Consider the following 72,089-nt stretch of genomic DNA (forward strand, 5'->3'; position numbering starts at 1 on the left):
AATTAATGTAAACCAGCCGCGGCAGTCGGCACTGGAATGAACTGAATCCCACCGGGACTGGAATGATATAAACCGGGCATAACTTGTAATTTAAATATAGCAGCAAAAATTATAACAAAGTTTCCTTCTAATAAAAGTACAAGTATAATATGTAGAATTTAATTTTTATTTTACGATGTTCAATGCGTTTTGATGCTTATTAAAGAAATTGATGTGTCACTTTAGTAATTAGTACGTTTATATAAATTTGTTACATCTTCGTTTGATCGTGGTTTGATCTTTCATAATTTAGTATGATATACCTAAAGTAAAATTTCATTGATGCAAATAATCGTGTCTATCTATGTCTTAATCTCAAATGCCTTGTATTCACCTGTGTCCTGAGTTTTAATGCATAAACTTTATGTCAAAAAAATGCCGCGAATCGTCAATCAATAAAAACAGCATGTTGTGTCAATAAAAATTGCAAATCCCGGTGCGGGATAAAAAAGAAAATATAACTTCTATGGAAATTGAAATTACAGAAGCCACGTACGAACTGCAGGAAAAATCATCCGTTCAGTGTATTAAATTGCACAGTCATGTAAGTTATCAGTGTTTTTACGATTTATCGCATAGATTAAGTTTCAATTAAGACAAAGCTAAAAATTCTTTAGCTTATACAATTATTGTTATTGTATTACTACATTAGTATTTATAATAACTTTTTACGGTAATGTACAACTTCTTTTGAATTCTTCAAAGTCAAATGTTGTAGGCTGGAACACTTTTTAAAACAATTTATACAATTTCCTTACTGCATCCCACTCAAGAATACTATTTTATGTTATAAATAAGTCATTTACAATCTAAGAAATTAATTCCATAACCTTGAAAGCAATGAAAATTTCAAGTTAGCTACCTACAACTTCTAATTTAGTAGTAGGTACATCAATTTGAATAATAGTGATAATTTGGGAATGAAAACAGTAAAGGTACCTTTAAAATTGTGTATAATTATGGTAGGATATATTTTTCTATAAATTATCAGTCAGATCAATTTCCAAACATTTGAAAAATCGGAATTGGATCTCTAAAATGAAATATTATTTACAGTCATAAAGGAGAAGTTATTTAGAATAGGTAATAAAAGTGTCAGTGGAATTGTTTCCAATCAACCCTGTTCAAAATTACCCGGATTGACCTTATATTATATGAAACTACACTTTTAACACAAAAAATTCAACACCATCTATTCTATTGTCACTTGTGCCTTATAAGCGAGAAGGCTGCCTATTTAACATAGTAATAGTTTCTTTCCTTTTAGTATTGTTTGTGTATTTTTAAATTGTTTTGTATTGTTTCAGACAAAATGATGTTTATATCGATAAAATTTATAATACTTCTGATCGCTGCAGTTGTAATATACTTCTACACGTCGCTACACTTATTCAAGGCAGTGTACAAAGCGTCAGACGTTATTATTGATGAACTATTTCACATACCGCAAGGAATCGCTTTCTGTGAGCGTAATTTCACGAGATGGGACCCCAAAATAACTACTTTACCAGGTCTTTATGTAGCTTCAACCATTATATCTTTTTTTAACCTAGATTGTAACACATATAACCTACGTTTCGTAAATTTACTCGCGTCATGCATGAATTTAGTAATCTTCTCTTTTCTGTTGAAGTTTATATACGGACACACGGGGAGTCAAATTAAGATTGTTCTACAAGCTGTTAGTTTGGCTATTCTTCCTCCATTATACTTTTTCTCCTTTGTGTACTATACTGAAACTCTGTCTCTGCTTATGTTGTTAATTTTTTCTATATCGTCAATTGTTTTAAAGAGTTACTGGCTTGTGTTTTTAAATGGAGGGTTGTGTGTGTTAGTTCGGCAGACAAATGTCGTTTGGATAGCCATGATGTTTGGGCATAGAGTCATCGACTTGTTTATACGTAGCTCAAGGGTCTATGGAAACCAGTATTTGAACAAGACAGCGATTCGTCGAAGTATTATCGCTAATAACATAGATTCGTCTAAATTAAAGCGATACTACAACCTAAGTGATGTATTTATAGCTGTAAAATATCATATAAGTACATGTTTTGTTAATGTGTTCAAGTTTTTATCGTTATCTGAATTCGTTATAATGTTTCAACATGCGTTAGTGTTGCTAGGTTTTGTAGTTTTCGTTTATATTAACGGTTCGATTGTAGTGGGTGATAAAAGCGCACATGAGGCAACACTGCACTTGCCACAGATGCTGTATTTCCTACTATTTTATGGTGTGTTTGGGTTGCCATATGTATTGGCTAGGTTTTCGTCTACTTTGAAGTTAATATCACGTAATAAACTTAAGGTTGTGTTATTAGCTGTTTTGTTCACAGCTATAGTTCATTTTAATACCTTAGTACATCCATATCTCTTAGCCGATAATAGGCATTATACTTTCTACATTTGGAATCGCTGGTTTGGAAAATATGAATACGCGAAATATGCAATGATACCAGCGTATATTTTCCTCCTCTTTAGTTTATATGATAATTTAAGAGATCAGAATTGCGTTGCGTTTTTACTGCCATACACAATAGCGTTGTTTTTAACTGTAGGGTTGCAAAAACTTCTTGATGTGAGGTACTTTTTGGTTCCCTATTTAATCAGTAGGTTACGATTCGCAAAGTCTTCGTATAAGGTTGCCACTTTCGAGTTTTTGTGGTACTTGGCTATCAATGTTGGTATGTTTTATGTGTTTTTCAATAAGGAAGTTAAGTGGGTAGATTTTAATGCGCCACAACGGATAATTTGGTAGATTCCGGTAGTTTTAAGTAAGACATTCCCAAAAATTGTTAAACATATTAGATAGTAAAACTTTTAAGGTATTTTTTTTTTGTTTCGTCATGCAAGTGTGGATTGAATTAAAATGTATTTTCTGTTTATAAGGACATTAATTTTGTATCTATTCATTGTATAATATTTCGAAATTGATAATTATATTTGTTTATTTAATAATTAATTGTTATGAAATAAATCAGCAATTGTGTAAAAAATCATAATAAAGGCATTATTTAATATCACAAATAATTGATTATTATATTATTCTTAATTAAAAATGCAATACCTACTAACTTTACCTAGTGACTTTAAAGCCCCTAAATGTTCCATACCCTATACACAGGGTGTCCCACTGTTGGTATACTAAGCTCAAAGGAGGTTATAGTTTTGCATACGCTGTAAAAAGTTCGTAAAAAATACTAATAAAATTCCAGACGCATTTTTTTTTCAAATAGATGAATTCTTAAAACTATGTGTACACTCATAACAAGGAACCCGCCCAACTTTGCCGCCAGCACGTGAGCTATCGTTTAAGATTATGTTTTCATAGACAAAATGCTCACATTAGAGAAGCGGTATATGCCGGCTGCGCGAAGCTAGAGAAGAAAACATGGATTTTCAGGAAAAATTTAGCAAAAAATTTTTGACGTAATTTTGTTGTTTAATTATTTTTTACGTTATCAGTGTATGCTAAACTACAAGTCTCTTAGCGCTTAGTATACCAATAGTGGGACACCCTAAACAGATCGTGTAGACAGAATGCTAAGAGTAACCTTTCTCTATGTGAATTCATGAAATCAGTTCTGGTAAGTTACCATGTATTAAAGCAGTATTATTTCCAATATGCGAAAGGGATGGCGCTAGACGACGTTAGTTCTGTCACTTTTCCACATTGGAATTAATACTGCTTTTTCACGGTAAACTGATGTTGGTACAAAAACTTTATAATTTCTACACCAAAAATAAATAATTTCATATTTATAATAATATAAGGATGTTTATTAATCAAACAGTGTACAGTACTCCAAAATTAATAATGCGCATGAAAATCTTCGCTAATTGTCGTATTTCCAAAATGTATTTCATTTGACTAAACAAATTTTACTAAATTATGCATGAAGAAAATGCATTTAAACACTCTATATACATATCGTCTTCGGACGCTCCGGGAATATGACAGTTACCGAACTGTGACGAAGATTTCTATGTGCATTATCACTTTTGGAGTACTGTACATAACAGTTGTTATACATAAATAAATAAAAAACTCCTTTTTTTGCGATAATGGCAACATATCAGTGTTATTAAACAAGGTAACTTGTAAAAATTGGCTCATTTATTCAAAATAAATGTCTAGTCACTTAAGTTAGAATAAATGAAAATGGCATTTAAGAATTGTATGTAAGATTAATTTTTTATAACGAATGATTTGTGAATAAATGTTTGAAATTATTTTTGTTGTTTTATTTTCTCAAATACACAGTCTTTAACATATTATGTACTTGAATATTATAATTTATCATAGTTATGATAGGTAGTTACCTATATTCATTATTTTGGTAAGGTTCACAATGATGTGTTTGTTTGTTTAAACGCGCTAATCTCGGGAACTACTAGTCCAATTTGAAACATTCTTCCTGTGTTAGATAGCCCATTCATCGAGGAAGGCTATAGGCTATATATCATCACGCTAAGACCAACAGGAGCGGAGCGCAGCTAGCACTTAATATTACGATAATCCTATGTGTATGAGGATAGATACACATAATATAACGTATAACAGGATAGGATTCGGTTTAAAAAATAAAAGACAAGATTAAAAAACGACATTTATTTTGTATTACAAATATAAATCACAACTACAATTCTTAAAATATGGTAACATTTCGTGAACACCATGTGTCATTCGTTTAAGAAGAAAATGTAAAATATAAAAAAAACATTTATAGGGGGCCATTCCTAAAATATAAACGTTTTCTATTATGGGGCCAATAAAGTGTTAGATTTTGTATTAAGTTATTAACTCTTTTTTTTTTAATTTTACGTCTAAAAATTGCAAACCATGTTGAAAATAATGGTTTTTAATAGAACACATCCATATATTTTCATACACATACAAATTTTTACAATTATAATAGTGGCCTAATTTTAATTTTACAATATTCATTGACCCCTTTATTAAGATAGGCTCAAAAATAAAGACGATTTTTATAAAATAGTCTCATAATAACATTCTGATTTCTTGTTAAATTAGGTAAGTAAACTATAGGAACGTAACACAATATTAAATTAATTTATTAAATATTAATTTAAAAAATATCACAATTCAAAGGGTACAAAAATATAAAAATAAATTCAAATTCAATATTATATGTAAAAATATAATAAATTTATTAAATTCATGAAATTGTAAATAGGAATGTAAGATTTAATTATGCTAGTTAAAGGTTATAAAAACAACAGTTAAGTATTTTCATTTAGATTAATCGTAAAATGATTCAATAAATTATTGGAAATATTACATTAAACTTGCCCTACCGCGAGATCACTTGTATGGAATCTAAGGGCGTATTCAGAAAGAAAGCTTGAAACTTATAAGCGCTTATCGGCGCTTACCGGCGCTTGTCAGCGCTGGTAACCCGCGCAGGAAAATATATGAACATGCGCCGATAAGCACTGATCGGCGCCGACAAGTTCCGACAAGCTTCAACAAGCGCTGGTCACTGGTCAGTGCGGGCGCTGCCATGTAAAATTTGTTTTGGTCTGCTTCAAACGGCTTCCTTTGTGTAGAACGAACCAGCGTTGACAAGTGCCGATAAGTGCTTATAAGTTTCAAGCTTTCTTTCTGAATACGCCCTAAATTCATACTAGTAAATGATATAACAATTAAAAAGGTGTAGATAGGTTACCAACACAACATTCTATCTTCAAACGTCACACTAACGCACACACGATTAGACGTCACAGTGAGATGGCATGATTCAACTATTGTGAGCGAAAAAGAGACAACTAAAGTTGGCTAATCGGCCACATTTCGCCACTCCCTATCTACGACTTTTTACTTATTTCCTACTATTATTATTAATGAGAAATTATGTCTGTAACGATTTTAGGGCTGAACCAGAGCACGATTTGTATCAAATTTGGATAAAAAATTTAAAAAAACTTAAACAAATAATCTCAATTGATTCGGACAAAGACGTGGTATTGTTTTTTAATATTAAACATTTATTAATCATTGAAATGCCGCGTTGTTTTTGGCGGCAATACTAACTTTTTATAAATCTATATTCAGACGTAACCGATAAAAGTGTGAACGCTGCAATTTTTGAATTATTTCTTGGTTTTTTTCCTGTGATTTCTATACGATTAAATAACGTATTATTTTACGATATTCAAGATAATTCTTTTCTCAAAAAATTAAGCAATATTGCACAAACGATTAAACTTGTCAATAAATTAAGTACAGTTTACCTACTAAAAATTTATCGGATAAAAGGAGCTAGCGACTTAGTATCTAGTATCTACAAAAAAAAATAATATCAAAATGATAAAAATAAAAACGAAATAAGTAACTAGGTATGTACTTTAAGTACATAAATAAAATTCACGCATAGGAATTATTTGATAAAATTTTAGTAAATATTAAAATATTCATCGTTTTAAAATGCATTTGATCACGTATAGTATACATTAAAATTAAATAATAACGGCCTTACTAATAAAAAGTTAAACAATGGATAAATTTCTACCATTTTTTTGTACCATAGCTGCTATGTATGTGTCTTGTGTCCTGCTCTTGCTCACATGAAACGTCAATCATAAAAGCAAGACAGGTTATTGCAATAACTAATCCATTGCATAGCGAATGGGTAACATTTTATTAGTAAGACCGTAAATAATTTAATAAAATCTCTCAAAATATTAAAAATTAATAAATAATTTACATAATATATTATTTTTCTTCACTTATATTACTCAATTCCCCAATATAACGGTCTTACATGGATAAACTATTAAAAATCCTCTGATTATCAGAATTTTAAAAATATCCTATGCTCTATCAGCGCTTTGAATTTCATCACAATCGACTCATCTGTAGCCTATACAACCGAATGACTATCAAAATAAATACATTGAAAAATGACAAAATAATGACTCAAAACCCACATACTATGCTTTTCAAATAAGAATAGGATTAATTCTGCGCCATTTTTTGTTATTTTTAACAAAATAATTTAATAAATAACGTTCTCTATTTAATTTACATGTAAAAATCATGTAAAATAAAATATTTTTCCATAATTTTTTCAACCAAAAATCTAAAAACTGTCTTCAACAACAACCTAACCAATTTCAAGCACCAGCTTTCAAATCAAAAAACGAATTATCAAAATCAGTGCACCCAGTCGTAAGTTCTGGTAACAATAAAAAATAAACTTAAAACAAAAAAAATATATATACAAAATCGGTTCACCCTGTCCAATCTTCCGTCAAAAAAAAATTGAGACCCTCCTTTTTTAAAGTCAGTTAAAAATGACATCTAAATCCATTTATCCTCCTTCTTCAACAACGGCGTAGATTCCTCCTTTTCCTTCACCGGGCTTATGTCGGGTTTTCCATTGGAATATTTGGCTATACTACCGGATACTATGTACGGTATCCCGGAATGGTCTGACGTCAGCGGGTTATAGTATTGACGGTAGCAAAATGTCGCTACTGAGAGCCCTAGTATCGAACCTACTAGGACATCTGAAATTTGTTTTTTTATGATTTAACAGGAATATTTAGTAGATTTTTTGTTTGTTAGTCTGAGAGATGATAGGATGAAAACAAGGGTACTAGTTTGTGATTTAATGTAATAAGTTTTACTAATCCCTACTAAACTATACTAATATTATAAAGCTGAAGAGTTATAAATTTATAAAGAATAGAAAAAATTCGATCACGAGGCGGGACTCGAACCCGCATCCTTCGCGCCATTCCGGGGCGGATGCCTAACCAACTCAATATCATATTGGTTAAGATGGTTGTTAAATCATCTCAATAGATGGCGCGCGGTGTGTCCCTTAAGACACATAAAACTGAAAGGATAGAATAAATTCGATTACTCAGGCGGGTCACGAGTGGCTGAGTTGGTTAGGCATCCGCCCCGGAATGGCGCGAAGGATGCGGGTTCGAGTCCCGCCTCGTGATCGAATTTTTTATATTCTTTATAAATTTATATTTATAAAGCATTTGAATGCCATAAAAACCAAAAAATATAAAAGCTGAAGAGTTGTTTATTTGTTTGAACGCGCTAATCTCGGGAACTACTAGTCCGATTTTAAAATATCGATATTTTAGATAGCCCATTTATCGAGGAAGGCTATAGGCTATATCATCATGCTAAGACCAACAGGAACGGCGCAATGCGGGTGAAGAAATCGCGGGGTACAGCTAGTAATATTATAAATGCAAAAGTAACTCTGTGTGTCTGTTACGCTTTCCCGCTTAAACCTCTCAACCGATTTTGATGAAATTTGGCACAGACAATCTTTAGACCCTGAGAAAGAACAAAGGCTACCTTTTATTGCGAAATATGTACCACGGGCGAAGCCGGGGCGGACCGTTAGTTTCAAATAATTTCTTAATAAAAATGGGTGTCGTTTAGTATATTGGAAAAATCTATGGGAGATTTAAAAAAATATAAGGGATATTATGAATATTTTGACGATGGTATTTATTACTGAACAAATAAATAAAATGTTGTTGTATGTGTTGTCATATGTAAAAAATTAGCACCAAAAGCAATTTTTTCACAACAAAAAAATCACTCACTCGGGAATCGAACCCGCATAATTTTAAATAATTATAAATTATTTTTTATAGTATTAAAAAATAAAAAATCTTACCCTGCCAATGATGATGGTAATCACAAGTCCTCGACAGTGCTATACAACCGGCCAATACAAGCGGTGCTAGCGTGCACGAGATTCGAACCGACGACCCCCGCCTTCGAGCCAACACTCCGAGCCTACCGCAGATCCATAGCGACGCGATGCCCAACGAACAGAAGGACACTGGGAACATAGAACAGATATACTATTAATATTTTATGTAAGGAGTGGAAAATTTGTATGATTTGATTAATTAAGGAACTATATTATTTTATTTATTTATTTATTTATTTAACTCTTTAATAGTTGTACAGAAACCTTAGAACTACTTACACATAGAAAAGAGTACAACTATTTTGGCGGCCTTATCAATTAATAGTGATCTCTTCCAGGCAACCACGGTAAAAGGTAAACAAGCAAAAGGATCACTCATTGGCGGGACGAGAACAGAAAAAGAATAATTAATGGCAAGAAAACAAAAAGTAATAATATATATCTACCTTATTATGTAAAACATATAAGCGCATAGCTACATAATATTTTAGAATCTAAAATGTAACGTATATATTTTTACAAATTTTACACAAAAATTTCAAAACTATTATTGACTAGCTTCCGCCCGCGACTCCGTCCGCGCGGATGTCGGTCTTCGCGTGGATGGTTTATTTCTCCATTTTGAGTAACTCTGACAATGACATCTTATAAATATCAATTGGACCCAAATACGGCTAGGCCTATAATAATACGCAACGTGTGTTCGCGGTTCTACAGAACAACGTCTATGGATAAAACTGAAAAATTAAGATTAATTTTTTTCTACGTATTTTTCCAGGATAAAAAGTATCCTATTTTACGCCCAGGATAATAAGGTATAATTATACCAAGTTTCATCGAAATCGAACCGTTAGTTTTCACGTGATGCCTTCACATACAGACAGACAGACAGACAGACAGACAGACGACAGACAGACAAAAAAATTTTTAATCACATATTTGGGTTTGGTATCGATCCAGTAACACCCCCATGTATTTATTTTTTCAATATTTTCAATGTACAGAATTGACCCTTCTACAGATTTATTATATGTATAGATAAAGATTGTATAGAAAAGGAAAATAAAACAGTAAAAACGTAAATGTTGATTTAACAAAATCAAAAACACAACAATTAGCTTGAAAATGACATTGAAATAAATAAAAAAAATCACTTTAGAATAAAAAAATATGCAACGTATTACATATAAAAACATTAATAAAAGACATTGAAAAAAAATATACCAGACGAATTGAGAACTTCCTCCTTTTTTTTGAAGTCGGTTAAAAAACAATCCTTAACAAATTCGAAGCACTCATTCCATAATACTTAATTTTACAAAACATGTTTGTCTATCTGTCTGTCTGCATACTCACAACTGCTATGCCCACTGGGGAATGACTTTCTCCCCTCCATAATATCCGCCATGTCCCCCGTACACTTGAGATCTGCCGTTTCGACTCCATCGGGAAAACATCGGTAGAAGAAGTCTGGTCTGGGGCGACCTAGAAATAAAAGGAACTAGAATTACAAGCCGATAGTCTAGCTTAGCTATAGATAAAAAGATCGGGATCGGGTATACCGAGCACACGTGTCAGAAGCGAAACTTCTTTGACAAGATTCAAAGACTCCAAAATCATCACATTACTCCATGACGTGACGGTATTGCCATGAAGCGACCTTGAAATTTCACTCTAAACAGTACACTCACAACACTCACCTGCTATAAGTTTGACGGTGTCTGTCAAAATACCGGTGATACCCAGCGATAATGTCCACGCAAGAAGAAACTGAAATAATTTAAACTTTTTTAGGATAGAGAAAATAAAACACTAGAAAAATACGATGCAAAAGAAGAAAAGATTTTAAGTTCCATCACAATTATAATCGAGCTATTTAAAAAAAATATAAGCAAAGGTATGATCTTAGAACCGAGGCGGTCCTGGGTTCGAACTTTGATTCCCTGTGGAGGCGAAAAAAAAAACGGGCTGGTAGGACACAGAAGGCTGATCACGTTCTTGTCCCTAAATAAAGTCGATCAGTGAAACAGATGTATGCACTATGCATAATGCATGGACACGCAAGCAACATGCAAGGACACGGGACTTAATTTTTTTTTTACTTTTTCAAAGATTAGACATAAACTAGAGAAGTGGTCTATGGGCACTCACCTCCAACGCGTCATTACAATCATTGCACGCCGCCCACGCGACGATAGACAACAGACAGGGCACAGACAACACAATGCCCCAGAGCATCGTCCCGGGTACGTAAGACTCGTGGCGGGGGTACTTGAGATTCTCCGCCATTTCAGACGGCTGTATAACGCGAATAAACGGTGGCATGGATTCCATGTAACTGTGAAATCAATCAATAAAAAATCAATATATCTACATTATTATTAATATTATAAAACTGAAGAGGTTATTTGTTTGTTTGAACGCGCTAATCTTGGAAATGACTGGTCCGATTTGAAAAATTATTTCGGTTTTAGATAGCTCATTTATCAAGGACGGCTATAGGCTATATATCATCACGCTACGACCTACAGGAGTGGTTAGTTAAGTATATATTCACATGTCACATTAAAGATAAGATATCCATTGTAATTGACTTATTTAAATATTGAGGTAATAACTATATCATTTATTATATTTAATTGGTGAATCATGTATTATTATGTACTAACAAAACCTAATAAATTATATATACTAAAGCCCTCTCTTGAATCACACTATCTATTAAAAAAACCGCATCCAAATATTTTGCATAGTTTTAAACATTTAAGCATACATAGGGATTGAGAACTCAACTTTGTTTTATACTAGAGATAATACTAGATTAACAGGGTGACTTCATTCATGTGGTATATTATAATTTTTAAGCTATTGCATAGCTTCTATCGCGGGCCTTGAGCGCGGGGACCTTGCGACGGCTTGTAAAAATACTTATTTTCTTCATTTTTTCTATTAATGATGCGTCTACAATTGTCTTCAATTAAATACTAAACAGTAGGTATTTTATTAACATGAAAAAAAAAGGAGATTTATAAAATAATCCTAATGAGAAGGAAATGGTGCAAGTAAACAAGGTTAAATATTTGAAATAATGTCCCCGAATTTTATTGTTTAGAGTTGTAAAATAGCTAGAGGATAGTGACTTTTCATAGCAAATTGCTTTTCTTTTTCAACAAAAATGAATAGTTTTTGTAAAAATTAATAAAGAAATTTAAAATTTTTGAGGTTAAATATTTGAATAATGCGCCCTGAATTTTAGGAGAAAGAGGTGCGAAGGGGGGAGGCAACGTTCTTTACTCACTTTTTTAGAAGGAAAACTAGTTTTTGAAAAAAAAAATAACATTTACAACTAATACAATTCACAATTTGAGGTTAATTTATATAAAAATAATAATGCACATTGCAGAATAGACAATATTCTGTGTGATATGAACTGTCAAGTTGTCAACACTTTTTTTTTTGTGAAAAAAGTGACAGACTGCAAACAGATCACAAAATTATTAATAAAATAATATAATAAAATAAAACAAATCACTTCTTTTAAATTTTATATGTATATTTGATGCATTTTATCATTTCCAAAAATGGATCTGCTTTAGTTTTTATAACCGATCTGCGCCACAAATATTCAACACTAGTGTCGCTGAAATCTTTATTGTTTAGGTTATCTCTGAAAAATCTTTTAACAACCCTCCACTGGGCTTCGATCCTCTGAGTGTGTGTCCCATCTGGAGCAATGAAGGGATTGTCTGGGTCACTATGGTTTACCTTTTTATGGATAAATCCATGGTCACCCAAACAATCATATGCCTTCCAGAAGTCGGTATGAATAGTGGTGCCCTCTTTAACATGTTTTTTTATTAGGGGCACCAAGACTTCTGCTGACCTTATATTTTCGGGACACACCTCCAACCGCAAATCTTCACTGCCATCTTCTATGAGGCCAAGTACCCAGTGGCCTTCAATATGTCTCCCTAAAAACAAACATATAGCATATTAATGACATTTTTTATTTATATTAGTATTATATATTTGATAATTGCATATTAATAGATCTTGTAACAAATGTATACGTCATATAAATATATTTTACCTTTATTGTATTTTCTCTTTCCAAATTTACTCTCGTCTATCTGTACTATCTTGCCCGGGCCACCTATCTTTCCCTTAAATTCTTGTTTTGATAACTGGTACAGCACCACCACTTCCCGGCAGTAACTGTACCAGTCAACTACGGTAACCCGGGACAAGCATTTATTGTTAACTCTGGTTCCATCCTCCCAAATAACTTTTTCGACGGGCCATTTATGGGCAAAACAATAAGTTAAGTAAAAGATTGTGGGCAATCCTATCTTTGCATTTTCAAACCAGGTCCCAATTGACCTTGCTATGCGAGCCTTGCCCTTACACTTGCCCTTATAACAAATAAAGGAACCTACAGTACGATTGGTTGTGTATATAATTTTCATGGGCATTTGGTGTTTTGGGCAAATTTTTACTTTAAGTATGAGCCCTTGCTCCTCAGCGAATGCCAGACATTGCTCTCGTGTGCCCAACTCACGCACAAGTCTGGGTAAATTATACATCTGGGCCACTTCGCTAGAATACAAGCATCGCTTAACATATGGTTCCTCATCCGAATTTAAATCATGATCAGGCTCCATCCTACGTCCAGCACTGGTCGACGGTAGTTCATTATCGTACGCTGCCATGATGTACCAGTCAAAAAATGTCACAAGGCAAACAAGGTCCAAAATACGTGCAAGATCGTTCGAAGAAAATCAAAGTCCAAAAGAATAGCCAATGTCGTCGTAGATAAATCAATAAAACTTAGAAAAGCAGAAAACAGAGCACACTCGCGTAACTACAAGAGAAACGGAATGCGCGCCAAAATTTTAAGTTTTTTTTTTTTATTTTTCTGTGTTGCAGTCTCAAAAATATTAAACTTTATCCAATTAATACCAATATTGCCTGATCTAAAAATCAGTAAATTAAATAATATTAATTTAGAATGTTTGCTAAAAGTATATATTTAATTTAATTAACTTAAAAACAATGTTAGACGATTATAACAAGTCATTTAATCCTAACTATAGTTTGTTTTGGTGTAAGTTGAAATCGCCCTAAAGTCGCTTCTGGCACTCGCCGGCCGCTGCCGCGGCACGCTCGCTTTGCTCGCTCGGCTCGTGCGGCAGTTCAGGAGTTAACCTAATACGCTCGTCGCTTCGCTCCTCGCTACCTATTTGAATACTAAAAAAAGTAAAAGTTAATCGTTTTTAAAAACTGAAGCAAGTGAGCTATAAAAATAACATTAAAATGTATCATTTATACTCTATGATAAGCTAGTATATTTTTTTGCTAATCTGTGATATGCGTCATAATAACTAATCTGTGGCTTGTTCATTGTTGTAAATACAAAATTAATGGAACGATTTTTGGCTATAATAAATTGTTAAAATAATATTTTAACAAAATAAATTGTAATTTGTAAATAAAGTGATAGGTACGTGAATATGTTTAAAAATAATGCGTGTGAGTGGGTGATAATAAGACATTTTGATACTATAATGGCTTAAGATTTTACTTAAAGTTACGTTTTTAGTACAAAAATAACCTTGAAAAATATCATTTTCAATTTCGATTTTCACAAAAACTACGCATTTTTGTTGGAAAAGAAAAGCAGTTTGTTAAGAAAATCCACTACCAGCTATCGACTAAACAGCAAAAAACAATGAAATTCGGGGACATCGAATCAAATATGCAGCCGTAAACAAAAAAAAGTATTTCTCTTATTATTTGCGTAACATGTCTTTTTTATTTGCTTAATAAAAAACTATAGTAAGTACACGAGTACAGATACAATTGTAACTTCTCCCTCTTGCAAAACATCGGTTCTTATCACTTATCGCACATTATCTTGCAATTGTAAAAAGTAAATAAATGATAGCATATGGACGTGGCTTACCAAAAAGTAGATAGAAATACAATGCGCACAATGATTTCAACAAATAAATTAAGACTGGCTGAACGTATTAGAGGCATTTTGAACACTTGTTTAATTTAATCAGACCACAATAATTCAATTTAATGCAATTTTATTTGAACCGAAACATATTTATAGTTGCACTGACATGACACTTGCCATCAAACTTGCCATAGGCTTGTTGAAAAAATATCGATACATCGATATATCGATATTTTTAATTCGAAATATCGATATTTTTTGCCGATATATTGTTAACCGATAAATCGATATATCGATATAAAATATCCAATATCGAAAATTGTATCAAAAACGATATTTTTATTTTATTTATGGATTTTGGCTAAAGTCGCTAGAATTCAAAGCCGTAAAACAAATGAAAAAATAACTGTATAGTCTATGACTTGTGTTGACACCACACTTGACAGTTGACAGTTGGCACTTCACTTGACACTTCACTACTTCAGTTGTTCTTTTGTTTCTGGTTTCAAGGTTCGCGTCCGGCGTCGCTAGTAATCAAATTCAAATTCATCAAAATAACCTGTAAACCTGAAAATAACCTAAATCTGTTATCTCGTGAATTGTTTACTGTTTTAAGATTACAATTGATATTATTGCGCTAAATACACTGTTATTTTAAAACCACTTTTTTTTTAATTTTGCCGATATATCGATATATCGATAATTTTTCCGCGATATATCAATGCCGATATTGATATTTTTTTTAAATATCGATGTATCGATATATCGATATTTTTTTTCACTTTCGACATCCCTAACTTGCCATTGTGACCAATTGTGACAGCCATAGGTGACAGCGAATCAACAGCGAATAGCGATTGCGACGTCAGACGTGTGACATTTTCATTCACGTTCAGGATCAGAATTACCTACTATTTTATAGTTTGTACTGCTAAATATTACTTTTTAAGCTATTGCATAGCTTCTATCGCGGGCCTTGAGCGCGGGGACCGAATCGAGAAATTCTGTAACGAAAAACCTCACGCACCCCACTCCGACGGGCGGGGTGTGGCTGGAAGGCATAGCATGCAATAGCTTTGCCGCTGCAGGCGGCAGTCCCCGAGTGCAACACGTCGTTTTTTTTATAATTTAACTAACTGCTCATTCAGAGAATCACTCAGGAATAACGTAGCTTTCCACTGGTAACAGATTATTCCTATACCTACTAAAAATAAAATCTGTCCTATATGTAGCGGAAAATTTAAGCGCTAGCCTGAACCTGCGCCCTTCAGCGTAGGCGCATTTTACTTCTAGAAATATAAGTTATTTTAGTAATAATTGTATGATGGTTGTGACAGTATCCATGTCCCCTAAAAATTAATCTCAGCGATATAGTTTCGTGCCGTCTGTTTTTCTCGTTAAAGATAGCTTCTATAAGCTTATAAGAATTTTCAAAATCTTTCGAGTAGAGTTTAGTTTAGTTGAACAAGTATAGTATAAAATAGTTTCTTCTAAATATTAGAAATAAGACACGTAACTGTAGAGTTGATAGTGGTTTTAGAAGTTAATGTAGAGTACAAACAATATCTATACTAATATTACAAAGCTGAAGAGTTTGTTTGTTTGAACGCGCTTATCTCAGGAACTACTGGTCCGATTTGAAATTTCGAAATTTAGGTGTTACGGCGGTGAATGAATGTCTATAGTCACCGCGCTTCAAGCCGTCGGTCTCAACTGCTTGAAGCGGTCCATGTACGGCCACCCTAAGATAGCCCATATATCGAGGAAGGCTAGGCTACATTATATCATCACGCTAAGACCAACAGGAGCAGAGCATTGCGGGTTAAACCGCGGGTCACAGCTAGTTAAGTAATATTGACATAAAATATATGCAAAGAAATCAAATAAAAAAGAAAACATCGCTTACAGTTAAGTGGAGGCAGGAATAAAAACAGAAATAAGTGATATTGTTTTATTTCATAACATAGTTACAAAATATAGAATTGTACAAACGACACCTTACTTTACAGTGACTTAATATAACTTATAAAAAAAAAAAATATCCCATAATAAAATAGATGCTATGTAGTTCCACTTTTTCTATGAGATACAGATAATAAAACTATTGTTAATTTTTTAATAAGTCTTTTGAAACATAAGAAATACATTTTTTTTAGGTTATTATGATTTTTATGTGATACCATATACACATTTACTTATTAAATTATAGTGATATAAAAATAAATGAAAAATTAATAACATAAGTACAGTACGATTAAAACTTAATGGCGGCCCAGAACATTAATCTGATGCGCAGAAAACAATTTTAGATATTATCGGAACGGGTCGGATACGCGCGCGCTCGTGCATTCGCAGTTAACTTCCGAACCGACATTAAAGTTTGAATCGAACTTTATTAAGAGTTTATATTTTAATTTCAAATCCAAAGCATAAATATCACAAAGAAGAGATTTCTTTATCAGATTTTTATATTTATATAATATTATTAATTAATAACTCGAGGCACTCTAAATTTACAGGCACTAAGCTCCTTAAATACAACATTCATGAGAAACTAGACTACTTGTACGTTTTATTAAGTACATTACAACTTTTTTAAATAAAATGACCTACTTCTATACTGTTATGTGTATGTATATTTCTACTTGACCCACAAATATACCTTTAATATGGTATACAAAATCATACACACAAAATACCAAGGCGTAGTTGTAAAATATTTATTATCTGTAGAGCAATTTAGCGTAGTATAGCTTACTGGAAAAATAGAAGTACAAAATAAATACTCTTGTATAAACCTAAGTCATAAAATAATAATCTGGTAACATTTTTATAAATAAATGATTTTACTCCAAAAATATATATTGCTCATGGAATACTCCGTCATTGGATTGCTCAAAGACTATGAGTTCCCATTTAAAATGTTTTATTTCTAAACGTTATGACCGAGAACTGATTCAAAAGAAAAAAAAAAGTGAAATCAGCGGTTTAATAGGTTAAAAAAAGAGAAACAACATGACAAAAAACTGTATAGTATCATGAAGTAACAAGCGTTATTTACAGGGTGTCCCACTTTTGGTATACTAAGCGCGAAGGGACTTTTAGTTTAGCATAGTTACACTGATCACGTAAAAAATACAACAAAATTACGTCAAAAATTTTTTGCTACATTTTTCCTGAAAATCCAACTTTTCTTCTCTAGCTTCGCGCAGCCGGCATATACCGCTTCTTAAATGTAATCATTTTGTCTATGAAAACATAATCTTAAACGATAACTCACGTGCTGGTGGTAAAGTTGGGCGGGTTGCTTGTTATGGGTGTACACAAAGAGTTTTAAGAATTCATCTATTTGAAAAAAAAAATGCGTCTGTAATTTTATAAGTATTTTTTACGTACTCAGCGTATGCAAAAGTATATTGAGCTTAAGTAGTATACCAACGGTTGGACAACCTGTATATCGAAAGTTCGATCATAACATAACATTTCGGTAATAAAGAATAAATAAAAATAACTATAATGGTTTGCGAACTTATAAGTACTTAGTTATTTAATTAAGAAATTATATAATTGACTTTACGAACATATACTTACCTTAACCGTTATCTTAAATAAGAAATGCCGATCGCTGAGCGTAGTCAGAAAAATAAAATATTGTGATGTAAAAACAACTAGAGTTAAAAATAATTCAACTCGTGAAAAAAATAAAACAAAAATACCATTGAGATATACATATGGAGACGACACCGCCTACATCACTTGTGTTCCGCTCAACATACGCCATATGGCGTAACTGCACGCTCATTTTTTATTTGTTTTAAAGTGAAACGCATCCAATAAGCCTTCGTGTGTGTTACGATATTGCACAAATAATACGGAAAAGTGCAAAGGAATAACTTTCATCGGTAGGTACCTAACTAGATAATAATTTTTAAAACTTAGAGCAAAAAAATGGCGCACAGATATTGCTCGTGGTGTCTCCTCCATACGTAGTATTATTATCTCAATGAAAAATACGCAGTTTTCTTATACGTCATTTTACACGATATAAATACCAAATACCTAATAATTAGAATTGTTACCAGTTATTATTCTGTGATTATAGGTAATGTTTAAGTTTTTTTTTTTGTAATCTGTGAAAGAATAAATAAGAAATTCGACTCGACGTAACTTACTTACTAGGCTTCAAAAAAAATTAAGATTTTATCAAACTATTTTTTTAGTTATCATTTAGAAACACATATAAAAATAATCCTCATCATTATCTATGACTAGCTGTGCCCTGCGGTTTTACCCGCATTGCTCCGCTTCTGTTGGTCTTAACGTGTTAAAATATAGCCTATATAACCTTCCTCGATGAATGGGCTATCTAACACCGATGATAATATATAAACATTCAAATCGGACCAGTAGTTCTTGAGATTAGCGCGTTCAAACAAACAAACTCTTCAGCTTTATAATATTAAGTATAGATATTTATAGAGAAATTTAATCGTAAAAATTACGTATAAAACATAACAAAAAAAGAAACCTTTGCCTAACATTTACATTCTCAGGCTTACAATAATTCTTATTTACGTGGTTTTATAAATAATATCCCATCGAATGGGTCCTAGCGTTTTTGTAGTAATCGAAATATTCTTGCGGTGAACGGGCGTGCTTTTTGACAACGTCATCTAGTTGCATCTGGTCACCCCAGTCCGCCTGTAATAATTAAAAAATAATTATTATTATAAACTATAACTTAGTAGGGTTACTATCTATAATCCCGAGGCTCTTTCTTTTATTTATGTCACGTTCGATTATTTATCTACGAGATCACAATTTTTCGATAGATACTCTCGTGAGTTAGATTTAATTATATCAAGGGATTTACAATCTTACGACAGTATACTTATACAAAATATAGATAATACAAATTTAATTAAATAGCGCTACTTATTATAAAACAAAGTCACTTTCTCTGTCCCTATGTCCCTTTGTATGCTTTTAAATCTTTCGAACTACGCAACGGATTTTGATGCGGTTTTTAATAGATAGAGTGATTCAAGAGGAAGGTTTTATAGATAGATAGATAGATAGATAGATAGAAACATTTATTTAGTATATAATTTATAAGGTTTGGGTCAAAGCGGGCGAAGCCGCAGGCGGTAAGATATACCCGGCGCGGCCTAAGATGATCCCTATGACACTGACAGTTATTCTCAAGAGACAAACTTGTAATGGCGTCACCATTAAATTAGAAACGTATTGGAGGCGTCTAAAAATGGCATTTATTAATTTTTACGTAGCTTTATGCCATTACAATGATATTCCGTTGGCATTATAACAATTCTTAACATTTACGAGAAATTATAACAATCTGACTTTACGTTTACGTCCTTCAAAACTTACATCGTTGGCATTTATCGACTAGTGCGGAAAGTATCGATAAACAAATTTCGATAATGGAAACGAGTTCACATTTTTTCCATGCTTAAGCTATAGTTCATTCACTATTGAATGGAACAGAAGATCGCAGCATAATTATTTAATTAATTTCCGTTCGCGTTAATTTACTTACCTATGATAATATAAGTTTTAGAAAAATTAAATGGGGGATTCCATTTTCATGATAAAATAATATACACTGTGTTAAACGGGTTAAAAATTACGAGAAAATGATAAGGTGCATTTTTATGTTTTGGAAAACTTTCGTTTTACTTACCGTTTCGTTTACATAATAGACGTTAAAAATTCATTTTATAATATTTGTAAAAACATGTTTACCGACGTGGCTGAATGCAAACCACGCCTTTGCCTATAAAATAGTAAAGTATCGACACGATCCATCATACGAGCAATCACTAAGACGAACTGTCATAGGGATCATCTTAGGCCGCGCCGGGTATAGTTATTTATAAATTTAAAAACAGATATATAATGCATCTGCCTCTTACCTCACTAGGGGACATGGTACTTCATAAATTTTTATTATTATTTTATAATTAGCCAGCAAATTGTTAAACCAACTGTTAAAAAGTAAAGAACAAGCAAATAACACGGATTCATTCACATATTTACATACTAACTTTCCGCCCGCGGCTTTGCCTGCGTTTTCAAAGAAGAGCCGCGATTCCTGTTCCCGTGGGATTTCCGGGATAAAACCTATCCTATGTGTTAATCCAAGTTACCCTCTATATGTGTGCTAAATTTCATTGTAATCGGTTCAGTAGTTTTTACGTGAAAGAGTAACAAACATCCATACATCCATACTTACAAACTTTCGCCTTTATAATATACATATATTAAGAATTTTAAGATATTTATTTATTTATTTATTTAAGATATTAAGATAAGATAACCTTCTTCGATAAATGAGCTATCTAACACCGAAAGAATTTTTCAAATCGGACCAGTAGTTCCCGAGATTAGCGCGTTCAAACAAACTCTTCAGCTTTATAATATTAGTATAGATTTATTATGAGACGAATAAAATATATCTTTCAACTCACAAAATTGGGGAACAGATGCCGTTTGTCATCAAACTTCTTCTCACTGATCACTCTCATGAGGTACAGTCTCTCCACCCAGGGCCAGATCATGTAGTCCAACATGCCTGGTCTGCTCCCGCCGAAGTAGTTTGTACCTTAAATGTGCAGAGGTAAGATGTATTTTTGCATAAATAATAATCTAATATATAAAATTCTCGTGTCACAGTTTTCGTTGCCATACTCCTCCGAAACGGCTGGACCGATTCTCATGAAAAATTTCTGTGCATAACGGGTAAGTCTGAGAATAGGCCAACATCTATTTTTCATATGTACCACGGGCGAAGCCGGGGCGGACCACTAGTAACCTAAGCTTTCGCTTGTGTTATGGAAACCAGATGGCTGATAAGCATACATAATTATGTAATTTTAAATAAATACTTATATAGACAATCAACACCCAGACACAGAGCAAAAATCTATGTTCATCACACAAATATTTGCTCCGGGTGGGAATCGAACCCACGACCTCTGGCTTGGAAGGCAGGGTCACTTCCAACTAAGCCAAAGATGGTAGAATGTTGTTTTGGTGAAACTCAAGAAAATTTAAATAAAATGAATGAGGAAAATACTAGTAAATCGTTACTGGAGTACAATTATTATCTTGATTGTATGGGAATATTCATGTTTTTCTTTTTTGTCTTAAATTAATAGTTTACTATTTTATAACGTAGAAAAAAATATTAATGGGCTTCAAAATACTCTAGATATTTTTAAAAATGAAATTTAAAACTTTTAAAAAATGTAAGCAGTTCAAACGCCGCCATTGTGCGCGCGCTTTGCGTGACGTCACATGACACGTCCAGTGGGTGTTTACCTTGTGTTTACTATGGAGTATGGAGTGATGATTCATACAATGTCGTGTCAAATGACGTCACATTTCGTTCGACCAGTGGTGGCGCGTTCTGGCAGTTTGAATTTCGCTCACTTATTTTGCACTTTTTGAATATTATTTTAGGGGTTTAAATAAAAAGTAAATAAAAAAAATCCTTTTCATTATAATATTACGATAATAAGTATTCGAGAAAAAAATATTTTAGGCCATTTAAAATTTTATGCATATTCCCTATATTATATTGTTCCCTTGTGTCAATCCACATTACCTCTGTGCCAAATTTCATGAAAATCGGTTCAACATTTTTTTGCGTGAAGGAGTAACAAACAAGCAAACAAACATATAATATTTCGCATGTATTATAGATTAAAATTTTACCTCTTGACGCTAATTCCTTTTCGAACACATCCAAAGTATGTAAAATTTGTTCACTGCCAAATACAAAGTTTGTATCGAAGCATTCCAAGCTGCCTTTGATCAACTGAAAATAACGGATAATCAGTAAATGGAGTAATCAATCAGTAAATATACAAATCTTGAGAACGGCTGAACCGATTTCGTTAATTATTTTTTCACTAGCTGTGCCGCGCGGTTTCACCCTCGTGGCTCCGCTCCTGTTGGTCTTAGCGTGATAATATATAGCCTATATTACTCGTGGATAATGTAGCTTTCGAATGGTGAAAGAATATAAAATCGGTCCAGTAGTTTATGAGCCTATTCATTACAATCAAACAAACAAACAAAGTTTTCCTCTTTATAATATTAGTGTAGATAATATCCCTTGAAGTACGAGGATTGTTCTTATGCTTATTATAAATAGCAAAATTTCATAAGTTTGCACATTGCATCATTGTGAAAATATCACAAGTTTCTGTCCTTATTCACCTTACGAAGCTGTACAAATACAAAATTAATATGTTATTAGCACAAATAATATAATAATTATAGTATAGCAATTGTCTGCATCAATATAACTGCAATGTCAACTATTAAAAATTATTCCGCTCTGAGGAATTTACATTATGGCCGGTTTTATGAAAACGAATGCAAAAATTAACTTAGTGTACCTTTCGTAATTAACTAAGATTTAAGTAATATGAATGAGATAGATAAGAAGAAATGAATATCATTTAGTATCTATTTCAAAAGCCGATCCTGAGTCTTGGTAAAGACTAAAGAGGTCACTCGAAAGAAAAGGGTACCTAGGGTACCTTTTGTAATAAAAAAAATAAAAGAATAAGTATGAGAGGATATTGAAAATTATTATTATTAAATGTTCCGATCAACAACCGATCCCGTACCTTAGGGTACTTAGGGTACCTTTTGTAATTAACTAATATCTAAAAAGGGTGATATGACAATGAAAATACTAACCTCATTAAATCTCTCAATCAGCAGTCGATCCTGTGCCTTGGTGAAGGGGTCGCTCGAGTGCAGAGGGTACCTAGGGTACCTTTCGTCAAGATAATCACAGATAACCACACTTTCGAATATGTATTTGTCCCCTTGGTCTGTGGGTACTTCGAGAACTGGTATTTTGTCTGAAATATATAAGAACAAAAATAAAATATATTATTTTTTTAAATTGAAGATCTTGAACGAGTTAATCTGAGGAACAACTATCTTCAGGTTCGTAAGGAAAAAATTTGTCAGATTAGTTGGTCCATCCATAGGTGGTAAATTATTATTTTCTGTATTTTTACGATGCATGAGCATTATTAAAAGAAGACTTATTGAATAAATAACTGTTTTGAGATTGTTCGAGTTTATGGAGAGCTATAGATGAATATAATATCACGGTTCGACCAATACGAGCGGAGTTTCAATCTACACTTATATTATAAAGAGGAAAACTTTGTTTGATTGTAATGAATAGGCTCATTAACTACTGGACCGATTTTTATGAAATTTGGCACAATCTTTAGACCCTGAGAAAGAACAAAGGCTACTTTTTATTGCGAAATATGTACCTAGGGCGAAGCCGGGGCGGACCGCTAGTAAAAAAATAAAATAATTTATTGTTAGACGTAACTTTTGATTTAATATTTTTATGGATGAATAGTAAGTCTTGCATTCGTACGAATCGTAGGGGCTCGGACGTTGTTTGTACGACGTTTGACCACCCTCACTTTGTTAATAGTCGGTGACTTGCTGTGATTTGTTACATATTACATTCAAATTAATATTCAGCCCAGCCCCTGTGTAATTTCTAAAATTATTTTTATATTCCATGTAAGTATATTCACATAAAAATTCTCTATTTATATTAGTTACTTGGAAAAATTATGTTGATAAGAATGGTGTTGATCAAAAACTAAAATAATAGCACAGTTGACAGATATATACTACGTACATAATTATAGGTTACATACTTTACTTTTTTACTTGCAATAATTGTTTTTTAAATACAACTCAATCATTACCTTTAAAATACTCACATCGTCTGTTATTTGCCTTGAACCACTCCGGAAGCCTCAAGGGGTCCAGTTTATAGACCTCGTACTTTGCCTTCTTAGCCTCTAGGATGAGCAGAACTCTGTGTCCGTAGGGGTTCATATCAACATGATATAAACGCAGTTTGTCTGATGGAAGAGCTGGTGGGGGGAGGGGGCCTGGAATACAGATAATAAATAATAACTATCTATTTAATTATTTATGTATTTATAAAAAAGGTTTTTTGAAGTTATACTTCTTTTGGCACGATGGAGAAAAATGATGAGAGTGAATTTTTACGATGCGCGCGCACACCGACACCTCAATTTAACAGCATGAAGTTAGTTCTAGGTGGTATGAAAATTAATTACTATGTTCATGTTGTATATTCTAGTATTTTTATATGTAGAACACATGTTTCGTAAGGGTACAAATAAACAGTGTGAATAAATTTGTCTGTCTGTATCTTAATAATCTTTATAGATTCGTAAACTATGCATGTGCGACTTTTAAACGGCCGTCGGCTGCTGTATGAAACTGTTAAGACACGATGTTCTATTATTTATATACGTCTTTAATATTGGATACGTCAACTAAAAATGCATGTTGTAGGTATTGTCCTATAATTGGATTAAAATCTAATCAGTTTTAAAACTGGCTTTGCATGCTAAGGCTGGTTGCAGAGCTTGACCGACCATCAGTGCGTACCGTCGGTCGGTCCTGACGATACGCATCAACAATAATTATTGTATGACTATGACACTAATGCGCATGACAATACGCGTGCGTATGGTCGGTCTAGCTATGAAACACAATATACAGATACATACAGTAAGGAAACTTCATACAAAATGTTCGAAATGGCTCCCCCCCATCAAGCGTGTTTTCGAGGGTATTGAGGGGGATCGATAGTAGCGGGTGACACATCCACAGATTTTGAATGACAAAGATACATAGTATAGAAAAAAGTTTAAAGTGATGTCATTTCACATTAAATAAATATCGATTGTTTCAGTTTGTAGCCCTTTCAATAAATATATTTGTAAATACCGTATCTGACTACAAGTTAAAAAGAGACTATTTTTTAATTTCTATAGATATGGCAGTATGACTGTATGAGTTTTAAATTATGTTGACATATTTTCTACCAAAATGATAGCTACAAATAGTACCTATTAGGAGTCCAGTCTGTTTAAAGATCGCACCTATTTTTTACGCAATCTAGAAGAGCACGAAAATATAAAAAAAAGGAAACCTTAAAAAAATCTTGTTTATGTGCTTATTTACGTAAATATTAGGGAAGAAAAAGATAGATATTATAATTATTGTATTTTTATCGATACGTGGCGTCTCCACTTTGTCAAGCACTAAGCCTGTCAAACTATTTTCTTTTTCTTCCTAAAACAAAAAGGTAGAGGTTCTATGCTCGTATAATAATAATTTTAATTTATTTTTGCATATTTTGTGTTTTTTAATTTAATTTAATTTATCGTTTTAAAAATAATTTAGTAGGTATACCTACATACAAGTATTGTAAATTCTGGTTTAAAATAATTATTGAATATATGTATAATACAAATATCAAGCATTATAAATAATTTAGGTAGGTACATTAAATAGCCTTCGGCGTCCATAACAAAACTAGATTTCGAAATATAGCACTGATAAAAACGTATTTACTTTTACAAGCTGTATTAATTCGGATTGTTTCTTCTTGTAAATTCATATTTAGGCTACACCATTTTTGTATTTTAACGGTTTTTAATCTCCAAATTACCACAAAATCAACTGTGAAAAAAAGCAAACAGAAATATACAGGCCGAATTGATAACCTTCTCCTTTATTTTTAAGTCGGTTAAATATCAAAAAGTAACAGCCCTATAGCTATACGTCATAATTTCATGGGGGGGCTTAGTTTCCTAACTGTATGTACGTAGTATATATCTGTCAACTGTGTATGAAAGGTTTTATGAATTTCCATACATATGACAAGCGCGACTGACGTAGGTACGCACTGATGGTCGGTCAAACTCTGCAACCAGCCTTAGTGTTATGTTACACTCTTAACTCTTTAAAAACATTCAAGATGACAATAAATAAACTTTTAACTAACTTTATAAGACACTGAATTACAGAATGTTGTAACTCATCAAGAGCATCATATAAGATGTCGATTTTTTAAAGTGAAAATTGTATAAGCGCGTTGACAGTAAAATTCCAAAGTGGCGTCATGGCAATACCGTCACGTCATGGATTACATGGTTAAAGTTTTGTTACGTGTGTTCTCCAACAAATAAATAAAAGACAGATGTTTATAGTAATTCATGGTACATATTTATACGATGGCTAAAATATATCAAGAGTCATTGACCTTTCTATCATCAAATATCTCACGAATTGCACAAAGTATACAAAAATAACTCAACGTATAAACTGACCTATATTTTCTATCTAAATTGTACTGACACGGTTTTTGAATGCAATTAACGGCTTATAGAATGTTCACAATTATGAAAAAATGTAATAGTCGTAATAAACAATTATTTTAACATATCTATACTACCTATACTAATATTATAAAGCTGAAGAGTTTGTTTGTTTGAACGTGCTAATCTCAGGAACTACTGTTCCGATTTGAAAAAATCTTTCGGTGTTTGATAGCCCATTTATAGAGTATAGATTCATATAGCGGCTCCTTATTTGCCTAATAAGAACTGTTGCTTTAGAAACATGGCCGCTTTTTGCAGCATGGCCGCTCATTTGATTGGCAGTCGGTAAAAATACTAAAAATACAATAAGAGTAGGTAAAAATAATAATATCATCTATATTCTATACTAATATTATAAAGAGGAAAGGTTTATAATTATGTATGTATGTTTGTATGGTTTTCACGCATAAACTACTGGACCGATTTCAAAAATTCTTTCACCATTAGAAAGCTGCATCTTCACTGAGCAAAATAGGCTAGGTTTTATCCCGGAAATTCTAAGTGAACGGGAACTATGCGGGTTTTTCTTTGAAAACGCGGGCGAAGCCGCGGGCGGAAAGCTAGTATTTACATAAGAATAGTTAACAATCTAGGCTGTTTGTTCTGCATTCAATGTTATCAAAGTGAAATGTGTTACCGTAATTCATTATCGCGATAAAGAGAACAATAAAATACTTGTTGTACATGCGACGTTGTTCATCTTTACTTGTTATTGTAAAGCTGAAGAGTTTGTTTGTTTGAACGCGCTAATCTCAGGAACTACTGGTCCGATTTGAAAATTCTTTCGTTGTTAGATAGCCCATTTATCGAGGAAGGCTATAAGCTATATATCATCACGCTAAGACCAACAGGAGCGGAGCACTGCGGGAAAAACTGCGGGACACAGTATAACAAATACCTACTACCTATGTAGTAATTTGTGATAATATGTAGGTATAACATCTCTAGAGTCTAGTAATATTGTTTGAAGAGATAGGTAATCCTTACTTATTTTTTATAGATATGTAAGTAAGTATTTCCTAAATTAAATTATGCATATTGCATAAAAACACTGCGATTTCTACGACTTAATCCTTAAATCTAATATAATAGGTACTTAAAATAAATTAACATATTATTTAGAATAGTATTAAAACTGTTTATTGTACTATAAAAATAACTGCGTTAAAAACAACCGACTTCAAAAACGGAAAAGTAAGAAATAAAAAAGATTTGATATTATTAATTACTACATATTATTTTTATGTGCTATTTACTAAAAAGGTTTGATGTCGGTGCATGGGCTTAATACTAAGTGCTTAGTGTTTGGCACCGACTTCAAACCTATTTAATAAATAGCACATAAAAATAATATGTAGTAATTAATAATATCAAATCTTTTTTATTTCTTACTTTTCCGTTTTTGAAGTCGGTTGTTTTTAACGCAGTTATTTTTATTTAATACTTTTTAGTGTATTTTTCAACACGAATCAAACGAGCCCAAACTCGATAAAGTTGAGTCAATATATTACTGAGTTCCTATGGCCACCTTCCGATTCCATCATCAGATCAGCTCCATGTCATGATAATGTTTCATCGCTATCCAATTTACATTCGTATACAAAATTTCAGCTTAATCGGTTATTGGGAAGTGAATCAAAGTTACTTGCTACATTGAAATTAAGTCATCGAGTACAGACAAAAATGCTCATAAAATAAAAACTACTAGGCCTAGCCGAATAAAATTTTTATGGGACCAATTCGACACCATTCCGCATCGAACAAAAAAAGAATCACGTAAATCGGTTCAGAAACCTCGGAGTAATCGGTGTACATACATAAAAAAAAAAAAAAAAAAAAAAAAAATATACCGGCCGAATTGATAACCTCCTCCTTTTTTTTGAAGTCGGTTAATAATCAGTGAGTCATGAGGTATGACGTAATAAGTACGTAGTACATTTTAACCAACATACAAATATTATAGGTATGTATATGTATAAAAGTACGTACAATCGTCTGTCCCTACCCTTTATTTCTCTTTTTTGTTTTTTTTGGTAACTAGGTAGGTATTCGGGTGCTATGGTAACCATCATGTTAATAAATTCTAATAAATACCTACTAATACTTATAACAAGTATGTTAAAAAACCGGCTAAGGGCGAGCCGGACTCGACAACGAAGGGTTCCGTATATGTCCCTTGATATTTACTTTTTTTTAATTATCAGTATTTGTTGTTATAGCGGCTACGGAAATACATCATTTGTGAAAATTTCAGCTTTCTAGCTATCACGGTTTATGAGATACAGCCTGGAGACAGACAGACAGACAATGAAGTCTCAGTAATAGGGTCCCGTTTTACCCTTTCGGTACGGAAACTTAAAACATACACGGTCCGATGCAGAATATTATATTTTTCTTTTAAATTACACTAGCTTACCGCCCGCGGCTTCGCCCGCTTTGTCTAAAACCTAATAAATTATATACCAAAAACCTTCCTCTTGAATCACTCTATCTATTAAAAAAACCGCATCAAAATCCGTTGCGTAGTTTTAAAGATTTAAGCATACAAAGGGACATAGGGACAGAGAAAGCGACTTTGTTTTATACTATGTAGTGATAATGTACCTACTTAAGTAGTTATAGGTACATCATGTAATTTAAAAGAAAACATTTATGTTCATCACACAAATATTTGCCTCGGATGGGAAAATATTAGTGTGATGAAAAAATTAATTTTACTTCAGACATACCTATTATTCTAAAACCATTACTCTGTCTGTCACAGTTGGCTAAAATATCGGGTCGCTAGTTTAACCAAGAAAGCGTGACAGACAGAACTACATAATATAATTCTTCATATTACTTTCATTTATGACTTTAACTCGTTATTACACATCCATTTATTGTTTTCTGACCAATGACCTATTATACTAGTAGACGCGGCATACGCCAACATCATTGCACTAAAAAACAGCGTAATTAATACATACCTACTTACTAACGCATTATCACCAATACAGTTGTTCTCTCTTTCACTCTCACGCACGAGACATAATACATGTCTCACTCATGTACTTCGTAATAACAACTGCCGATTAAAATACGAAAAGAACGTCCAGCCACGACGCTGAATGGTGCGTGACTAAGTGAAACTCGGGCACTTACCTGAGTTTTTTCTTGCCAAAATAGAGAGCGGGTAACGTATCTAGCCTTTTATATATCATAGTTTCTGACTAGGTTTCTACACGCCGCGGCCGCTTCGCCCGCGTAGTCAAAGAAAATCCTGCATAACTACCGTTCCCGGGATAAATCCTCCTCATAAATAATGTCCTATATCAGGTCTCAAGCTATCTAATTGCAAGGCCGATTTTTACCTATTTAATTTATTTTCGGCATAAAAATTAATCTATTAAATACTTACAAAAAAAAAAATCGCATCGATTCGAATCGAATTCGCATTCGAATTCACTTTATGGCAAACGAATATTTTACATACAAGTTGCACCGTGCACGCCCGGATCCAGCCGGTCGCTTTTTCGTAGTTTTTCAAAATGTTAATACGTAAGGTAAAGCACCCAATGCTCGACAACGCACCATTGTTCGACACTAAAAAACTAAACTCAAAAAAATAACACTATTAAACGTTTTTCGAACGCACCAAAGCTTTGAGCCATAGACAACTGTCACTAACTAGTCATTGTGGATGACATTTCCTACATTCGGCCATTTTGTACAAAATGGTGAAGGTGTAAATATCGACCGGCGGACAACTCTTTCGGAAATCCAGTTTTACTAGCGGAATCCTTAAGGAGGTGAGTAGCAAATATTGCACATAACTTATGTTTGGTTTGATTTACCGAGATTGATAATTATTTATTTGATTGGAGATGAAATTCAATACCTTTTAGTAGGTTTTTAGTAATGAGAGGTTAAGTTGAGATGCCAAAACACGCTTGTCGATCATTGGATATTTTTTCATCGCATTTTCTAATTATCGACAAATGTCGAAATATAAATTTTTCATAATATAAGCAGCTTGATTTGTAATTTAGCTAAGTGTTTCAAGCACTTTATAAAAAAACATCTTCCATCTAGATTGTCAAACTGTTTCCAATGATCGACAACCGTGTCGATGATTGGGTATACCATACAATCCAATAATCGACATAAGTTTTTTTTTGACAGAAATGGCGCCTAAAAAAAATTACACGCCTGCACAAATGGCTCAGGCTATAGAAGCGGTCGAAAAGCGAAAAAATTACAACTGCAGCAAATAAGTATGGTGTGCCCAGGATTACCCTATATGACAAAATTTCGGGTAAAACTCCAGTCGAGTATTCTATGGGTCCTAGTACCTACCTATTTGTCTACAGAAGCAGAAAACCTTTTAGAAAAATGGGTAATTGACATGGCGGGAAAACACATTCCCATTACAAGAGACGAATTGCTTGACAGTGTGCAACGCATTATTATGGACCAGAAGATAAAAACGCCTTTTACTGACGATAGGCCAGGCAAGAAATGGTATAATCTTTTTCTAAAAAGACATCCTGCTTTTTCTGAGCGAACACCACAAAATTTAACAACGGCGCGAGATGCAGTAACGGAAGAAAATATAAAAAAATGGTTTAAAGAAGTTGAATCATATATACAAGAAAACGATCTAAAAGAAGCTTCGGAAGACCCTCAAAGAATTTTTAATACGGACGAGAGCGCCTTCTATTTGTCCCCTAAAGCCGGGAAAGTTCTTGCAAGAAAAGGTGACAAACATGTCTACCGATCATCTGGAGACGATAAGGACAATTTGACAGTGTTGATTACGGGGAATGCAGCTAGACAATTGGCACCCACCATGGTAGTGTATGTGTCGTGGCCATATCGTAGATTTGCTCATTTCATGAAATGGCCAATTTAGTTTGGCCAGATCGTTAAATCGTCAACGTTTCACGATTTGGTCATCCACATTTGGCCAGATCGTCGATCTGGCCAAACGTGGATGGCCATTTCACGAAATGCGACCATTTTTGTTTCTTTTTTAAAAAGCGATTCGCATCTGGCACTCGCCGGCCGCTGCCGCGGCACGCTCGCTTTACTCGCTCGGCTCGTGCGTTGTTTATTAAAGTCTAACCTAACCTATATTTTATACGATCTGGCCAAATGCCGATGACCAAATCGTGAAACGTTGACGATTTAACGATCTGATCAAACTATGTTGGCCATTTCATGAAATGAGCAAATCTACGATATAGCCACATATGCTTATGAGAGAGTTCCATCTGCAATTTCATCTCCGTTTCCAAAAGAATGGTCAATTGGACGCACAGCAAGTAATAGAGAGAGATAGAGAGAATAAGTAATGATTGTAGTGCCATTGTTTTTTATTTTATGATAATTTAAAACAGTAATAAAAGACTGATTGAGACTTAAAAAGACTCAGACCTATAAGTTGATTAATAATAAAATACAGTTTTTATTCTTATAATTATTTTTTTATTTAACTTTTTACCTGCATGAACTGTTGATCATTGGATGACGATTAATAGAACTGTTGATTACTAGATGTCGGTCATTGGAACATGTTGATTACCGGGTGTCGATAAATGGATTTCTGCAGTCGAAGACTGGACCGAAAATAACATTTTTTTATTTTGAAATATCTCTTTATTTTTAAATACTTTACTTGTTTTTAATACAAAATATTATGCAAAGATACCCAAATTGTCTGCCAAAGCAACAAAGAATCATAAAATACCAACAAGAAACTAAATATTAATAAAAACGCTGTAAGAACCCCTTAAAGTGTCGATGATTGGGTGCTTTACCTTAGGTAGTACCTATAAATCCAATGATAAATCCAAATGAATGAACCAATATCACAGAATAATAAATAATAGCTAGCTAGATATACCTACGGAGTGTACCTAAATAACACGACTTACTTTAATACAATACCTAGTTATATTTTATAGACAACGATTATAATATTATTTTTTCATTATACCTATTGATATGCAAATACAATAAGATTAAATTTTATCAGTCCAGATACCGCATTTATCTAGTGAAAGTATTTTTAATTGATTTATCATAGTTTAAATATGAATGAGTTATTAATACAACAAAATAATTAATAAAAACAGATATCGTATTGTTATAATAATAATTCTATCAGCAAATATTTTAAAATTTTAAAATTCAACTGAAATACTACAAATTAGTAAGTATAATTATGGTATAATTTGTGTTTTCTCAAAAATTTGCCTAGTTTTTTTTTTATAAAATACAGTTTAATGTTACCCTAAAATATATTATATAAACTAACTATATTCCATATCAGTTAAACACGAACTTAACGACCGTGACATAGTTAAGGAAGAGTAATCGATTGTCACTTGCATTTACGAAACACTTGCATTTAAAATGACATCATAAACAGCTGTTTGGTAACCTAAGTAGGTACTCATAACCTTGGCGATTTTAATCCATTGTTTGATCTGATTTTTAAACGTAAATGCTTTTTCTTTGCTCCTTAAAAGTAAAAAAAAAATTACGTCAAGTAGCCATGTACCTACGGTTATTTTTTTTTATTTACAGGCAGTGGTCATCAACACAGTTTGAATTTAAATATTTTTATGCTATTTGAAATATGAAATGTTAAAAGGTCACTTACCGGCTGTTTTAAACTGATAATGCGACATTTTTCACTTATTTCTTATAGAAATGCACGAGTAAATACAATTTTCTTCCGAAGTGCTTGAACGTACCGGTTCAAATGTGGAAATAGGTACGTCACATTTAAAATAAGCTAGAATGACATCATTGTCGACCTGGATTATAGAGAACCCGACCAATTTTAGGTGACATAAACATTCTGTATGACGTTGTGATACTGGAGAACTTTTTGATTTAGCCGTATTATGTGTATAAGGTCGAGGATCGCGCGCATGTGTACGCTTTAGTTAATTTTTTATTGACTTACCTACATTGCGATATGCGATAGTATTCCAATTCAATCTGTATTTTGAATAATTTTATCTATGTAACTGCTTCTCATTAATAATATATTATTCATGAAAATGCAATAAAAATTGGAAACAGTGCCTAGGTAGGTACTTACCTACCAAAATGTGTTTAGGTGTGGTATATAGGTATGTAAATAAATTATTTTAAAGGTATCAACGGATGTAAATTTTTAGTTAAGCTGTCATTTAGGTATTTATTTGAATATAAATTTAATAGATATTTCAACTTAAATAAAAATGCAATTATTCATGTGATTCATTCATACAATTAATATATTATATATGAACGTAGACTGAGAAACTAATAGACAAAGGTACTCTGTAACCGCGACTGAGACAAAGATAGTTTGTCAATGTGTGTCAATGTATAAGTTGAATGTTGCCACAGTATCCGAGCTCCCGGATGTTTTGGAAAGGGTAAATATTTTTAGGAGCAATTAAATAAAACCAGTTATGAGATTTTTCTTTTGTCTTTATAATCAATTTAGTAGATACAAAAAATATAAGCAGATTAATTATTGATGACGAAACACATTTCTTACTTTTTCATTGGCTTGTTCATATTTTACAATATTTTGTGAGAATCCAATCTTTTCTACCACTTCGATCCATTAATTACGTAGGTCTGGATCATCTGGAAACAAATCGATAAACATAGGTTAATAATAATTAATGCTCGCAGGTAGTTCAGGTTCTCTAAAATTATAAGTGTAATTTTATGTCAATCACAATTATTACTATGAGAAATAATAAATTAAAATATGTTTTCGATGCCGAAGTCTTCCCGAAACACTGGGTTAGTATGGGATTTCATATTCATTTACTTTCGAGTTTCGCCATATTGTCAAATCAATATTTTTTTATTGATGATCGGGGTATTATTTTTCCCGACACTGGCAACACTTACTTGTTGATGTTTATAGGTTATTGAATGTAAAAATCGATATTACGCTAATATTTTCCTTGTTTTAACGCGACTTGTTGTTACTTTAGGCTAAAGTATAAATAATCATCACTGAGAAACTATAAATAAGGACAATAAAGTCGTACTTACGCGTGAAAAGACACACCGGCAATTTTCTTCTCACTATCGCTTATACTTGCAATAACACGACAACGCACCATTCTATTTACTTCGATGTCTATATTAAGATAATTTCACCGTCTTTTCAATGTACTCGTATCGATTTTTTACTAAATAATATCCAAAATTCGAACACCAAGCACGATGAAGGCACGAACTGTCAAAGTTTGTTTCGCAACTCAAGTTGCGGATCTTGAAAAACAGGTTACACAATAAGGGACAAAAAATTGGGTATTTGTGTCTTTGTCTTATGCATTTGTTATGGTATTTTCGCTCTCTTTCTTGTGTAAGTGAGAAAGGTATCGTCATTGGGTCTATTAGTTACTCTGTCTACGATTATAGGTAAACCAGAATCTGATGGCAATTAGGGAAATCAAAATTTTAAGTGTGCAACCCTAGGGAAAATGGACTGAACGATCTTGATACTGCTTATTTTTTAGTTTGTTCTCAATATCATTAGTCACATTACATAAGTGGACAATACTGTACTTAATAATGAGATATCCACTTAATATTATGTAGGTACATACTTACATGTATAATATACAATTATACATATTACTTTTATACAGGTATTATACATATTATTATATTTTACACATACCTATATTTGTATGTTCATTATCATTATGCCATGTGAAAATATCGATGTTATATCGATAGAAAACTAGACTGCTTATAATTTTTTATAAAATAAAATAAAAGTAAAATAAAACTATGTTTATTTTCGTAAGTATTAACAGATACACACATTATAAAATTGACTTGGACAGCTTGGACTTGACGAATAGCCGAATTGGAAACTCCTGTAATAAGTTTTCATAAAATAATATTCCAATCAACAAACAATATTATAGTTACCTACATATAATATTTTTTAATTAAAAGTATCAAAGCGGGTAAGTCCAATTTACCAATGAAATCTTCTAAATTGAAAATTGTGATGTGTTTGACCCTTCTTCATCAAATATTTTTCTATACACATTATAAACAACACCTCTTGCTTGTGATCACAGCGGCTTTTTCGACATTTTCGAAGATTTTTTAGACAAAATCCTAAAAATTATTTATCAACTGCAAAATAGACAAATAATTTGACAACCAATTTGATAGTTGTCAAATAAGTTGCCACATGAAAATCTTTTATTTCTTAAATATAAATATGCCATCAGATTCTGGTAGACCTATATGAACGATACGTTTCAAAATGTTACCAGCAAAAAATAATGACAATAACAAGGGAAATTATCACACGCAATTGTTTAAAAAGTCGTATAAATTTAACCGACATCAAAGACATAAAATATGTAATTTAGTGTTTTAATTTTAAATGGGATAGGGGATATATTGTCATGTACACAAATACACACATACACTGTATACAATTTTCTTCAATACAACGGAAACTTTGTGTATAGATAAAAAAATTAATTTGCGTATTCACAGTTTATATTTTAACGTGTTGATCGCATTGCGTCGTTTTGAAAATCTCTAAAAATTATCACGACATTTGAAGTAAATGATAAATTTGAAAACATTATGGGGCAACACCAAATCCACAAAAAAAATTGAGCTGTCAAATGTCATGTCACTGTCAAGTTAAGTTTGACATATCGGCGATATCGAATTTTTTCATTGCGTGTAAACACCAACAACTTTCCTAAATATTGTTTATTTATTATTGGAATTGCCGCTAGATGTGCAAGAGAATGGTTAATTCATGAGAATACAAGCCAGCCGTAACACGATGTTACGATTAAGTTTTATTGGCTGGTTGAAACTTTAAAATAAGTGGTCAAACGAGTCAGGTAAGTACTAAATACGTATTTTATGACACAAATGTCCTTCACCCCGCCGATTTTTCGTTTATTTACGCGAAAAAAGAAAAAGGGCTGTGCGATATTCCATCTATAGGCGAATTTGTATCGGTCCCATTAAATTTTATTGGTTTGTAACTTTGCAAAGTAAAATCACACTAATTTGCAATAATTTTAGTTATGAAAAATTCACTTACATATAGGATTTGCAACTAAGTTATATTGAGAAAGGAATGACTATAATAATTCAATTTCTTAAAGAGGTATAAAGTTCTCATGTTAAATGATAATAATTTCATGTAATACGAAAGCATAATTTCATCTCCGTTCCGTTTTTATAATATGAATTAAAAAAAAATATGCGTATCTATACTAATATTATAAAGCTGAAGAGTTTGTTTGTTTGAGTGTCCTAATCTCAGGAACTATTGGACCAATTTGAAAAAATCTTTCAGTGTTAGATAGCCCATCCAGGAAAGTTGTAGGCTATATATCATCTTGCTAAGACCAACAGGAGCGGAGCACAGCTAGCTCTGTATACAATTCTCGATATATAATTGATCTATTTTAGCCAAAGCGGACAAACCTATGGACGGAAAGTTAGTAATTAATAGATATTTAATGATTTCAACATTCTCTCTTTTAGATGATGGAAGACGTTGAACCAGAGCCGACTGAGCTGGTGGAACTTGAAGGTATGCCCGAGGAGGTGATCGTCAAGTGCGAAGTGATTGAAATATCTGATGAGGAAGAGGTTCCAACGAAGTGAGTTGATTAAATGGTAAAGGTATATGGAAAATGGCAGCGTTTTAACGAGCACAGATGACAGAAGTAAAACTTCTTGGGCAAGATTCAAAGATACCAAAATCGTCGCCTTGCTCCATGACGTGACGGAATTGCCATGACGTAATTTTGAAATTTTACTCTCAACCCGACTAAAGAAGTTTCACTTCAATCTGTCGTAGAAAAGACTTCCTTAAATATTTTTTACATAACATTGAATATTCTGGCATTTCTATAATTTAAACGTAATATGTATATTTATATAATAACATAGGTACATATTATTAATATTAAGGCCGTGTACGCTGTCCGTGCGCTGTTTGGCTCAAATATGTGATTTTTCAAACCAGATTGTCCATCAACCACTTATCTTACAAACATATGAATTGTTAATAATTTTAGGAAATTTTATTGTCTATATAGTTAGTTAAGACTTTTTTTCAATTAATACAGTATTTGTGAATACCATCAAGATAACTGAGCCGATGATTACTTGATTTCACTTTTAGTGTCAATTTCGAAGCTAATAGAGTAAGATCCCAGAGCGATAAGACATAACTTATTATCTAAAAGATGAAACTTTAAGTTCTCAGTAGTGTCTCATGTACTTTGTATACCTGCGTGTTTGTGAAGTTTGCCCAGTGACACCTGGGCAGGTACCAGGTGAGAAAGGTGACTAAAAATAAGAGTTACTTTACTTAAATTTAGATGGCTGATTTTTAGATATCTAATATATAAAAATCAATGCCACTTTTCGTTGTAATTCCATAACTCGAGAACGGCTGAACCGATTTCGATAATTCTTTTTTTATTATATTCCTTGAAGTACGAGGATGGTTCTTATGTAGAGAAAACGTTAATATGTACCACGGGCGAAGCCGGGGCGGACCGCTAGTATTTTATAGAATATCATTCTCAAATGGTATCGCAAGTATCAGACACTTTTCATGGACCAAAACTTTTGTCAGACGCTTTAAAGCTCCACCAAAATTAAATAAACTTTACTTATTTTTTAATGTCTGATTTTTTAATATGTTATCAACATAACTATTACAAAATTATATTTAATCAGTCAGACAAATTGGAATGACCAAAAATCCACTAAACACAAAAAATATTCAGCCGTGAGTACAAACGCGAGAGCACTATATGAGCATGCGTGTCAGAGGGAAGAATGTAAATATTCCAAAAAGTACTTACTGCTTTCGATAAAATATTTCTGCATCTCTTTTCAAATAAAATGAATTTCAACATTAAGGTAATAATTAATAATTATTAAAATTAAAATAATTTATTGCATATATTCGGTAAATTATTTTTTAGCATAGAACCTCCACCTTTTTGTTTTAGGATGAAAAAGAAAATAGTGTGACAGGCTTAGTGCTTGACAAAGTGGTAAAGTCACGTATCGATAAAAATACAATAATTATAATATCTATCTTTTTCATCCCTAATAGTTATTTACGCAATTATGCACATAAATTTAAACAATATTTTTTAAGGTTTCCATTTTTTTAGATTTTTGTGCTCTTCTAGATTGCGTAAAAAATAGATGCGATCTTTAAACAGACTGGACTCCTAATAGGCTAATAGTGACTATTTGTAGCTATCATTTTGAGAGAAAATATGTCAACATAATTTAAAACTCATGCTGCCATATTATCTATAGAAATTTAAAAATAGTCTCTTTTTAACTTGTAGTCAGATACGGTATGTACAAATATATTTATTGAAAGGGCTACAAACTGAAACAATCGATATTTATTTAATGTGAATTGACATTACTTTTAACTTTTTTCTATACTACGTATCTTTGTTATTCAAAATCTGTGGATGTGTCACGCGCTACTATCGATCCCCCTCAATACCCTTAGGATACTCGTAAACACGCTTGCTTGTGCGCGTGAGCCATTTCGGACGTTTTGTATGAAGTTTCCTTACTGTATGTATCTGTATATTGTGTTACTATGGACGTCTCACTCGCTCTGAAACGCATTTCAATCTTCGAACCTTCGCTCTACACGTATCGAGTGCGTACACACGAACGATCTCAACGTTGCGAAACAGTGCACGTGTTTGTGACATTTCACATACATTCATATTCTGTATGTTCTATTTTCAATAAATTATTCTAAGATGCAACTGTAAGCATGAGCCATTTCCATTGGAACGCAATAAGTGTAAAGATCATTTAAACAGCCCGAGTCAGGGGGTAAATCGTAACGAGATTCTATGTCTGTGTTTTGAATACAATATCAAAAGTTCCACGAGGTATTTTTTGGAAAGTGGTTAAATTGCGAAATGGCTCACGCGCACAAGCAAGCGTGTTTACGAGTATCCTAATAATGCCTCCTCCACACTACTCGCGAAGTTCCTCGGCGAAGTACTCGGCCGAAGTTGACTGAAGTCCGCGGTGCTACACTACACACTCGTTCAACTTCGCGAGGAACGCATACGTTCATATTCAGAACGAACTTCAGGTAACTTCGTGCCCTTTGACTCGGGCGCAAAAACCGACAACAAACGGAAGTCGGCCGAGGCGAGGTAAAGTTGGACGAAGTAAGTCGAAGTGCCTCTCTACATTATTCTATTCGTCTAACCTCGTTCAACTTCGCGAGTAGTGTGGAGGAGGCATGGTATTGAGGGGGATCGATAGTAGCGCGTGACACATCCACAGATTTTGAATAACAAAGATACGTAGTATAGAAAAAAGTTAAAAGTAATGTCAATTCACATTAAATAAATATCGATTGTTTCAGTTTGTAGCCCTTTCAATAAATATATTTGTACATACCGTATCTGACTACAAGTTAAAAAGAGACTATTTTTAAATTTCTATAGATAATATGGCAGCATGAGTTTTAAATTATGTTGACATATTTTCTCTCAAAATGATAGCTACAAATAGTCACTATTAGCCTATTAGGAGTCCAGTCTGTTTAAAGATCGCATCTATTTTTTACGCAATCTAGAAGAGCACAAAAATCTAAAAAAATGGAAACCTTAAAAAATATTGTTTAAATTTATGTGCATAATTGCGTAAATAACTATTAGGGATGAAAAAGATAGATATTATAATTATTGTATTTTTATCGATACGTGACTTTACCACTTTGTCAAGCACTAAGCCTGTCACACTATTTTCTTTTTCATCCTAAAACAAAAAGGTGGAGGTTCTATGCTAAAAAATAATTTACCGAATATATGCAATAAATTATTTTAATTTTAATAATTATTAATTATTACCTTAATGTTGAAATTCATTTTATTTGAAAAGAGATGCAGAAATATTTTATCGAAAGCAGTAAGTACTTTTTGGAATATTTACATTCTTCCCTCTGACACGCATGCTCATATAGTGCTCTCGCGTTCGTACTCACGGCTGAATATTTTTTGTGTTTAGTGGATTTTTGGTCATTCCAATTTGTCTGACTGATTAAATATAATTTTGTAATAGTTATGTTGATAACATATTAAAAAATCAGACATTAAAAAATAAGTAAAGTTTATTTAATTTTGGTGGAGCTTTAAAGCGTCTGACAAAAGTTTTGGTCCATGAAAAGTGTCTGATACTTGCGATACCATTTGAGAATGATATTCTATAAAATATATCTAAAAATCAGCCATCTAAATTTAAGTAAAGTAACTCTTATTTTTAGTCACCTTTCTCACCTGGTACCTTCCCAGGTGTCACTGGGCAAACTTCACAAACACGCAGGTATACAAAGTACATGAGACACTACTGAGAACTTAAAGTTTCATCTTTTAGAAAATAAGCTGTTATGTCTTATCGCTCTGGGATCTTGGACTATAAAAATAGTTATCTGAAATTGCTGACAGATCTAACACACATTTTTTTTTAACTAACTGCAAAAATCCTTATTAAAATAGTTAGTTAAAAGATTTTTTTTATTTTGGACTCCTAACTTACTAAATTAAAATCCGAACAATGTGAATTTTTTTAGAAATTATAGTCGACAAAATGATTATTTTCACCAAGATATTTCACTTAGTTGAATATAATTTATACATATTGCAATAAAAGAACGTCTTACTTATAAGATTAAATTTAAAAAATCAACTAAGGTACCTCTATTATTTTTCTACAATTTTTTTTAAAGTACTATAAAACACTGCGCGCGACCCGATTAAAATCAGTCGGCAGCGAGCCTTCCCAGAGAGAGGACATGTTGCTCGGCGCTCTCCTGTGGACCTATGCTGTTCATAGTAAAAGGATAGCGCAAGCCGCGATCTATCGTAATAGATCGCGGAGATTTTGACTTGCGTTAAATTGAATAAGCCCTCTTAAGCAATCAACTACATACCCAAATAACCTCTACATAACAATGTAAATAAATAAAAGCCACATATCGAAAGTACCCTCATTTTTCGAAATCCGAAATGCACAATAACTTCTCCTTTGTCCTCAGAACAACTAAAATTCGATCTATTCCAGGAAAAAACGAAAACGCATAATCCCAAAGAACCCACAGTCTTGCAAAACGTGTGGCAAAGTTTTTCAAACGGGCTACGAGTTGAAAAAACACACACGCACACATACAGGCGAGAGACCTTATATGTGTACTACGTGCGGAAAGACATACACACAGCCAGGGCATTTGAGTATACATGTTCTATCTCATACGGGGATAAAAAACTTCAACTGCACGGAATGTGGGGCGTCTTTTTACAGAAAAGCTGACCTGGACAGGCATGAAAAGATACATACGGGTATTAAACCCTACCAATGTGATATATGCTCGAAGAGTTTTACGCAAAAGAACAATATGCTGATGCATTATAAGACGCATGTAGGTGATAAGCCGCATGAGTGCGAGGTGTGCTCCAAACGGTTTATCACGAGGAGTAAACTCGTGCTGCACTCTAAGAAGCATGATAAGGATAAAAAGAGAAAAAGTGATTTTATTAGTTGAGTAAATGTTTTGATATTTTTGTTGTGTTTTATTTGTGCGCGAGCTATCGTCAAAGTAAAGATTATTATCATTACGTCATTGTCTTCTTATATGTATCTACTAGCTGCGCTTAGAGCTAGCGCACACGAGCAACTTTGTCTCCGCAACTATTTTGTCTCTCCCATCAATTTGTATGGGGAGTTGCGTCGCTACGTGCGCGCACATTCATACTAGCCCATAGGTGGGAGAGACAAAATAGTTGCGGAGACAAAGTTGCTCGTGCGCGCTAGCTCTTAGGGATATGAAAAATAGATGTTTGTCGATTCTTAGATATTACTAGGTACACAAAATTTCATTAGTATCGGTCCAGCCGTTTTGGAGGAGTATAGTAATTAACATTGTGATTTGTGACACGAGATATATAAATGAATCGCCAAATGTTGATAAAGCTTGAGAACGGTCCAAATACGGAAATTTTTTTAAAGTTTGTACAAGTGAAGATTTTTATGGAGAGAAATCACGAAAAAGGGGTAATAGGGTAGAAAAACGTCCGCCGGGGCAGCTAGTCTATAATATAAAAATGAATCCCAAAATGTGTTGGTAAGCGCATAACTTTAGAACAGCTGAACCGATTTCTTTAATTCTTTTTTCATTATATTCCTTGAAGTACGAGGATGGTTCTTATGTAGAGAAAACGTGAATGTGTACCACGGGCGAAGCCGGGGTGGACCGCTAGTTTAATATAAAATTAGTTCCTTTAACGCAGGGCAGGGGGCGCTTTTCAAATTCCCATACATGAACTCTCAATGACGATACGAATACTTTGACTATAGTTTTCGTGCTGTGCTTGCGCCTCTGTACAGTGTACTATATACAAAATCTTCTATATATATAAAACTCAAAGGTGACTGATATAGTGATCTATCAACGCACAGCCCAAACAACTGGACGTATCGGGCTGAAATTTGGCATGCAGGTAGATGTTAGGACGTAGGCATCCGCTAAGAAAGGATTTCCCGAAATTCTTGCGGGAACGGGGAAAAACGGGGATGCACGTACAAAGTCGTGGGCGGAAGCTAGTATTACATAAAGAGTAAATACATGTGTATTGTGTACATAGCTAAACTTACAAGGAAATAAAACTAAGTTATCTATTGTTAATTTTAAAATTATTGACTTCTCTAGTATGCCCTTATTTTTATTTAGCTTATACAGAAGGAAGTATGTATTCAATACACTTAAATTTTAATCTATATCTGTATTATAAAGTTGAAGAGTTTGTTTGTTTGTTTGAACGCGCTAATACTAGGAACTACTGGTCCGATATGAAAAATTCTTTCGTTGTTAGATAGCCTATTTATCAAGGAAGGCTATATTATATCATCACGCTGAAGTGGAGCAGCGGGGAATAGCTAGTAGCAAATAAAGAGTAAATACATGTGTACTATTCATTAAAAATGTGTTGCTAGCCTAAAAAGCTCGACCGATTTGGCTATTTGCTTCCGTTTTAAGATCTTAGGAAGAGAAAACACGAAAAGGGAGCAATAGGGCAGAACATCTGCAGCTGCTGGGGCAGTTTGTACGTTCTAGTCTCTAGATATCACTACATAGCATAAAACAAAGTCGCTTTCTCTGTCCCTATGTCCCTTTGTATGCTTAAATCTTTAAAACTACGCAACGGACTTTGATGCGGTTTTTTTAAATAGATGAAGTGATTCAAGAAGATTCAAGAGGAATGTTTTATTATATAATTTATTGGGTTTTAGACAAAGCGGGCGAAGCCGCGGGCGGAAAGCTTACATAAAATGTTAAGATACTTATTATATCTATAGTCTATAGGTACTTAGTTATGTTGTAAAGCTGAAGAGTTTTCTTAAACGCGTTAATCACAGGAACAACATCAACGAACTACTTACGAGTCCGATTTGAATAATTATAATTAAGTACCTATGTATTTATTTCTGTGTTAGATATTCCATTTATCAAGGAAGGCCTATATAATGCGGGTAAAACCGCAAGGCACAGCTAGTAGATACATACATAATATTATCGTTCATGTGTCACCTACAGTTTTATAAGAATAGAGTTATCAGTATAAAGAGCCTATTGTTTCAATATTATTTATTCGTTCTCAAATTACAGACAAGGATATTGCATTAGAGAAAGCATTCATATTTATTTTTATCTGTTTGTCTCTGATACTATTTTACGTGCGGGTTGGTGTAGTGGTAAGCGGGTTACGTCAAGAGTTCCTGGGTACAATCCGTTCTACTGGAAAATATTGTTCTCAACATGGAATATTGGTAGAGATTCTTGAAGAACAGTAAAAATTCGATTACGAGACGTGATTCGAACCTGCGTCTCTTGCAATGCCGCCTATTTTTTAAGAATTTACAGTTATAAAGAATTTAATATGCTATAAAAACCGAATAAGAATAAGAAATTGTAAATATAATGTAAAATTACACACGGCTGCTGCTCGCCAGTTCTCTTCGCTTGAACTTGGCTTGACACGCTTCCGCGTGTCTAGATATAAAAATAGGTAAATGGTAAAATTAATCGGAACAGCCTCAGAAATATCCTGATTAATATTATTTGCTTATATTACCTGATATACCTACTGACTACAACTGTGCGATTTTATGGGATGATTTTTGGAAGAAAGAAAGGAAGAAAAAATATTTTTTGCCACATGTTAACATAACAGCTATTTATATATTAGTTACTTAAATATAATTATATTTCTTTGGAATATTATGATAATATACAGTTACATATTTTGTAAAATTAAATTGTAATAACTACTGAAATGATTTAAAAGAGCAACTATGGAGTTTCTTGCCGGTTCTTCTCCATAGATACTGCTTTCCGACGGTGGTAAATGTAAAAAATATGTATTGACGTTTCAAAAGTGCTTCTCGAAGAAGTCTAATTGAATAAATAAATGTTTGATTTATATGCTAACGAGTACCTAATGTAGACTGTAGATTTTGATACATGTAATAAAAAAATGAATCTTTACCCTCTAGTAAGATAAGCAACCACGGTTTAAGTACTGACTACTGAGCTATGGGTTTAAATAGATTCCTACTTGGAACTCTACAAAGTTGAAAGTTTTTCAATAAATATGATAATTTGTGAGCAATATTGAACACCGTTTCACCTGACCAGCGTCTAGAATAATAAATACCTACTTACTTGGATAAAGGGTATTTTAAACTAGCAATTACCTATTGAAAAAATTTAAACGCAATGCTAAACTGCTGTATAGTCTGTGAAAGTATCAACAAGATCAGTTCGTAGATGCGTTCGTGCGGTCCGCATTGGTCCCCTCCTGTTGGTCTTAGAGTGATGATAATATATCACAACATATTAACATAGTATAAAACAAAGTCGCTTTCTCTGTCCGTATGTCCCTTTGTATGCTTAAATCTTTAAAACTACGCAACAGATTTTGATGCGGTTTTTTTAATAGATAGAGTGATTCAAGAGGAAGGATTAAGTGTATAATTTATTAGGTTTTAGACAAAGCGGGCGAAGCCGTGGGCGGTAAGCTAGTAGCCTATATACTTCTTCGATAAATGGGCTTTCTAACACCGAAAGAATTTTTTCAAATTTGACCAATAGTTCCTGAGATTAGCGCGTTCAAACATACAAGCTCTTCAGCTCCATAATATTAGTATAGTTTTTAAGATAGACAGACAGGCAATTAATACTTGTAACTCAATTTTTAAAGTTCCGTTTCGAGAAGGTTTAAAATGGAACCCTACTTCCGGGCCGGAAACTGTTTGTAATTGACTTACGAATAAAATGTGTTATTTATTTAACCAACATATTTTTATCCTCTCACAAAAATGCTTCTAAATTGTTGATGAAGTCAGTTGATATTTAAAAAACATCGATATATAAGTACATTGACTAGTAAAACCCTTTGATTATAACTTTAATCGAAAGCTTAATAAAATCAATTTTAAATTCCACACACCTTTTGATTGTTTGTCAAAATATATAAATATTTATCCCGCGTACCCAACACCTACTTTCTGAAAGCTTCATATAAAAAGGCTCTGCTTCAGGCTTCCTTCATTCAGTGACAGTTCAAACGTCGGCCATCTTGTACTACAGTGGCGGGAAAACGTTCGGATACAACGATGTTAAAAATCACAGCTATTCTTTCTTTATTTTTGATAGGTGAGTAAAAATAAAATAACGTAATAATTTGAATTACCACTTTTAATAACATACCCATGGTACCCATTTTGTATACATATCTAGAAGGAAATAATTATAAGTTTTCTTGCAATTACTTATGTTATAAGGCTGAAATAACAGACAGTAATCTGTTGCGCTTTTCCCTTCACTTGTATTTAAGTGTAAAATCAAGCTTTATTTTACCTAGCGACTCTGTCGCATGCAGAGTATAAATGGATGAAGAAAGAAGCTGGACCTTCTAGTGATTATATCCCAGGTATAAGTGTCTGGATGTTTAGAGTTAGAGAAGTCTTTTTGGTGTTTCTTCATTCCCTGATATCCAATTATTTATGTTTAGATTTTTATTCAAAATTTATGTAAGTGGCAACCCTATACTGTGTCTTCTTCTTTCTGTTGTAGATATTCTTCCTTCTAAAATCCACGTGTTCGTAAGATGGATTGTTTGAATTTTAGTCTATCTAGTCATGATGTCTTGTAATATGTGTGTCCTTGGTAGTTTATGATATCTTCTAGATGATGCTAGAAATCCGGTTACTGCATGATTTTTCCTTGTTCCTTTAATTCTAATTTTGTTTTTTAGAGAAGTTGCATATTAGTTGCATAGAAGTTCCATTCGTTATTAAAATGTTTTTTCAAATTGATAGTGCCTTTGGTATGCTGACAATGGCTCTGACTACATTGGATGCTATTTTTTAGTCCCTTCTGTGTTATAATAGTACTAAGTATTGATTTCTAGAGTACATAATTTTATAAAAGACAATCAAACACTATCCAGGCATACATACAATATCCCATAACTTAGTTAGAACATGGTTTATCGTGAAAAAGCTTTGAACTTATAATTCTTCTTCAAATATCGCACCTTCGGTAGAACAAGGGCATAATTGTCATAAATTGCCAAAATGACTTAAATATGCAGAAATGCTTTAAAAAGCCCCTTTCAACTGGAGGGACAAAGACATTCGTTTAATTCCTACAAAAAACAGCCAGATTGAAATAGTGGCGTTGTCATTTTGGCGCTATTTTGTTTCTCTCTTGGCGAGACAAAGTCTCATTGGTTAGTTGTGCCATCGGCAGGGACTGAGCTAGCTGTCACTTGGAGCGCTAACGTCGTTTATGTAAATATGCCCTATAAATGTTTTTGATTTCTGGAACGACAAGGCCATATCTGTCACACTTATGCCTAGTTTACGATTTAAAAATTGGGAGGACAAAGTCGTTCAGACAATTGTGCCCTTGTCTGTCCATGATTTGTTATACTCCATGGTCTTAAAAGTAACATTTTATTCCGATAATTGCTGTAGAGAGCAAAAAAACAAGTTAGTTTTTTAGAAATTTAAACGATAGGACTGCCAATCAAAATACAACAAACATACCCTCACACCCACAAATCTATCCTCAAAAACTTTCGAGTTTACATAATAAATAATAATATTAGTAAGATATTTATTCGTAAATAATTATTTTTCTTTTTCAAATTTGTTTTTGGAATGTATTATTTTGCTGTGAACACATTGCCTATAAAATCGATCATACATAAATTAGGGGACCCAGCATAAAGCCGATGCCGTCCATTCTGGAATGTAAAACGTGCAAAAAAAGCTGGCCCAATATCAATATGCACTCCGGCAGAATACATAAGCCTTATAAAAAATGCCACGAAAAAGGAGGAATTATTTAATGTCAAGGAATTGAATTATGATTCTTTCTTGTTCTGTTATCTTAATATAATATTATTCCAATTTTTAAAGCGATTCCAAAGAATTTTGCTAGGAAACATAATAGTTTCAGATTGTTGAAGATGTGTAATGGCTGATTAGTAAGTTTTGATCTCTATTTTTGTGATAAAGTACTGCGGCTTTCTAAAGTGTTTAAGAAAATAAAACATTTATACAAAAAAACACGTTATTATCATTCCAAAATTATTAACTTAAAGCTTTAGATATGGTCATATTTACAAATTAATTTTCTTGTTGGTGGAACAAGGGCACAAATGTACACCTACTTAAGAAAAAAATATTATTAAAAAAAAACTAGCAGTTTTTAATATTTGTAAACGATACACCTAAAAGAATATAGTATATAGTTTATGTTATACAAAGCAGAACAACCATAAAAAAAATATTATCATAGCTAGACCACATTAAGTACTACAAATATCTTAAAATGGCTCTCCTGTAAAATTGCAAAAACTGTAATTGTGCCCTTGTTCTACCGAAGGTGCGATATGATAACTAGCGTTTATTTCCTTTGTCTTATAACTTAACTAACCTAATACAAAAACTTCTCCATTCAGGTACAGTATGGGCTCAAGGCCTCTCCTGTGACTCCTGTGGCAGTGAATGTGCATCAGCATGTGGAACCAGACACTTCAGGTCATGTTGCTTCAATTATTTGAGGAAGAAACGGCCGGATACTATGAATGTAACTATCATTATTATCTACAGTTTGTATTTAATTAGGGGTATGTCAGGTTAATCATGGTAAGAGATGCAAGCTCTAAGCGTCTCTTTGCTGAGAGTCACGCTCTCAAGTTTGAGCTACATAATACTATAATTAAAATAACATTAATTTGTTCCTTAATTATAACTCATTTAAATTAAGTCTTGTATGCTATCTATCAAATTATAAATAGTAATCAACGTATCATTATTACAATATATTACTAACTACTCAATTTTATCTTATATTTGGTGCTTTATTATCTGGGACTAGCTTTCCGCCCGCGGCTTCGCCCGAGTTTTCAAAGAAAAACCCGCATAGTTCCCGTTCCTGTAGGATTTCCGGGATAAAACCTATCCAAGTTAATCTCTATTATATGTGTGCTTAATTTCATTGTTATCGTTTCAGTAGTATTTGCGTGAAAGAGTAACAAACACACATACATCTATTCTCACAAACTTTTGCATTTATAATATTAGTAGGATCTTTTAGACTAGACTAGACTTTAAAGTGTTAAATTTTTACAGGTGCGTTATTACAGCGGTGGTACACGACCCCACGAGTTTCCAGTTTACGCAGAAAACATCGCCGATGACAGATTCACGTGGTTCAATGACAAATTGCCGGGAAACATGGAGGATTTTTACGAGAGAGATTAGAAAGATAGCTTTATAAAAGCTAATATGTAGAAAATATTATGCAATTGTAACAAGAGACCAAATATTATTTTTGTAGGTGGCAATTATAGAACTTTGCTGGTACGTTTATCCAAACGTAATGACAGTTTATTTTTTTTTTTATTTCTTCGTGTCAAAGAGTTTAATAACTAATAGGTTAAAAATATATTTATCATTGTTGATGTAAAATGTGATGTAAAATATTACTTTATTCATTCTTTTTTCACAAAAATGTTTTCATGGCGTCCTTCACCAAGATAAAAATGTTGGAATGTATATAATAACATTTTATGCATGTATAAGTACTAAATATTAGAATATCATATATCTAAAGGCTGGGTAGATGTAGAAATAGAATAGAATTTGTAATTTGATTGGAATATTTTGTGAAAAAATATACGCGTTTACAAAATATTGTTTTTTATTATCCTACTAGTATACCGCCCGCGTCTTCGCCCGCTTTGCCTAAAACTTCCTATCTTACTAATATTATAAATGCGAAAGTTTGTGAGGATGTGTGTGTGTGTGTGTGTGTGTGTTTGTTTGTTACTCTTTAACGCAAATTCTACTGTACCGTTCACAATGGAATTTAGCACACATATAGAGGGTAACTTGGATTAACAGTTAACGCATAGAACAAGTTTTATCCCGGACATCCCACGGGAACGTTAACTATGCTAACTATTTCCTTTGAAAACGCGGGAGAAGCCGCTGGCGGAAATCTAGTTAATTATATACTAAAACCTTCCTCTTGAATCACTCTATTAGAAAAACCGCATCAAAATTCGTTGCGTATCTTTAAAGATTTAAGCATACACAGGGACATAGGGACAGAGAAAGCGACTTTGTTTTATACTATGCAGCGATAAAAATATGAAAATACTAGCTGTTGCCCGCAGCTTCGCCTGCGTGGAAAATATAAATTCATGGTACAAAATTTTATTCCCTATTTTATCCCCTTGGTGGTAGAATTGATCAAAATCCTTTCTTAGCGGATGCCTACGTCCTAACACCTACGTGCATGCCAAATTTCAGTCAGTCAGTTAGATAAAGATTTACTTTAGGTACTGTTCAATTTAAGTTATACACATAAATATTACTTTAATTACTCTTATAGAATTTATAAAATTTACAATTTAAGTATTCAAGTTAAAATATACAAAGATCATTGGAGGAGCTTCGGTAGGTATTTGTGCTATAGCCGAATAAGAGCCAATATTATTAGATAAAATTAAAAACTCCAATTTTAGTTTCCTTAAAGTTTTGTGGCACTTGTGCTTGGCACTCAAGCTCTTTTTTTGTTTAACCATATAAAACTCTACCAATAGGTACCTACTACTATAACTCGACTTACAGGTCGCGTCAAGTAAAAAGAACGCTGACGGTTAAGCTGCGCATTGGCAATTTATCGGTCTATTTGGTGTTATGAGGTGGTATAAGAATAACAAATAGGTAGTTGCGAAGCCACGAATCGCGAGCCTAGTTCAAAAATAAAATAATCGGCACATAGTTAACGTGCAAAACTCGATCCATGCGCAAACACACCCCATCACAGCTTTCATCCAGCGTTCTTTTTACGTGACGCGTACTGTACCTACTGATAATACAAATACATTTTCTTCACCATAATTACGATAGCCGCAGGCACTTTAGGTACGAGTAAGCCTTGTAAAATAGGCTTAATTAGATTTTTTTATCAAAGGGGTAAAACAAAGAATAGGTAATAAAGGTAACTAGGTAAACAAAGTACTATATTATAAATTAAACAAAAAATAATATATTACTGAACCTTCACTGCCTATCTGTCTGTCCGTCTGTATTTTGACCCAGGTCTATCCGCAATAAGGGAGGACCGGGAACCAGCTTTTGGTATATTTATACTTACTTTAATTATTATAAATTCAAATACATTGAATCAATCGTTTATTAAGAGGTGTAGAGTATGGCTTTTTTAAATTTTCCTTTTAATAAAAGACGATCTCAATACTGGACCATGCCACTCGCGGCTGTAGAGCCTCAGATCACGATGAGTATGTCCTATTAAGAAGAGCCACTTTGAACAACGTTTATAAATATAAATTTAATAATGCAATAATAATTATAATGCAATTTTTTTCTTTCCACAGTAAAAAAATATATTGTTACATTAAAGAAATTAGTAATTTTAATAATTAAGAATACAAAAAGTTATTGACTCAATGCAGTAGGTAAACCTTCTAGGTACTTTTTTTAAAGTCGGTTAAAATTATACAGTCCAAGATATTTTTAAGTTTTTTTTTATTTGGCAACTCGGTCACCATATTATGTTTTTTTTATAGTACGTTACATTAAGCTTTTGAAGAAAAATAGCTAAGCAAAACATTAAATTTGAGTTTCATCTTTGTTTAAAAAATCTATGTATGCCTCTCTTGAAATCATGGTTTAAAATTCGATGTATCTATCAAGGAATACTATGCCAACAACAGATACCATACATTTCGAGGTACACCGACAAGAAGAGTGGCAAAGGGTGTAAATTTTTGAAGTTTCGAAAAATATCGAATATCTCAAAAATGGAGGGACTCTTACTGAATACAAAATAATATATATCTCTGATCCACCTCAACGTCCTCTAGCCATAGTACCTATGATCCTACTAATATTATAAATGCGAAGGTTTCTGAGCATGGATGGATGGATGTTTGTTACTCTTTCACGCAAATACTACTGTATCGATTGCAATGAAATTTGGTATGTAGGTAGCTGAAGACCCAGAATAAGACAGAGGCTACTTTTCATCCCGGAAATCCTACAGACACGGGAACTATGCGGGTTTTCTTTTAAGTCTAGTTCATTATATATTGGTAGATAATACTCGAGAGCAGTGGTGGCTCAGTGGTGAGACCTCGGACTTCGAATCGATAAGTCCGGGGTTCGAGACCAGGCGAGCGCGCAGGAATTAAATTGATTTTTCAATTTATCTGCGCATGTTGTAACATCACCACTGCTCGAACGGTGAAGGAAAACATCGTGAGGAAACCGACATGTCGAAGAATTAAAAAGTTCGACGACATGTGTCATCCGCCAACACGCACTTGGCCAGCGCGGTGGATTATGGCCTGTACCCTCATAGGAGGCCCGTGTCCCAGCAGTGGGAACGTTTATGGGCTGATGATGATGAGATAATACTCGTAGATAGCATTCGTAGATTATATTTCTTGATAACCAATCTATCTATTAAAAAAACCTCATTAAAATCATACAGATGGCGAAAAGCGACGTTGTTTTTTTTAACCGACTTCAAAAAAAGGAGGAGGTTATCAATTCAGCCGGTATGTTTTTTTTTATGTATGTACACCGATTACTCCGAGGTTTCTGAACCGATTTACGTGATTCTTTTTTTGTTCGATGCGGGATGGTGTCGAATTGGTCCCATAAAATTTTTATTCGGATAGGCCCAGTAGTTTTTATTTTATGAGCATTTTTGTCTGTATTTGTAAATGTTGCAAGTGCAAGTTTGAAGTCGGTTGTTTTTAACGCAGTTATCACTTATTGCTATGCAGTGATACTAATATGTATTACTAGCGGTCATATTTCGCAATAAAAGGTAGCCTATGTTCTTTCTCAGGGTCTAAAGATTGTCAGTGCCAAATTTCATCAAAATCGGTCCAGTAGTTTATGCGTGAAAACTATATTAATTTGTAAATGAGTATTTTTGGATGATTGGATGTAATATGTTCGATATTCAAGTACTGGATGGAATTTTCTCTGATTTTCTCTCGAAGAAAATTTATCTTATAAGTATATACCATAAGTGAGGCCGGGCAAAGGCAAGATATATTTTGATAACCATTCTATATAACAAACAGTATGCCATTTAAAACATACATTTTCTATTCTTTAAAAAAATAAAGCATTTTGAATGCTATAAAAATCTAAGCTATAAAACAAAACTATTAAATTTTCCAATGCACGCTAAAGGCACGCAATATCTCAGACACATTCGGGTGGATTCTCAAGAGATCCCGCTCGATATGATTTCAATCCCATGTATTTTGTAAAACAATACACAACAAACATTACTCTGTCACCTACGTGAATAAACATTCTTCAATATAAAAGGGATTCCAGTTTCGTTCTATATCATTCGATCAGCTGCTTTGAATACGCCATCTTGTTTCCCGCGTTCCGCGTTTCAAAATGTCAAAAATTGTCATCTTGTTTTTGGTTATCTGTGGTGAGTACCTAGTGATTATTTGTGCGATTCTGGATTCAAACAATCAAATTATAGAATTACTTGAAATAAATGAATATAATTTACATATTCTGACCCAGCTAATGTTATTCTGCCTTACTCTTCATTTAGGAATAAGGGGTAAAATACATATTTACCTACCAATTTACAGGTCTACTCAATATGCACACAAACTTTCATGAGAATCGTTGAGCTTTACATTTTCGCACACACGTCTCAAATATTCAGTCTTATTTCTTAACAAATAATCACCACTAAGATCACCACTGCTGTATCAATTCAAGCACCACTGCTTCTTTAAGATTTAAACTAGCTGTGCCCTGCGGTTTCACCCGCATTGTTCCGCTCCTGTTGGTCTTAGGGTGATGATATATAGCCTATAGCCACAGTCTATAGCCATCCTCGATAAATGGGCTATCTAACACCGAAAGAATTTTTCAAATCGGATCAGTAGTTCCTGTGATTGGCGCGTTCAAACGAACAAACTCTTCAGCTTTATAATAGTAGTATCTAAGAGTAGTATAGATTTATATTTTTTCACAGTGATGGCGGCGTGGGCTTCAATGAACTGTCAGTCATGCGGAAGGGAGTGCGCCTCCGCGTGCGGTTCTAGATACTTCAGGACCTGCTGTTTCAACTACTTGAGGAAGAAGCGAGGATCTGATGCTTTTAAGGTGAGTTATCCATCGTTTAAATAAATTATACTATACTTACTGTCCGCCACAATTTCGTGTGTGGTTCTTAATAGGGTAATTATAGCATTCAGGGATGACGTAAAATACAACGGTGAAAGAATTTATGAAACCGGTCCAGTAGGTTTTGACTTAATCTTCAATGAAATGTAAACATAATGAAATTACAGCATAACTAATGACTTTTGCCATAAACAAAAAAGAAGAAGAAGAAGAACTAATGACTTTCTTTTTTTCTTTCTTTTACTTTTTTTTTCTTTTTTTTTCTATTTTTCTTTTTTTCTTTTTTTATATTTACTAGTAATATGTGAAGTCCCGTGTCCCCAAGTGGGGTAAGGGGCAGATGCATTACACATCTGTTTCACTGATCGATTTTCTTTAAGTAAGTATAAATATGTGATCAGCCTTCTGTGTCCTGTCAGACCGAGCCATTTTTTTTTCGTCGTCGAATATTTGATATTTCCTTCATTTTTTTAATATTTTTAGGGCTGATTTTTCAATCCTCGGTTAAAACTTATTCGTCGAATAACGTATTAAACTATCATTTAAAAATGTATTTCTATTGCATGCAATTGACAGTTTACAAGTGACATTTTAATAGTATCGTGTAATACTTTATTGGACGGGTAAGTTTTAACCAATGATTGAAAAATCGGCCCTTAAGTCGTATTTAATATCCTATAGATTGTCTCCAGCATCAGCGACTTACCATACATCTCAAAACCAAAGATCATTATCGAAAACCTAGATACCTGGGATGATGAGCCTATTGAAGTGTATCAAGTGGAAAACAAGATTTTCGATGCGTAATTATATTAATTGTTATATTAAATGTAATAAATGTATAAAGTGATTATTTTCAAAATAATTTGTGTCTTATTCTGTCGCCTCCATCTTGAATTTGAAATAGTATCTAAGATTATTTAAGTTTTCACATTTTTAATAATGTTGATGTTTAAAATATTCTTGTTCCATTTATTCTTTCTTTTCTTATAGGTATTATGTATTATTAGATAGAAAATATCTATTTCTAACTGACTTTAAAAAAGAGATTTACAATTCGACTGTATTCGTTTGTTTGTTACTTCAGATTTTGCGACTGGGTGAATCGATTTTGATGATTCTCTTTTTATTTGAAAGCTCCACCCTGCAATTGGTCCAATTAAAATTTTGTCCAATTCTAACATTTTGAAGGTAGATTAGTTTGTGTTAAAAAAAAAACTTGCTTTAGTTGACCAGTTATTATGACCTCTTATTCCCAGACAGTTTACGCCGTGAATTGAACTGACTGGCAAATTCATACCTATTATGATCGCAATAACCAGCCATGGTTAATAATCGTATTATATGAATTTGCCAGTCAGTTCAATTCACAACGTAAAGTGACTGGGATTAGGAGGTCATAATACGGCCCCAGATAAATAAATATATATAGATAAAAAAGGGCAAAATAAAACAACACATTCATCGAAGGATCTTTATTCCTTCTAACTTTGAACAATCTTAAACAATTACTACGAGACAAGTTTTAAAAATGAGTTTTATTCTTACAACCAATCGACGCATTGCTTATAAATATGTTTTGTGTATCGTAAATTTGCATATGAAAATATCGATAACTAGCGGTCCGCCCCGGCTTCGCCCGTGGTACATATTCACGTTTTCTCTACATAAGAACCATCCTCGTACTTCAAGGAATATAATAAAAAAAGAATTATCGAAATCGGTTCAGCCGTTCTCGAGTTATGGAATTACAACGAAAAGTGGCATTGATTTTTATATCGATAATTTCATGAAACAGTACCGATTTATTCATGGTTTAAGTTACATCATACAAAAAGTACATAATAATATGCATTAATTAAACGATATCTTTATGGTTTACAGCACGTATCATAAAAAATATGTATTCTCCATATTCAGTAGGAATATTTCTATTTTTTATAGCTATATCCCTAAGCTTATCTTTTTGTTATTTCATAAACTATCAACATAATAACACGTTAAATTGAAACAATACAAAACCTACGCTTTTTAATATAACGAGAATCAAATCAATTTTTGAAACAGTCTGCTATTTCATGTCATTATTTATTTTATATGCAATTTTACGATACCATCGTATAGAAATTACAAATTTCCAGAATAACCTACAAGAATATATACAATGTCACCTTCTAAAGTACAAGATAGATAATAAAATAGCGCATTTTTTTCCGTTACAGACGCCATGTTTACAAATTGGCGCGAAATTTGACATATAAATAGAAACGCTACGGACGCGGTTGTCAGTCATAGACAAGTTTATTTTTTTTATTTCTCAATAGGTCATGGATCTGCGAAATTATAGATTGATGGAATGAATTAAGTAGGAAAACAAGAAAGTTAGGAAGTAATTAGACTCAGAAAAGTGTCACATAACAAGGGAATAAATATAAACTATTTTATATAACAACGAATTAAACATTAAATAATAAGCGACGTGTTCCGTTGTCATATAAATAAATTAAAAAAGTAATTAGTCTATGGCACAAAATTCTCTATGGCGCAGATCCATTTGACATCTGTCAAACGTCAAACGTCAATGTCATTTACTGTAACGCGTTCTGCTTTCGCCTGGCTATTTCAGCGCTCGCCTCTTGTATTGCCTCCCATAGTTTCGCTTCTGATAAGATTTGGCGGGTAAGTTCCTCGATTGCGTTGTCCGTGTCCGCGTAGGCCATGTCTTCGTCCATCTATAAAAAGATATTGATAATATAATAATTAATTATTTTTAATAAAGATGTAAGTAATTTCTTAATTTTTTAAGATTAATTTTTTTTTATTAATCTTTGGTACGAAATGGGCCAGCACGTAGGTAAGATAGAGTACCTCTACAGAAAAAAGGTGTGAATGGTCGGTGTGCAGTACTGCGTTTTGTACCTTGAATAAATTAGCAAGAAGTCCGAAATATCTTTTTCTTTTTTCAGGTCTTTTCTATAAGCCTTTTTATTCTTTTAAAATGAAAAAGCTAACAACGCATCTGAAGTAGCATTACATTTGTATATATTCATGGGTCGTGACCTTGGTCGTGACGATCACTTACCATCAGGCTATAACAACAGATCAAATTGCTCTTCTTAAAATTAAAAATGAAACCTCACCTGTCTTTGCCTCATTATCTCTTGAAGAGGCATGCCGGGTGGATTTTGTGAGCGTTTTCTTCCGCATCCTGGAATTATTATTACATACATTGAAATAAATGGAAAATTCAAAATTAACTGAATATTGCAAGAAAACAAAGAGAGCTTTCTTTTGAATTAAACTATTGGACATTAAAACGATTCTTCATCATTAATTATTATTTTAATAATTACCTGTGAAAGCATTACAAAATGGCCGCTTCTTTGGCGGTATAATAATATCATCGTTAAGCCGTGAGTCGAAGTTTCGTGGGATCTGAAAGAAAACATCAAAATCTATATTTAATTCCTATTATTGATAAAACTATAATAAAGGATATTTAAAGGAAATATTTACATAATAAATAGCTTGTTTATTATATGATTTTAATTTTTTCATTTATTCTAACATTTTTTAATAATTTATATTTTTTATTTTATGGCATTCAAATTTATAAATTTATATTTTTTAATAATTTCTGCTGTGTGTAATTAATTAAATAATCCTATTTTTAAAACTACTATTTATAATGTTTTGAAAATATAACATACCGTCGCAGAATAGCATGTACTGATGAAGAGTACCATAAACAAGAAAACGGAAATACGCAGTGCGACACACATGGTGGGAAAATTTGACAGCTCGAGTTTCAAAATGGCGGATCTGAAACAAAAATGAAGAATTTTTCGCATGTAATTTTGATGCAAATGCTATTTAGTTCTACTGGATATACAGGATTTCAATAAACGAATCTTACTGGAACATATTGTAGATTTTTATTGTGGTGTTTAAAAACATTCAGAAAATTATATTCATAAATTAAGACACAATCTAAGTCACTATGAAATAAAATCCTCCGATTTGTCTGTCTGAATAAAATGCTACCTATTGCATGTTTTCACTCTGTGTTTTCACTAATGTCAATGTACTGGTAATGGTCTTGGTAATGGTCAATGTACTTCTGAACAGGGGTGATTGGAAACAACCACTTAGGTACACTTTTAATATCCATTCTAAACTCCTCTTTTACAACTGTGAATAATATTTAGTTTTATAGATCCGATTCCGGTATTCCAAACTTTAGGAAATTCATCTGATTGATTATTATAGAAAAATATTCTTGTTAGTTGTTTACAATCACCCCTGTTCACAATTTACCTTGACTATAGTATAGCTAAGAGTATAGCGTGATTCTGATTTTTAATCGTTGTAATCTATACTAATACATATTATAAAGCTGAAGAGTTTGTTTGTTTGTTTGAACGCGCTAATCTCGGGAACTACTGGTCCGATTTGAAAAATTATTTCGGTGTTAGAAAGTTCATTTATCGAGGAAGGCTATAAGGCTATATATCATCACGCTAAGACCAATAGGAGCTGAGCCACGCGGGTGAAACCGTGGTATAAAAATATACATATTACCCATGGCTATTATGGCTACCTAGCCATAATAGCCATACATATTATAAAATTATACCCTATTGATCAATATAATAATCTCAATCAATTTATCGTAATAATCTGATTACTATATTGTCATCTTTTCTCCTTATAATATTAGTCTCTTTCTAAATGTAGGTATCCAAGTTTTTCAAGTATTCGAAGCAAGTATCATACCGTATTTAAGTTTATTTACGAGGGAGGAATACTAACAGAATTTAGGAACACAAATAAACTGACAATTGCTAACAATTAACTTAGTTACTACTTGATTAAGTTATGGATCTAGGATCTTACTTAGTTATTTTCAAAGTGTAACTTCTTGAGTAAAATTTCAAGGTCGCGTCATGGCAATACTGCCACGTCATGGAAAAAGGCGACGATTTTGGTATCTTTGAATCTTGCCAAAGAAGTTTCACTTCTGACACTATCCCTATTTTTATTAACGCTATTTAGGTTAGATTGCACGGCTGTAAAAGCCTCAGTAAAAGCAGTTATTTTATCTATACTTATGTGAAGCTGAAGAGTTTGTTTGCTTGAACACGCTTATCTCAGAAACCACGGGTCCGATTTGAAAAATTATTTCACTTTTAGACAGTCTATTTATCAATATGTTGCCGCGGGGCAAAGCTTGAATATATCTAAGACAAATATTTGTGTCGTAATCAGTGGCGTAGCTAAGGGGACAAGGGCCCTGGTGCATAGGGAAAGAATCGGGCCCTCCTCCTCCCCTCTTTCCGCGTAGTTTGAACTTATATTTGCCTTCAAAATTATTGATAAGAATAAGAATAGAAAACAGTACGTGAACTTATCTCTAGTAGGCTAAATCCATACGTCATCTCTATTAGACTCTCCATGTGTTTAATAGAAGAAAAAGGGAATAAATAAACAACGACGCACATGACAGCATAGCATAATATATTAAAATAACCCATAACATTATTAGTAAATGATTCTCTTGCGATCTAGTAAAATGAATGAAAAAGGAAAAGACAATGAAAATGTAATCTTTACATAATATATTTTGCAATTACGGGGTAAATTATAAAATAATATTATTTCAAGCGAGACAGTTATGTCTGTATTCGAACCATCACAGTTTAAATATAGTGAGTCGGGGTAAGATCGGACGGATTTTAGACGTATTGAAATAATATAGCAAAAGCCCGATAGGCGTTTAAAAACAACCCCTTTACCCGAACTCACCTTAATAAAAATATAATTTACTTAGGTTACCTAGAGTATGTGTATGTTGATTGTTTTATTTTGCATAAGTTTTATCCCGCACGGGAACGGGAACTATGCGGGTTTTTCTTTAACTACGCTGGCGAAGCCGCGGGATATCTAGATATTATAAAGCTGAAGAGTTTGTTTTTGTTTGAACGCGCTAATCTCGGGAACTACTGGTCCGTTTTGAAAAATTCTTACGGTGTTAGATAGCCCATTTATCTAGAAAGGCTAAAGGCTATATATCATCACGCTAAGACCAACAGGAGCGGAGTACTACGGTTAAAACCGCGGAGCAAGGCTAGCTGTTAAAATAATAAACTAACATTATGTTTATAAACCCCCAGGTTATAAACACGTATAATAGACAACAAAATCTTAAACCAGAGACAACGCAAACGTCATTTTGACGACATGACAGATGTCATGTTGGAAATCGCTCCCGGCACGCTCCCGGCTATTTGCTAAAATTTTGTTTTAAAAGGAACATTTACATTTAAAACGTAATTTGATTATCTTTTATAGCCAGATTTTTATTCTACGTAATAACATAACGACCTAAATGGTTTTTGTCTTTTTTGCGTAGCGTCGTAGCACCACCGTAGCACCTTTACAAACGAAGCAACTTGAGTACAATTTTTTAACATCGAAATGTACCATATCGGGAGGGTTCTTTCTTAACATGTGGTCAGTTTTAATTGATGTCAATACTTATCTCAGATAATATTTTAAATGAAAAAAATTATTTGCCAGAATTTAGTCGGGTAATTACATATTTGAGAAGTTTTGCTAATTTTAGAACACTAGGACACAGATAATATAATTCCTACTATATTCAGATGAGATTCTATACTTTAAAACTTGTATTAAAGAGAAAAGATTCAATTGTTTGTTTGTCTGTTTGCAATCGATAGACTCCGAAACTACTTAACTTGTTTTGAAAAGAAATCAGAAGTTTTTTATTGTTAACTTGCTTTCCGCTCGCGGCCTCGCCTGCTTTGTATAAAACCTAATAAATTACATACTGCAACATTCCTCTATCACTCTTTCTATTAAAAAAATCGCATCAAAACACGTTGCGTAGTTTTAAAGATTTGAGCATACTTAAGGATATAGATATCGACTTTGAACTGTTTGTACTATGTAGTGACTAGCTTTGCCCCGCAGTTTTACCCGCATTGCTGCGCTCCCATTAGTCTTAGTCCTTGATAAATGGACTATCTATAACACTGAAAGAATTTTCAAATCGGACCCGTCATTCTTGAGATTACCGCGTTCAATCAAGCAAACACATTAGGATTCTCAATTATATTATATAACACTAGTTGCGCCCCGTGGTTTTAACCGCAGTGCTCCGCTCCGATTGGTCTAAGCGTGATATATAGCCTGCCTCGATAAATGGGCTATCTAACACTGAAAGAATTTTTTTAATCGGACCAGTAGTTCCTGAGAATAACGCGTTCAAACAAAAAAACAAACTCTTCAGCTTTATAATATTAGTATAGATTTTTAGCTCAAGTACACCCGGATGAAACCGGGGTAAGATGCTAGTCATTCACTATTATTACAATCATAGGTTGAACAATAACAAAAAACATTGTATATGAGAAAAGTGTAAATTTTCTTTAAGAGCCTCTTTCTGATAAAGATAACGCTAGGATGGGTTCGCACTCAAAAATATGAATTGTGATGAAAAAAATATTTGAAAAACAACCTTTTATTTGTGTATTTTAATATTTTTTCTGTAGCGCCAGAAATGTAGTGAAATATTTTTAAAAGTGGGAGATTATAAAAATATTTTAAAGCTGCGTATAAAACATAGAGTTATTTTTGTATTTTAAGGATGGAAAATGCGAAACAATTCTGTTATAAAGATATTTATACATAAATATAGATTTATTCATATGTATTTCGTTAGAAGACTAAAAATTCGTATGTTTGGATGTTAATTATCACTCACGTCAGTAAAATTGATATAAATTATGTATTTTGATTAAATTATATTATAGTAAAACCATCCTCGAGAACCACTATCTATTAAAAAACCGCATCAATATCCGTTGCGCAGTTCTGAAGATTTAATCATTTAAGCATGCGGCGCATATTTAGGGACAGAGACAGCGATTCGGGATATAATATTATATATTTTCTATGCTTCAAAGTTGCATATAAAACCATTATAGTTTATTCGTAGACTGTCATGTTATATTTTTGAGAATTAGGTTAAAATTTTAATGCATTGAACTTAGCATTGAATGATTGCATTTCATATAAAAATGTAATAAAATAGTTTTACACCTTTATTGGCTTTGTATTTGCTTGTGTTTTTATGCGAAGATTAATGCACACTAATATTATACGGAAGGATATAATATTTTATTTGAAACTAGCTTACCGCCCGCGGCTTCGCCCGCTTTGTCTAAAATCTAATAAATTATATACTAAAACCTTCCTCTTGAATCTCTCTATCTATTAAAAAAAACCGCATCAAAATCCGGACATAGGGACATAGCTGGACAGAGAAAGCGACTTTGTTTTATACTGTATAGTGAAGTTGGTTACATTTTTTACAACCTAAAAAACTACGTAACAGATTTTAAAAATATATTCACCATTCACCCGAATATCTTAATTATTATTAAGAGAGAAAAATAAAACATATTGGGCTGCCTTTTCACAATTCACTAACAATTAGTGATTTCTTTCAAGCAAAGTTAGTTATTAGTTATTTCCTACTAGCTTTCCACCCGCGGCTTCGTCCGCGTTTTCAAAGAAAACCCGTTCCCGTAGGATTTCCGGGATAAAACCTATCCTATGTCCTTTCTCGGGTATCAAAATATCTCTATACCAAATTTCATGCAAATTAGTTCAGTAGTTTGAGTAACAGACAGACAGACAGAGTTACTTTCGCATTTATAATATTAGTATGGATTTAAATGTAGTTTTGCTTTAAATCTTTACTATAATATTATAAAGAGGAAAGGTTTGTATGTATGGTTTTCACGCATAAACTACTGAACCGATTACAATGAAATTTAGCACACATATAGAGGGTAACTTGGATTTACACATAGGATAGGTTTTATCCCAGAAATTCCACGGAAACGGGAACTATGCTGGTTTCCTTTAAAAACGCGGGTGAAGCCGCGGACGGAAAGCTAATCCAAATTAAATCACGAGTTTAAAATGTTGTAAAATATTATGTTTATTATACAAAAAAATATGAAAAATTCGGTTTTGCATGTAAAAACTTTGGAATCTTTAGGGCTAAATTTTGAATTTTTACTATGATAAAGTATGAATTTGTAGTTATATTACTTTTATATGGTGTTATAACTATATTTTTTGCATTTAACAAAAGAGTAGAGTTTTAGCTAGTACCAATATAACCGAGCTGACTATTTTGTTTTATTTGAATACCCTTACCCACGAAACTACTGGACGAATTTCAAGTTATTTTCTTGTGTCATGAAAAATGTCTGGTTTAAAGTTACATAAGAAAAATAGTGTAGGTACCACCGGAAGGAAGTTAGCGCGGAAAGTTTTTTTTTTATTATTATTACTTAATATCTCAAAAAATTGCTCCTTAAATGCTCCATCAGAATCTGTAATTGCTCCACTTCTATAATTATTAGTTTATTTATAATTAATTTTTAAAAAAATCCAAATACTGAAAACTTGATTTCCCTATAGAATGAAAAATATTCACTTTTCATAAAAAAATTTTTTCCAAAAAAATTGCTCCCGATTTGCTCTATCAATTACAAAAAAAATTATTTAATTTTGATAATTTTTACAATAATTAACTGAAAAACTATGTTTGCGTAGTAAACTACTGCGCTGTGACGTCATCAATTATTGTCGTTGCGACGCATAAGGGCCATATTTACATGTATCAGCACTGCAGCGATATGTATAGACCTTAATGTTTATGTTTTCTTATTTATATTATTCACTAGATTTCCGCCCGCGGCTTCGCCCGCGTTTTCATAGGAAAACCCGCATAGTTCCCGTTCCCGTGGGATTACCGGGATAAAACCTATCCTATGTGTTAATCCAAGTTACGGTCTATATGTGTGCTAAATTTCATTGTAATCGGTTCAGTAGTATTTGCGTGAATGAGTAACAAACACACACACATCCTCACAAACTTTCGCATTTATTATATTACTAGCGGTCCGCCCCGGCTTCGCCCGTGGTACATATTTCGCAATAAAAGGTATCCTATGTTCTTTCTCAGGGTCTAAAGATTGTCTGTGCCAAATTTCATCAAAATCGGTATAGTAGTTTATGCGTGAAAACCATACATACATATTACATACAAACCTTTCCTCTTTATAATATTAGTATAGAAGTATAGATTAGTAGGATGGTATTACTTAAAAGGTTATTAATTATTATCATGTAATTATTTGGTTCTGATCACAGATCACAGAAACTAAAGGGTTCTGATGATAAGAATAATAAGAAATAATTATAATTTTTGTTTTATTGAGTCTTCAAGTTAGGATTGCAGGTTCGAATGATAATAATTTCTGTATACCATCGTATATATTACATATAACATATAATATGGAGACATTTCATCATGTCCACAACAAGGTCAAGGTTAGTAATAAATATTTCTACTATCAATTATCATCAAAGTATTAAATCGGTAATAAGTATTTTTATAATTGAATTTGAATTTCTGTTTACTATAAGAAAAATTAATAGGCACTTTTTATTTTAGGGTGTGAAGGGATTCAGTCAAGGAGTTTTAAATTATTGAAGAGTGGTAATTATTTAGAAGTAGGGTTCGCGAAAAAATTGAGCCCTACTTTTATATAATCACCTGAAAATTTTTCACTAGAGTATAAATAATAAAATATGTGCTAATTATAAAGAATTTTATTTTTGACAAAAGGTTTTACATACAAGACATAACTGCGTTAAAAACAACCGACTTCAAACTTGCACTTGCAACATTTACAAATACAGACAAAAATGCTCATAAAATAAAATACTGGGCCTATCCTAATAAAATTTTTATGGGACCAATTCGACACCATCCCGCATCGAACAAAAAAAGAATCACGTAAATGATTTATTAATTTGGCTTTATAAATATAAATTTATAAATCTAAAGAATATAAACATTCGATCACGAAATTATGCGGGTTCGAGTCCCGCCTCGTGATCGAATTTTTTCTATTCTTTATAAATTTATAAAACACGAAGATTTTAAAAATGTAACCAATGAACACAATCAATATTAGATTAATTGTAATGGTGTATAAAAAGTATTATGTCCTATGGAATTCTACTATGGGGCAGGGCAGCAGATATAGAAACTATATTTATCTTACAGAAAAGAGCCATTCGCTCTATATATAATTTACGTGCTCGGGACTCGCTAAGAGATCTCTTTAAGAATACTGGTATCCTTACTGTACCATCACAGTATATATTTAATAATATTTTGCATGTACACAAAAACGCCGACTTACACACAAGAGTAGGAGATAAACACTGTTATGGCACAAGGAACAGAAATAAAATTGAAATGCCATTTTACCGGTTAGCCAAAGTTAAAAATTCATTTATGGGTCTAGGTATACGCTTTTACAACAGAATTCCACATTGTATTAAAGAGTTTGGTAGTGCTAAATTCAGGTAAAACTCATGTAAAAAATATATTAGTTCAGAGAGCCTATTATAGCATTAAGGAATATATGGAAGATGAAAATGATATATTATGAAGTTAGATATAAGTTACAGAATATGTAATATTGACATGATTTTAAAAGAGCAACTATTTAATATGATTAATTACCTTAAAATGACATTAATAAGTTTAATGCTGGGAATAATAATATTATTATTTAATACTTAGTACTTACCTTATGTTGCTATTAATTATACTCTAAGAATGTCTAGACACCATATTTTAATTATTGAGTTTTCATCTAGCAAAATTTCAAGGAACAGATATTATTATGTACCTATTTAAATCATTCTTATTATAGGTATTTTTATAAACATTTCCCTACCCATCCCTAAACTCGTACGTTTATTCGTATTTTTAAAACTTCAAGTAATTATCAATTAATTTGTGTTTCAGTCGTTTGTTTCATCTTTCGGTGTCAAGTTGCTATCGTTTGCGTTAGCGGGAACTACCTATGCGGGTTTTCCTTTGAAAACGCGGGCGAAGCCGCGGGCGGAAATCTAGTGAATAATATAAATAAGAAAACATAAACATTAAGGTCTATACATATCGCTGCAGTGCTGATACATGTAAATATGGCCCTTATGCGTCGCAACGACAATAATTGATGACGTCACAGCGCAGTAGTTTACTATGCAAACATAGTTTTTCAGTTAATTATTGTAAAAATTATCAATATTAAATAATTTTTTTTTGTAATTGATAGAGCAAATCGGGAGCAATTTTTTTGGAAAAAATTTTTTATGAAAAGTGAATATTTTTCATTCTATAGGGAAATCAAGTTTTCAGTATTTGGATTTTTTTAAAAATTAATTATAAATAAACTAATAATTATAGAAGTGGAGCAATTAAAGATTCTGATGGAGCATTTAAGGAGCAATTTTTTTGCAAAAAATTTTTTTATGAAAAGTGAATATTTTTCATTCTATAGGGAAATCAAGTTTTCAGTATTTGGATTTTTTTTAAAATTAATTATAAATAAACTAATAATTATAGAAGTGGAGCAATTACTGATTCTGATGGAGCATTTAAGGAGCAATTTTTTTGCAAAAAAAATTTTTATGAAAAGTGAATATTTTTCATTCTATAGGGAAATCAAGTTTTCAGTATTTGGATTTTTTTAAAAATTAATTATAAATAAACTAATAATTATAGAAGTGGAGCAATTACTGATTCTGATGGAGCATTTAAGGAGCAATTTTTTTGCAAAAAAATTTTTTATGAAAAGTGAATATTTTTCATTCTATAGGGAAATCAAGTTTTCAGTATTTGGATTTTTTTAAAAATTAATTATAAATAAACTAATAATTATAGAAGTGGAGCAATTACAGATTCTGATGGAGCATTTAAGGAGCAATTTTTTGAGATATTAATAATTAAAAAAAAAAAACTTTCCGCGCTAACTTCCTTCCGGTGTAGGTACCTACTATTTTTATTTTTTTATATCTATATTTAATTTGGCAGTAGATAATAATTAAGTTTAGGTTACAAATTAAAACAATTGACAATCGATTGTCCAAATCCTATTTGACTTGAAAAAAATACAAATAGTGCGGAATAATCTCCCAAAATGTATGTAAGGATTTTCTTTATTTCATATTAGCTTGGAAGGGATTGTATTTTTTATTTTTTGTTGTTTTCTCTATTTTTTTTGTAATATTAAAGTAGTTAGTAGGTATATCACAGAGGTATACAATCTACAAAGTTTAAAGTGTAAATAAAATTTCTAAATATATAAATAAACTAGCTTACCGCCCGCGGCTTTGCCCGCTTTCTCTAAAACGATTTGAGATTTAAACTATCCTATCTCTCAAGTTGGATTGAACTGCACATGGTGTGCGAATTTTATTATAATCGGTTAAGTGGTTTAGGAGTCCATTGAGGACCAACATTGTGACACGAGATTTATATATATTAGAAATAATATTAGTTAATAATAGTCCTATAATATTATGTATTTATTCGTGCTACTTTACTGTTAACGCTGCGAATTGCATGAAACATATTATATAGTTAGTACCTATTGCAATAATTATTGAAATATATATAAATACACATTTGTGAAGTCGGTTAAATCAAGTGGTACTCACCGGAGGTCGGGTCACTAATGCAACAATCTTTGATGTTAGCCGCTTATATAGCGCTTGCTGGGCGGACAATACGCGCAGAGGCGTGGAGTCGCTGTTATGCTAACATTTTTTTGCATTTTTTTTTTTGTTTTTTTTGTGAATTAGTTTTATGTATTGGGTGTAGCTGTAGCCACTTCTCTCATAGAATATAGTTTTTAAGGTAAGTATATCAACATTCATAATTAATTGTAAATTAGTGAAAACGTTATAGACACTTTCACATTTATCGTATTTATTAATTAACGTAGGTATCTTGTGTAAAAACTTAAAAAGGGTTTGCTATTTTAATTTTTTAGACGTTGAGTAAACATTTATGTGGTAATAGTTTTCTGTAGATAATAATAGTATTGCAATTTTAAATACTTTATTTTTACGCGTACGTTGCAACATTTTTTAATTTATTGACTGAATCTATACCGTCTGACGCGTATAATTTCAGTGAATACAGTATTAAAGTAAGACAGATATAATATAGTCAAGAATTATTATGTACTTTATAAAAATAAATAAAGCTATTATTAATGTTCACCTTTAACCCCTCATTCAAACAACACATCAGTGCAGACACAACGCAATTATTTTCTAAAAATATTTAGCACCAACAACCACTCCACCCCACTTGTCCGTTTGTATCCCGCTGTTCCCGCACACATTCATCGGTACCACGTAAAACAATACATACTTAATTAAATGCAATATTAATAAATAGGATACGAAATTCGGCAACACCCCGTAATCATCATTTGGGCGGGAAATCGACCAGGCTTTCCATGTAATTTCATTGATTCCAAGTTATTTTTGTTTATATTATGTTGTTACATAAAAAATATTTTTTTGTTTGTCATTCAAATGTGTATTTTTTTGAATTATCACTACATAGTATAAAACAAAGTAATTTTCAGTCGTTTGCTTAGATCTTTAAAACTACGCAATTGGCTGCGTTTTTTTTATTGGTAGACTGATTCTCGAGTAATACAATTTAGTTTTACACAAAGCGGGCGATGCCGCGGGCGGAAAGCTAGGTTTTTATAAGGTTAGGGTTTTTATACGTACATTGGATTGGGTAGGCAGTATCTGGTATGTTAATTTTTGAAGTTAAACTTCTTTAGGCGCGTTGAGAGTAAAATTTCAAGGCAATTACAATTTAAAATTCCTGGCAATACTGTCACGTCATGGAACAAGGCGACGATTTTGATATCTTTGAATCTTGCCAAATAAGTTTCACTTCTGACACGTGTGCTCGGCACACACGCTTTTTTTTTCTTGTAATCGGAAGTAAAATACCGCTCAAAAACCGGCATGTCCAAGTATCAAAAGTTTGACATGTGACATCTGCCCGCACTTGGCCAGCGTGGTGGATTGTGGCCGCCACACACATAGGAGCCTGTGTCCCAAACTGGGGACATATGGGTTGATGATGATGATGAATAAAATTATTTTTTAGCTTATTTTTAATAGCATTCTTATAGAATTTTTTTTTAAACTTATTTCAATTCAATAATTCTAATAATCTTCTCTAATGTAAACTATTAAAATATCATTTCTTCTATACCATTACATTATGTATGACTACATTAATTCAACTAGACGATGAAATAATGGAAAAATAATATTGAGAATTTCATGTGTTCATTTTTACAAAAGAACCTAGTACGTGTACCTACTTAACAAAATTGTTTATTTAATAAAATTGTAATAAACGCATGTGAAGTCCCATGTCCCCGTAGTGGGGTAAGGGGCAGATGCATTATGCATACATCTGTTTCACTGATCAATTTTCTTTTTAGGGACAAGTAGGTGATTAGCCTTCTGTGTCCTACCAGACCGAGACATTTTTTTTTCTTCGTCTACACCGGGAATCGAACCCAGGACCCCTCGGTTCTACGCTCACGCGTCAACCACTGTTCCAAGGCGGCGGTCCAATAAACGCATAACTATACTGAAAAAATGTAATTTCCAAGAGTGAAATAATTTTCCAAATCGGAAAATTTTTTGGGTTGACTAATTTATGAATATATAGTGTCAATCAAAGGGATTGTTTTCTTTGCAAACTATTGCTAATACATAACACTGTTATAAAAGCTGAAGAGTTTGTTTGTTTGAACGCGCTAACCTCAGGAACTATTAGTCTGATTTGAAAAAATCTTTCGGTGTTTGATAGCCCATTCATCGAGAAAGGCTATAGGCTATATATCATCACGCTAAGAACAAAAGAAGCGGAGCCACGCGGGTGAAACCGCGAAGCGCAGCTAGTTATAGAATAGGATGATTTCCTTTTAATATTATCCACAATATTATCGTTTAAAAATCAAGTCTTAATGAAGTAATACAATATGGGAAGTCGTAAAAAATTATTTCTCTGATATCTGAATAATCTTTTATCTTTAAATGCTTTTTAAGGATTCTTGCGCAAGTTATTTTGGGCTTAAAATAACTTAGTAAAGGAAAGGTCGAAAAAATATAGGCTATATATTTGTTAAGGGTCTCTTGTTGGACGAAATTCGAATGTGTATCGAGATGAAACTCACATGCTAAAAATCCACATTGTGATATGGAAATAAGTATAATATAGTTATATTATTTACTAGCTTTTTACCCGCGGCTTCGTCTGCGTCGTCTAAAACTTTACATAGTTTCCTCTTTCCTACTACTATGAGAACAACGCTATTCATTTCTGAAAAAATAATGAAAATCAGTGTAGTAATTTTTGACATTTATTATTTTTAACCGACTTAAAAAAAAGGAGGAGGTTATCAATTCGGCCGGTATATATTTTTTTTTTTATGTATGTACACCGATTACTCCGAGGTTTCTGAACCGATTTACGTGATTATTTTTTTGTTCGATGCGTGATTGTGTCGAATTGGTCCCATAAAAATTTTATTCGGATAGGCCCAGTAGTTTTTATTTTATGAGCATTTTTGTCTGTAGGTATTTGTAAATTTTGCAAGTGCAAGTTTGAAGTCGGTTGTTTTTAACGCAGATAACACTTGTTATTTTAAACCGTTAATTGTGAACCGATTTTCATGAAATTTGGCACAAAAGGTAACTTGCATATTATACATATCTTTGTGTATTTATATATAGGATAACTTTCATCCCGCAAACCCACGGGAACTGTAAACTATGCCGGTTTTCCTTTAACTACGCGGGTTATCTATCAAGCCTAGATAACGTAGCAGTTACCTACGCTACGTAGCACCTTCGTAGAGCATAGGCTAGTTTTTATTAAAGCACCATATTGTGAAACCGTGGGTAATAGCTGTCTACACTAACATTATAAATAGGAAATATTTGATTGTTTGAATTGAATAGGCTCCGAAACTACTGGACCGATTTTATAACGATTATTTTATAATGTTTTTATCCGAACCCGGGTCAAGACGAGCGGCTAGTTATTTATAAGTGCTAAAAACATTTAGAGTTAGCTTCTTCTCCATAGATACTGCTTTCCAAATCGGTGGTAAATGTTAAAAATATGTAATGACGATTCGAAAGTGCTTCTAGAAGAAGTCCAATTGAATAAATAAATGTTTGAGTTTAAGTTTAGCCGAAGTCGTCTGTAAGAGCTAG

The 72,089-nt window shown here is 32.8% G+C and overlaps 6 protein-coding genes and 1 long non-coding RNA gene across 9 annotated transcripts; 4 read left to right on the forward strand and 3 right to left on the reverse strand.

The window, feature by feature from the left end:
• Positions 1-390: 390 nt before the first annotated feature.
• On the forward strand, positions 391-2,945 carry LOC123702384 (putative Dol-P-Glc:Glc(2)Man(9)GlcNAc(2)-PP-Dol alpha-1,2-glucosyltransferase). The gene is made up of 2 exons (XM_045650124.1): positions 391-583; positions 1,347-2,945. Exon 2 carries the CDS (start codon positions 1,352-1,354, stop codon positions 2,792-2,794), a length of 1,443 nt encoding a protein of 480 aa, XP_045506080.1. The 5' UTR covers positions 391-583; positions 1,347-1,351; the 3' UTR covers positions 2,795-2,945.
• A 4,379-nt stretch (positions 2,946-7,324) lies between these two features.
• LOC123702385 (phospholipid phosphatase 5) lies at positions 7,325-14,879 on the reverse strand. Its single transcript, XM_045650125.1, has 6 exons — positions 14,713-14,879; positions 10,902-11,088; positions 10,451-10,520; positions 10,107-10,235; positions 8,712-8,879; positions 7,325-7,569 (listed from the first exon to the last, which is right to left on the reverse strand). The coding sequence occupies exons 1-6, from the start codon at positions 14,787-14,789 to the stop codon at positions 7,361-7,363; spliced, it is 840 nt and encodes a 279-aa protein (XP_045506081.1). The 5' UTR covers positions 14,790-14,879; the 3' UTR covers positions 7,325-7,360.
• Positions 14,880-19,081: 4,202 nt separating this feature from the next.
• LOC123702386 (pyrimidodiazepine synthase-like) lies at positions 19,082-33,768 on the reverse strand. 2 transcript variants are annotated; one of them, XM_045650127.1, is made up of 6 exons: positions 33,646-33,768; positions 24,498-24,686; positions 23,449-23,615; positions 22,453-22,555; positions 21,204-21,337; positions 19,082-19,413 (listed from the first exon to the last, which is right to left on the reverse strand). In XM_045650127.1, the coding sequence occupies exons 1-6, from the start codon at positions 33,671-33,673 to the stop codon at positions 19,294-19,296; spliced, it is 741 nt and encodes a 246-aa protein (XP_045506083.1). In that variant the 5' UTR covers positions 33,674-33,768; the 3' UTR covers positions 19,082-19,293. The 2 variants fall into 2 exon arrangements, with proteins under 2 accessions (XP_045506083.1, XP_045506084.1); XM_045650128.1 differs by having other exon boundaries at positions 19,083-19,413; positions 24,513-24,686.
• Positions 30,537-31,219, forward strand: LOC123702388. The gene is made up of 2 exons (XR_006752865.1): positions 30,537-30,787; positions 31,161-31,219. It is a non-coding gene; the product is annotated as an uncharacterized LOC123702388 (long non-coding RNA).
• Positions 33,769-36,478: 2,710 nt separating the features above from the next.
• Positions 36,479-42,634, forward strand: LOC123702387 (zinc finger protein 2-like). Of its 2 annotated transcripts, none has more exons than XM_045650130.1 (3): positions 36,479-36,889; positions 37,545-37,679; positions 42,138-42,634. In XM_045650130.1, exons 2-3 carry the CDS (start codon positions 37,642-37,644, stop codon positions 42,613-42,615), a joined length of 516 nt encoding a protein of 171 aa, XP_045506086.1. In that variant the 5' UTR covers positions 36,479-36,889; positions 37,545-37,641; the 3' UTR covers positions 42,616-42,634. The 2 variants fall into 2 exon arrangements, with proteins under 2 accessions (XP_045506086.1, XP_045506085.1); XM_045650129.1 differs by having other exon boundaries at positions 36,526-36,889; positions 37,545-37,663.
• Positions 42,635-46,696: 4,062 nt separating this feature from the next.
• LOC123702494 lies at positions 46,697-50,077 on the forward strand. Its single transcript, XM_045650272.1, has 3 exons — positions 46,697-46,785; positions 49,103-49,230; positions 49,776-50,077. The coding sequence occupies exons 1-3, from the start codon at positions 46,746-46,748 to the stop codon at positions 49,905-49,907; spliced, it is 300 nt and encodes a 99-aa protein (XP_045506228.1). The 5' UTR covers positions 46,697-46,745; the 3' UTR covers positions 49,908-50,077.
• A 6,585-nt stretch (positions 50,078-56,662) lies between these two features.
• LOC123702327 (cardioactive peptide) lies at positions 56,663-58,674 on the reverse strand. The gene is made up of 4 exons (XM_045650047.1): positions 58,565-58,674; positions 58,208-58,289; positions 57,995-58,062; positions 56,663-57,586 (listed from the first exon to the last, which is right to left on the reverse strand). Exons 1-4 carry the CDS (start codon positions 58,634-58,636, stop codon positions 57,443-57,445), a joined length of 366 nt encoding a protein of 121 aa, XP_045506003.1. The 5' UTR covers positions 58,637-58,674; the 3' UTR covers positions 56,663-57,442.
• Between the last annotated feature and the right edge of the window lie 13,415 nt (positions 58,675-72,089).

This window comes from Colias croceus, chromosome 23, assembly GCF_905220415.1.
Source record: "Colias croceus chromosome 23, ilColCroc2.1".
NCBI classification, from domain to species: domain Eukaryota; kingdom Metazoa; phylum Arthropoda; class Insecta; order Lepidoptera; family Pieridae; genus Colias; species Colias croceus.

Excerpts from the sequence above, each read along its gene's own strand:
- LOC123702384 (XM_045650124.1), top strand. The coding sequence starts at position 1,352 with ATGATGTTTATATCGATAAAATTTATAATACTTCTGATCGCTGCAGTT.
- LOC123702385 (XM_045650125.1), bottom strand. The coding sequence starts at position 14,789 with ATGCCTCTAATACGTTCAGCCAGTCTTAATTTATTTGTTGAAATCATT. Across the intron at positions 11,089-14,712 it reads GTATTTCTATCTACTTTTTG|TTACATGGAATCCATGCCAC; the intron begins GTAAGCCACGTC and ends TTGATTTCACAG. Across the intron at positions 8,880-10,106 it reads CCCCAGTGGGCATAGCAGTT|TGTCCTTCTGTTCGTTGGGC; the intron begins GTGAGTATGCAG and ends CTATGTTCCCAG.
- LOC123702386 (XM_045650127.1), bottom strand. The coding sequence starts at position 33,673 with ATGTCGCATTATCAGTTTAAAACAGCCG. Across the intron at positions 24,687-33,645 it reads TTATCAGTTTAAAACAGCCG|GCCCCCTCCCCCCACCAGCT; the intron begins GTAAGTGACCTT and ends TCTGTATTCCAG. Across the intron at positions 23,616-24,497 it reads ACGATGTGAGTATTTTAAAG|ACAAAATACCAGTTCTCGAA; the intron begins GTAATGATTGAG and ends TATATATTTCAG.
- LOC123702387 (XM_045650129.1), top strand. The coding sequence starts at position 37,545 with ATGATGGAAGACGTTGAACCAGAGCCGACTGAGCTGGTGGAACTTGAA. Across the intron at positions 37,664-42,137 it reads GAGGAAGAGGTTCCAACGAA|GAAAAAACGAAAACGCATAA; the intron begins GTGAGTTGATTA and ends GATCTATTCCAG.
- LOC123702494 (XM_045650272.1), top strand. The coding sequence starts at position 46,746 with ATGTTAAAAATCACAGCTATTCTTTCTTTATTTTTGATAG. Across the intron at positions 46,786-49,102 it reads TCTTTCTTTATTTTTGATAG|GTACAGTATGGGCTCAAGGC; the intron begins GTGAGTAAAAAT and ends TTCTCCATTCAG. Across the intron at positions 49,231-49,775 it reads AACGGCCGGATACTATGAAT|GTGCGTTATTACAGCGGTGG; the intron begins GTAACTATCATT and ends AAATTTTTACAG.
- LOC123702327 (XM_045650047.1), bottom strand. The coding sequence starts at position 58,636 with ATGTGTGTCGCACTGCGTATTTCCGTTTTCTTGTTTATGGTACTCTTC. Across the intron at positions 58,063-58,207 it reads ATTTTGTAATGCTTTCACAG|GATGCGGAAGAAAACGCTCA; the intron begins GTAATTATTAAA and ends TAATAATTCCAG. Across the intron at positions 57,587-57,994 it reads AGATAATGAGGCAAAGACAG|ATGGACGAAGACATGGCCTA; the intron begins GTGAGGTTTCAT and ends ATCTTTTTATAG.